Raw genomic sequence first — 55434 nt, 5'->3', positions numbered from 1 at the left:
GCTGGGCTACGTTAAACTGTGTCAAGCTTGAACTTGAAAATAGAATTGGGAGAACTCTCAAAACACTTGACTAGCCCATCTATTGTGAAATAAAGTGCATTGTGGATATGCTAGTGTAGCGCACCTATTCTGGATGAATCCTCAACTGAATTAATGCACAATTGAAGTAATTATTTGAATGTATGTAATGTACATTTTACATGCAATAACTGAGCAAAATGCCAGCAGACAGACAGTTATCAATTCTGTAACATCCTTTCACAGAGGCTACAGTTTATCATGAAATGTAACATTTTAATTATTGACAATCCCAATAGAGTGCGTCCCAGGACATCTTGACCCTATATGGTAATTGACCACGAAGAAAAATTGGTGGAACTTGCTTTAACTCGTAACACATATCATTGGGGTATTGGAAGAAGTTTAAAATGTTGTATTTAAGCCAAGCAGTTAAATATAGTCAAACTTAAATTTAGTAAAATAATTGGTCTTATTACTTTGATAGTGTAGTTTATCAACCTTATTACTTTTGATTGTGGGACAGATAGATCACATATTTCATCTCAAATAACTATACTCAGACTAGCCTAGTACACTTTTATACACTCTCCTACTAGAATACCACAGTATGTGCCAACTGTAATAATAGAGTACAAACGACAAGGAGGCATTGTTGAAGTTTTAAATAAATTAAACTACTTTATTTTATCCCAAGTGTTTATCCCTTACTTCAACCATACATCAATTTCTTAATGAAATAATAAAGCTGTTAAAATAAAGTTATTACTGGATAGATACATAGGATAGATACATAAATAGATAGATAAAGAGAATAACATGTTTTTGCTGAAAAACCAACACGTGAAAATCAAACTCCCGTGTGGAATTCCTTTTTCACGTGTGAAAAACTGTTGACATTTTGCATCCCCATGCTGTCACATTTATTTCAGATTGAGATAATGTTTTCACATGTGCTCAAATGTGTAATTGAACGGTATCACAGAAATCTTGCATTCCTGTGTCACCACATTTATTTCACATGAGATGATGTTTTCACCTGTGTACTTTCATGCTATCACGTGTTGCTTTTACATGTTGCCACATGCTATCACATTCTCTTCACATAAGATCACATGTAATCACATGTGAAGTTGGTGTGTTTTTTCTGTAAGGTAAACAGCCAATGTTTATTTATTTATTTATTTATTTATTTAAATGCTTAGGTTTGCTTGTTTGAAACAGGTTCATAGCAAAAGACAAATGTCTTCTTAGATCTCTGTTACTTCCACTGGATGGCTCACTCGCTTCCTACAATACTATAGTGTTTTCACAGACTTTAGAAGCTGTTACCGTGTTCACAATTGACCAAAAACAATGACAAGGGAGGTCAGATTCATTGTGCTTGGACCCCCCCATCTGAATCTCCAATCACATGAAACCAACTGAAAACAAAATAGATTATTGCAGTGCCATTATTGCAGTGCCATATCTTTAAGGGGTGCCAGAGACAGAAGGGGGTGACAGAGAAGGAGAGGAAGCTAGACATCCCACTTCATTTTTTCTTGAACAATAAAAATGAATTAAGCAGACCAGATCCAGCTGCTATTACATTGGTGCCTATGGGAGAGCCACCCTGTCAGGCAGACCAGCACTTACACCCCCCCCTGCCCCCCTCCCCTCCAAATTCCTCCCAATGGTAAATGACCTGAGTAAGACATCTTCATTTAGCTACCATCTTTTGGGTGCTTTTATACATTTTTACATGTTCACTACTACTCATGGTTCCCTGGGAAACAAGGACCAAAACTAAGGTTTATATCCTGTCACACGTAGGCCTACATTACAAGTTGATTGTAATTTTCAGGGGATCAGAGTAGACAGAGTATAGGCTGGATACTATATCCTTTGTATTTTAAAGGTCTTATGTGTGTGTTATTTCATACTCCGAAGTGTTTCTGATAATATCACAACATGCACAAGTAGAATGCTCTGTTATATAGATCATTTCATGTACAGTACCAGTCAAAAGTTTGGACACACCTACTCATTGAAGAGTTTTTCTTTATTTTTAGTATTTTCTACATTGTAGAATAATAGTAAAGACATCAAAACTATGAAATAACACATATGGAATTATGTAGTAACCAAGAAAGTGTTAAACAAATAAAAATATATTTTATATTTGAGATTCTTCATAGAGACTCTTTGCCTTGATGACAGCTTTGCACACTCTTGGCATTTTCTCAACTAGCTTCAGGAGGTAGTCACCTGGAATGCATTTCAATTAACAGGTGTGCCTTGTTGAAAGTTAATTTGTGGAATTTCTTTCCTTCTTAATGGGTTTGAGCCAATCAATTGTGTTGTGATTTGGTAAAAGACCAAGTCCATATTATGGCAAGAACAGCTCAAATAAGCAAAGAGAAATGACAGTCCATCATTAATTTAAGACATGAAGGTCAGTCAATACGGAACATTTCATGAACTTTGAAAGTTTCTTCAAGTGCGGTCGCAAAAACCATCAGGCGCTATGATGAAACTGGCACGCATAAGGACCGCCACAGGAAAGGAAGACACAGAGTCACTTCTGCCTTTGAATCTCAAATATAAAATATTTTTGGATTTGTTTACACTTTTTTTGGTTACTACATGATTCTATATGTGTTATTTCATAGTGTTGATGTCTTAACTATTATTCTACAAAGTAGAAAATAGTCCAAATAAAGAAAAACCCTTGAATGAATAGGTGTGTCCAAACTTTTGACTGGTACTGTACATGTTTCGTTGCAATGCTATAAGGCTTTCTCGGGATAGTTTGCATTGTTGTAATAATGATTCATTATTTGCACATACAAATGGCTTACACACAAAAACAAAGAAGACGAGGTTGAGGCTTTGTCAAGTGAATCTACACAAGGCAAATTGACAGATTTGTTGTGGGAAGAACTTTTCTCCGTTAACTGAAAATGATAAATTATTGTCGCCTTTGGCTTTGCACCCTCGCATTGTTATGGAAAACCACTGGATTTGGAAAAGGGCACAGAATCATTCAGGGCGCCGTAATAGAATGTGACAGCTCCCTTCGGCACTTGCTATTGGAAATAACCCAAAAATCTTGGGAAAGACAATCAGGATCGAGGGATGAGTGTATGCAACCTCTCATCATTTAGTTAGGGGAGTAAAACATCACGCAGCATCTTAAAAGCAGCTGTGTTCAGTTGTTAATATTTCTTAAGATGGTATCCCCATTATGAATATTAATATGCACAGCAATAACGTTGATCATGATTAAAGTACTTATTAGTTATGATGACATGGTTGTTTTGTGTGTAAAATGTATGTTGTGCAAGATAATTGTCTTATTTTCTGAAACATATCTCATCTATAATCTTTTCAATTCATGTTTTTACAGTTGTGCCTTTACCATAATTGGTTACATGTTCGTACTGATAGCTAATGTTGTTCTGTGTTCATTGTACACTGGACATTGGACACACATTTGGAGTATTCTTGACAAGCCCCAAGGGTTTAATTATTCACTGCTTGAGGATTTCCTTTTGTACTTGCATGCATAAAGGCTTGTCTTTATTTACAGACACTATTTGGTGAGATATAGTTAAAAAATGTGTGTCAGAAGGTAAGCCTACCTGCCAAACACCAAAATAAATGGCATGCCATGCTAAGGGAGGCCATTGACAGTCATGGAGAAATAGGGAAAAGGCTGTATGCTTTATCAATACACCACTCCACACGAAAGCAGGAAAACATTCACCAGCTCAACATCTTATCCTCCCAATCCCCACAGTCCATTATAATTCACAGACTGTCTTTCACCAGGAAAGTCCCTTTACGCCTTCTCAAATTAAAAATCTCACGGCTGATCCCCTCCATCGCTCTGGCTTTCAGATATTGACCTTGTGGTGCTACAAAATGGCCTCTTCCTCACTGCGGGACCCCATAATAAGCCAATACAATGAGGCTTCACTTCACTGCTCACCTCTCTTTGGTGTCTCTAGGGGTCTTTGTTGACGTTTGTCAGCCCTAGAGGAATTTGGGGGTTAGACTTTAGCAGTAGCTGGGTCATTCCACGAAAATAGTGACTTTTGCATCTCTTTGATATTTTAAGTAGAAATTGCGCACCAACATTGCATTTTAAAAACATGATATATTAAATGAAGTGCCCTTTAATAAAGACCACGTGGATAATTCAATAAATATGCTTTTTGTATTTATTCATGTTTTTAATTTGAAAAAAGTTTTGCTAAAGTGCCAAAATGTATTATTTTGACATGTCCCTCTGTGCACCCTCTGTCAATTCAAGGAACATTTTAACCAACTTAACCCCAGATTTTCTGTAAGTTTTCACCATCATTGTAAAGCCCTAGTAATTTAGTTAAGGTCAACCCTGTTAGGTGAACTGAACTCTTGATTGAAAATGGTGAAAAGATTCCTTTTTAAGTATATTTTTCAAAAGAAACATTGAACATTAATAGTCAAATCACAGTCTAATAAAGGCAAGTGATCTGATTATATTCATTTTGGCAATTTTCTGGTGCTTGTGGTGGAATACCGAGTGGGACAAGCATAACATGTCAACCTTGTTACCCATAGATAGACGGGCTAGAAATGTTTAATAGTGAAACAAATTGTGAAGCTTACATTCAATTGCCACTCCCTGTTGCACACAACAAACTTCCATTCCCCCTGTCACAAGGGGATTTATGGCTGATTTAAGAGGAAATCGTGGACCCTGTTGCGGTCAACCTTGATAAGTCAACCCTGTTGCATTATTTGGCACTTAATAGGCACTTACTATAGTCATGTTTTTACTTAACCTCTTGAGATGGGAAAACTTGTTTTTTATTAAGATGAACATGTGCTCTTTATGACTAACTAGGTGAACCCCCCCCCCCCCCAAATGGACCAAGTTACACTTGTCAAAAGGCACTAAATTGGTGAAACGACCCAGCTACAAAGTCTGGCTGAAGAGTCAGACAGACAACTACTTGGATTCCTTCTTCAGAGCTTAATAGACCCCAGAATTTAGAATGGAAACAAGGCTTTGGTCCAAAAACATAAATAAAGAAAATCTAAGGATTGACTTGAATCACTACAATAAGATTAACTCCATTTCTGGAATTGCATAATGATTAGACCTCAATGTAAATTGCATGTGTTTATCTAGAGACATCAAGTAAAATACAATCTATTTACATTGGTCATGTTTACACCAGTCAGTTACTGTACTAAATTATTTGGATCTGAGAGTGATTGATAGCCTCAAGTTATTCCCAAGGGACTGAGTCCTTTGTTTCAAGGATACTTCATGTTTTATTCACAATTTCACTCCAGCATCATTGTGACAAAACCCATTATCCTCAAATCATTTCTGTGACATTTCCCCTCTCTTAATTCCTATAGCTGCCAGTGAGACTGATAAACATTGTCTGTTTCCTATCCAAATCACAATCCCAGAGGAAGTCTCTATGCAGTCAGACCACAAATGAAATTGATGCGATGCTTCAACGCAGCACAGCACTAAGCTTGATACAGAAAATAAGACAAGAGCGATGGTGCTACTACATGATTTTGACGAGAAAGCATATTAATCCGTCAAAATAATGCAACCAAGCAATAGTGACACCTTATAGCATTGAAAAATAAATATTCAATATGTATGTTGGAAAACTGAAAGGTGCCATATCTTTGCTAGAAAAACAATATTTTTGAAGAATGGGTAATAGGGTTAGTAAAGTAAGGTGGGGTAAACAGCCCCCCATAGTAACTGTCCCTCCCCCCATTCTGAAGTAAATTGATCTAATATTTTGTAATTTAAAAAAGTTAAATAACTAATATAATTAAGTTATCTATAAACATTGTATAGACAATGGAAGTCAGAAGTTTACATACACCTTAGCCAAATACATTTAAACTCAGTCCTTCACAATTCCTGACATTTAATCCTAGTAAATATTCCCTGTCTTAGGTCAGTTAGAATCACCACCTTTATTTTAAGAATGTGAAATTTCTGAATAATAGTACAGATAATGATTTATTTCAGCTTTTATTTCTTTCATCACATTCCCAGTGGGTCAGAAGTTTACATACACTCAATTAGTATTTGGTAGCATTGACTTTCAATTGTTAAACTTGGGTCAAACATTTTGGGTAGCCTTCCACAAGCTTTCCACAATAAGTTGGGTGAATTTTGGCCCATTCCTCCTGACATAGCTGGTGTAACCGAGTCAGGTTTGTAAGGCCTCCTTGCTCGCACATGCTTTTTCAGTTCTGCCCACACATTTCATATAGGATTGAGGTCAGGGTTTTATGATGGCCATTCCAATACCTTGACTTTGTTGTCCTTAAGTTATTTTGCCACAATTTTGGAAGTATGCTTGGGGTCATTGTCCATTTGGAAGACCCATATGCAACCAAGCTTTAACTTCCTGACTGATGTCTTGAGATGTTGCTTCAATATATCCACATAATTTTCCTACCTCATGATGCCATCAATTTTGTGAAGCTCACCAATCCATCCTGCAGCAAAGCACCCCCACAACATGATGCTGCCACCCCCGTGCTTCATGGTTGGGATGGTGTTCTTCAACTTGCAAGCCTCCCCCTGTTTCCTCCTAACATAACAATGGTCATTATGGCCAAACAGTTCTATTTTCGTTTCATCAGACCAGAGGACATTTCTCCAAAATGTACAATCTTTGTCCCCATGTGCAGTTGCAAACCGTAGTCTGGCTTTTTTTTATGGCAGTTTATGAGCAGTGGCTTCTTCCTTGCTGAGCGGCCTTTCAGGTTATGTCGACATAGGACTCGTTTTACTGTGGATACAGATACTTTTGTACCTGTTTCCTCCAGCATCTTCACAAGGTCCTTTGCTGTTGTTCTGGGAGTGATTTGCACCTTTTGCAGCAAAGTACGTTCATCTCTAGGTGGCAGAATGCATCTCCTTCCTGAGCGGTATGACGGCTGCATGGTCACATGGTGTTTATACTTGCATACTATTGTTTGTACAGATGAACATGGTACCTTCAGGCATTTGGAAATTGCTCCCAAGGATGAACCAGACTTGTGGAGGTCTACAATGTTTTTTCTGAGGTCTTGGATTTCTTTTAATTTTCCCATGATGTCAAGCAAAGAGGCACTGAGTTTGAAGGTAGGCCTTGAAATACATCCACACCTCCAATTGACTCAGAGGATGTCAATTAGCCTAACAGAAGCTTCTAAAACCATTACATCATTTTCTGGAATTTTCCAAGCTGGTTAAAGGCACAGTCAACTTAGTGTATGTAAACTTCTGACCCACTGGAATTGTGATACAGTGAATTATACATTAAATAATCTGTCTGTAAACAATTGTTGGAAAAATACTTGTGTCATGCATAAAGTAGATGTCCTGACCGACTTGCCAAAACTATAGTTTGTTAACAAGAAATTTGTGGAGTGGTTTAAAAACGAGTTTTAATGACTCCAACCTAAGTGTATGTAAACTCCCGATTTCAACTGTATATACCATTAGGGGAGCCTGAAGATATATAATACAGCTCTTTAGAGATAACAATTGTTATAAAGCAGTAACATTTAAGGTGGGGAAACTTGTCCCCCCAGCAATCCAATACAAATCAATGAATCCTAAATTAGCATTTTCCAAATCATGTCCAAACCCTCTACAAGTAACTTAATTGAGTTACACAGTATTTTTTTTGCTACTTTAGGATGATTTGGACATGATTTGGTGCGGAAATTAGAAGAGGGACTTTACAACAAAATCTCATCATAGTGAGAATATTAATAGTGAGATGTGCAATGCCATTTTGTTGAAAAGTGAAAAAGTGTAAACTGTAGCCACTAATTTCAATTCATAGTTTGTTTGCCTAAACATTACCATCATCCACATACCAATTTTTTTTCCAAACTTTTCTTTTTTGTGTCAGTAATTGGACATTGTTGTTTGGGGGGCTAGTTACCACACGTTACCCAAATTACTAATATTGTATAGCTAGTGTATTGTAGGCTATATTTCATGTTTCAGTATCTCCTACTCTAGTTAAGAAAATATGTATACTTTTACAGTTTCATTCATTATGTATTAATGTAATTAGATATCGTGCATACTTATTGGGTCTCATGAACTGCATAGGTTAACCAAACGATATAGGATCAGTTTATCCTACACACAAATATTAAATGGATATGTAGTAGGCAAAATAAACTTTCTTCGGATCAGGGCTTAGGAAGGACATGATTCTATCCCAGAATGCATCAGAACATATTCACTCTAATGGTTATGTTCAGATTCTCTGCCGATTGTGGTAAACAACGTTAGCTTGATTTAAACACGAAGGAGTAAACATTTAAATGTATTCTTCAATTATATAGAATTTCGCCTACACTGAGGAAACCGGCTTGCGTGATGGCGGACAGCCCCGGAGGTATGGTTACTACAATTATTTCGGTAGAGTTTTGGCTTTCTAGCTAACACGTTTGGTTTGCTAGCCAGACGAGATAGGCCTAAAATGTAGCTAGCTACGACAATTAATCCGTAAACACTATAGGCATCATGATACAAGTTCATTCGATGTTGTATTTAGTTCCAAAGTTTGACTGTGCATGTTACCATGTTGTCTAGTGTGCTGATATTTTTAGCCAACAACCGAGTGGGAAAGGCCACAGTTAGCTACCGTTAGCTAACTAACGTTGCATTGGCTAACGTTAGATTGTTGCTACATTTTCATTGCTTTGAACTATCTAAAACAGCCCAAATAACATTAAAAGCACTAAACAATTGTTGCTTAGTAAACTGTTATAGCTAGTTGACCATTCATTCATTGAAATAGCAGAGGTTGTCAATTGCGGTATTTCGTTTCTCTAATTGATTGGCCCGAGTTTTCACATCTGGTTTCCACATCATCATCATCATCATCATTTGCCAGTTAGAAAGCAAATATGTGCAATGTTTGTGCCCCTCAAGGACTGGGGTTGTAGACCCTGCCATCAAACAAGTTAACAGAGCCTTGTCTTTTTGTTTTCAGATGATGACTTTGAAGATTATGACAAGCCAGGTGCAGAGAGATCACGCAGGAGGAGAGGCGAAGATGATTTAGACAGGTATCTCAGCTGCTTGGTGTAACATACTGTAGCTCTCAAACTCTAGGCGGCATTCTGCCTCCTCCTTACGGTTCTCAGCCATTCACTTCGCCCATGACTGTCTAATGGGAACTACAATCCCGACACTGTGTTTTAACGTTTAGAAACATCAAATCAAACTTTATTTGTCACTTACTTACTACAAGCCCTTAACCAACAATGCAGTTCAAGAAAGAGTTAAGAAAATATTTACCAAATAATCTAAAGTAACACAAAATAACAAGGCTATATACAGGGGGTACCGGTACCGAGTCAATATGTGGGGGTACAGGTTAGTCGAGGTAATTTGTACATGTAGGTAGGGGTAAAGTGACTATGCATAGATAATAAACAGTGAGTAGCAGCAATGTAAAAACAGATGGGGGTGGGGGATCAATGTAAATAGTCCCGGGTGACCATTTAATTAGTTGTAAAGCAGTCTTATGGCTTGGGAGAAGAAGCTTGGGAGAAGAAGCTGTCAAGGAGCCTTTTGGTCCTAGATTTGGGGCTCCGGTACTGCCTGCCGTGCGGTAGCAGAGAGAACAGTCTAAGACTTGGGTGACTGGAGTCTTTCACAATTTTTGGGGCTTTCCTCTGACACCACCTAGTATATAGGTCCTGGATGGCAGGAAGCTTGGCCCCAGTGATGTACTGGGCCGTGCGCACTACCCTCTGTAGCGTCTTAAGGTCAGTTGCTGAGCAGTTGCCATACCAGGCAATGATGCAACCGGTCAGGATGCTCTCGATGGTGCAGCTGTAGAACTTAAGGATGTTCAGGGGATCCATGCCAAATCTTTTCCATCTCCCGAGGGAGACTGAAAAGCCCTGTTGTTCATGACTGTCTTGATGTGTCTGGACCATGATAGTTCATCGGTGATGTGGACACCAAGGAATTTGAAACTCACAACCCCCTCCACTACAGCCCTGTTAATGTCAATGGGAGCCTGCTCGGCCCCCCTTTTTATGTAGTCCACGATCAGCTCCTTTGTCTTGTTCACATTGAAGGACAGGTTGTTGTCCTGGCATCACACTGGCCTCCCTATAGGCTGTCTCGACGTTGTTGGTAATCGGGCTTAACACTGTGTCAGCAAAGTTAATGATGGTGTTTGAGTTGTGTTTGGCCATGCAGTTGTGGGTGAAAAGGGAGTACAGGAGGGGACTGAACACGCACCCCAGAGGGGCCCCAGTGTTGCGGATCAGTGTTGCAGATGTGTTGTTGCCTACCCTTACCACCTGGTGGTGGCCTGTCTGGAAGTCCAGGATCCAGTTGCGGAGGGAGGTGTTTAGTTCCATGTTCCTTAGCTTAGTGATGAGCTTTGTGGGCACCTATGGTGTTGAGCTGTAGACAATGAACAGCATTCTCACGTAGGTTTTCCTTTTGTCCAGGTGGGAAAGGGCAGTATGGATTGTGATTGCGTCATCTGTTGGGGTGGTATGTAATTTGGAGTGGGTCTAGGGTATCTGAGATGATGCTGTTGTGAGCCATGACCAGCCTTTCAATACCGATGTGGGTGCTACGGGGCGGTAATCATTTAGGCAGGTTACCTTTGCTTCCTTGTGCACAGACTATGGTAGTCTGCTTGACACATGTAGGTATTATAGACTCGGCCATGGAGTGGTTGAAAATGGCAGTGAAGACACTTGCCAGTTGGTCCACGCATGCTTTGAGTACACGTCCTGGTAAACTAAAGCAGGAAGAACCATCTGGCCCCGCTGCTTTGTGAATGTTGACCTTTTCAAAGGTCTCGCTCACATCGGCTGCAGAGTGTTATCATACAGCCGTCCGGAACAGCTGGTGCTCTCATGCATGTTTCAGTGTTGCTTGCCTCGAAGCGAGCATAAAGGCATTTAGCTCATCTGGTAGGCTCGTGCCACTGGGCAGCTCGCGACTGGGTTTACCTTTGAAGTCCGTAATAGTTTTCAAGCACTGCCACATCTGACGATCGTCAGAGCCGGTGTAGTAGGATTCAATCTTATTGACGCTTTGCCTGTTTGATGGTTCGTCTGAGGGCATGGCTGGATTTCTCATAGGCGTCCGGATTAGTGTCCCACTCCTTGAAAGCGGCTGCTCTAGCTTTTAGCTCGATGTGGATGTTGCCTCTAATCCATGGCTTCTGGTTGGGATAGGTACACACGGTCACTGTGGGGACGACGTCGTCGATGCACTTATTGATGAAGCCGATTATTGTGGTGGTATACTCCTCAATGCCATTGGATGAATCCTGGAACCTATTCTAGTCTGTGCTAGCAAAAGAGTGCAGCATCTGCATCACAGGACTATCTGACCACTTTCGTATTGAGCGAGTCACTGGCACTTCCTGCTTTAGTTTTTGCTTGTAAGCAGGAATCAGGAGGATATAATTATTGTCAGATTTGCCAAATGGAGGGCAAGGGAGAGCTTTGTATCTGCCTCTGTGTGTGGAGTAAAGGTGGTCTAGAGTTTTTCTTTTCTCCCTCTGGTTGCACATATGACATGCTGGTAGAAATGAGGTAAAACGGATTTAAGTTTGTCTGCATTAAGGTCCCCGGCCAGTAGGAGCACCACTTATGGATGAGCATTTTCTTGTTTGCTTATGGCCTTACACAGCCCGTTGAGTGCGGTCTTTGTGCCAGCTTCGGTTTGTGGTGGTAAATAGACGGCTACGAATAATATATATTTGAACTCTCTTGGTAGATAGTGTGGTCTACAGCTTACATAAGATACTCTACCTCAGGCGAGCATTACCCCAAGACTTTAATGTTAGACATCGCGCACCAGCTGTTATTGACAAATACACAATCTTACAAGACGTAGCTTCTGTCCTGCCGATGGTTGGAAAATCCCGCCAGCTCTGTTATCCGTGCTGTCGTTCAGCCACGACTCTGTGAAATTGGTAGGATCGTCGTGATCGTTTATCATCCAATTTGTTTTCCAATGATTGCATGCTGGCCAATATAACGGATGGGAGTGGGGGTTTACTCACTCGCCTACGAATTCTTAGAAGGCAGCCCAACCTCCACTCTTTTTTTATGTATTTTCTTCTCACAAATGACAGAGATTTGGGCCTGTTCCCGAGGAAAGCAGTATTTCCTTCGCTTTGGACTCGTTAAATAAAAAAATCTTTGTCCAGTTCGAGGTGAGTAATCGCTGTTCTGACGTCCAGAAGTTATTTTCGGTCATACGAGATGGTAGCAGCAACGATATGTACAAAAAAAATAGCACACTTGGTTAGTAGCCCGTAAAACGGCAGCCATCCACTCCTGTGACATTCTCAACTATTAATAATCATTGCTTGCGTTACTGCCCTTATCTTTCATCAGCGAGAATGAATACTTAAATAAAATGAAATATACACTTACTGTAGCAGTTTTGCACAGATCCATACAGCTATGGGTGCCTCCATCCGATGAAAATACACTTCTACACTTCCCGAGTTACACTTACCCACAGGTGTTCGGAACATGCTAGATAGCTAATTAGCACAGGTGGTCGCCTTCTGTTTTCCGTAAACAAGCTTTGTAAGATGGAGATATGGCCGTGTGGGAACACTAACCTACATAAGGGACGCCGATGGCATTTCCCGTATGATTGATGAGGATCTCCATATTCCAAATATATGGTCCCTTACTAGACGTCCGCAAATGTTTTTAAAATAGGCCAACGGCCTCAGGCCATGCCCCTAGATAGCTAATTAGCACAGGTGGTCGCCTCCTGTCTTCCTTCTGTTTTCCGTAAACAAGCTTTGGAGATATGGCAGCGTGGGAACACTAACCCTATAAAAGTGTGTCAATTTAACTTAAAAAAAGAAAGATTTCCAACAGATATGAAAGATAAGGTCCTTACGCTTCCAATACCGAACATCAAGTAATGGGTGTTAATATTCAGAACTAGCGTCGGGGCTCTAGAAAACACTTCCCCATGCAGAAGTCGCCTTCGTCCAATGACTCTTATGTTTAATGGAACTGAGAGTCATGATCAAGGGCTAGGTGTAACATGACCGTTTTAAACCTTTTTGCAAGTTTGCATGCTTTTTCCCTTTACTGCACTCAGTTTTGGGCTTGTCCTCTGACATTAGGCTATACTAGTACAGTATTACTCCAACTGTGAAGCCCATAACTCATGCACAAAATATTTTAGATTTTAGGCAGAGACTTTCTCTTGCGGAGACTTTGTCACAACGTGTGCTCATGAATGGAGCTTGGCGATTATATACAAAAAGGATACTGTTGTAATTTAGACTAAACAATTTTCACAACACTAAGAAACAATATGACGATAATGAGCTTATGATCTGAATATGATGTAGGTTTTTATGAGAGAACCTGGTAAGAGAGTATTTGAGGTGGTACATTTTGAAGTGCTTTCTCCTGTTTGGGACCAACTGAACATGACCCAGGAATGATACAGTGACTGCAGTCTATGAGAACAACATTTCTATCGCTACTATACGGGCCTTGCAGAGTCAGGCCTAGTGTAAATATTGTGGAACATAGGCATCTGCTTATCGTAAACATGCCGTGTAAGAATGTAGCCTATTGCCCGGCCTTGCTCATGGGAATGATAATTTAGGCTTCATTAAATAATCTTGTCTAGACTAGCTGTAGACATCCGTGGAGAGTAGACCAATACCTAGCTTTGTAAACCGAGTCAGCGTAGCTCCTTTTATCTGGCTAACTTGGTTGATCTCTTCTCTTAAAGTGATCTTGAGAGTGATTTGCTGGAGGAGGATTGGCTGACAGCCAAAAAGGTAAGACAAAGAACTCTCCCTGGCTTCTGTTTGTGATTCATAGATGCCTCTGCCATGCTAACCTATTATGCATGCCGTTATTAATGTAGCCTACCAGCTGTAGGATTGGTGAAATAGCCTAGATCCCATAGACTTCACAGTGACGTGGGATTTTGCAGTAATCTTTTGAAAGGGGGCTCCCAACACAGGGGTGTTTATTGATGTGAACCAGGAGGAAGTACAGTGGGCAAAATAAAGTATCTTAACCTGCCCAGATTGCCTTCACCACATGGGAATAAAGCATACTTTTGGACTGGAGGAAACCCCCCCCCATGTTTATTTAAACTCACAATTTTATTGATTCAAATATTGACTTAATCTGTTAGATTAGCAATCCGATTTGAACATGCGTAGGCCTGGACATTCAATCATAATGTAACCTTTGGTTGATATTCGGGAGTTGTGTTATAGTCGACCTTGCCATTTTAAAGCCTGGGCTTGCAAGGAATAAACAACATGAGCTAAAACATACTGATCCATTTCTGGCTTGTTTTTCTTGTTTTTTTCAGGATCCCTCAGAAGTGTCAGATGAGGAATTGAACGATGACCTTCTACAAAGCGATGAAGAAGATCAAAACATGTAAGTAAATTGTATCCACGTTGTCTGATCATGATACTTGCTTTTCCATACTTAGTCTTTAGACACTTGATGTGCCAATTTTTGAGCTACAGTGTTGTTTGTTTATAATTGTGTTTATTTTTGCCCTTTCAGCGGCCACGGCGTTAGCCTCAATGCTACTCTATGCGAATTTGACCAGCAGGTGAACCCCATAGACTACCCAGAAAAAGGAGATATAGGAGATATAGAGGGGGGCTACCAGCAGGAGGGGGGAGAGTACATGGACGAGTACAGCCTGCCCAATGACATGGAGATACCAGACGGCCAAATGGAATACTCAGGAGAACATGCTGGGGGCGACGGAGTGTTAGACATTCAAATCAATGAGCCTCTAGATGATGAATTTCAAGTGAGTCCTCGTCTCCCCTCTTTCTATTTTCTTCCATTGCATCTTGAAACGATAACTTACATTTATTTCCCTGTCTCAGGTTTTAGGGGGCACGTATCAAATATATTCAGGGGACGCTAAAGGGGATGTGCATTGGATAGGGGTTGAAGGTGTGGGGGGGGGGGATTATCACTCTCTGCCAGTTGATTTCTCCTTTTGTTGACAAAGTTGGTGTTGACATCTTGTTTGGCAGTAGGTAGGTAATGCTCTGGGGTCTGTCGGCTGTGACGCCTGGTGCCATTGAGCCCTGTATATTTGTCTGGCTAAGGCCACTTTGTGCGAGGAAGACGCGCTGCCAATCGGCCGAGGTTAACGCGGGGGGGCTTTTATATCGGGCGCTCGACTCTGATAAAGTCGCACGTTGATGGAAAGATTGTTGACCTTCCTAAGGACAACATACAGTCCTGAAGTGTGATGAAATGATTGATGCGATTTCCTCTAGTTATTTCCCAAACCCCTAAGACAAGAGTGAAGAGGGGAAAAGATAAGACTAGATCCATGTGATGTCTGTTATAGTCCTATTTCCTAAGGTGTGATGCCTGACAAAAGAAGCATTCACTTTTTTTTTTTTTTTTACACACTGAAGATAAAACCTTTGATATTCTAAGTAGGGTTGCACGGTTCTACTTCATACTTACTTTGAAAAACCCCAGTGAGTACGCAGAGCACATTTGTGTGTAATAACTATGTTTACAAGGTCACTCAACTGCCCGGGCTTAAATACTTCTGTTTGCGGTGGTATTCAGAGGTAACATGTGGAACAGTTTTAAAGGATTAATTCCTTTCTGTTCCCTCGGGACAGTCTGTCCGTCTATTCTTCTGCTGCAACAGGTCTGCAATATTATGTTTTGGGTTGGCAGGTTAATGGTGTAGAACACCAAACACTGTCCTGCGACCTACACGCTGACCTCATTTGACAGTCATGAATCACCTCGTGGCTTCTCACTGGAAGTATGTTTTGAAATGAGTGTAATTACGTGAGTTGTGACCACATGGTATATCAAGTACACGTTGGAGAGCCAACACTTTTTTTTTATTATTAACGGAATTATCATATAACTGGAATCCCGGGTTTTGGCACCGTGAAACTGCAGTCAGCTTCCTGTGTGGGATGTTCCTCCTGGCATTGAGTCGTGAACTTATAGAGTGGGCCATTAAAGCAGTAGCTAGCGTGATGATATTTTCACCATCACTGATCCAGAGGTCGTTTCTATCTCCCCCCACATTTCTGTATATCATGTCAAACATTTACATCTCATAGAATTTCAAATGCCGTCAGGAATTGGTAACAAAGCCTTCTCCCACTGTTATGTTAATTCAAGAGGCTCCCCCTTTCTAAACCCCCCATAACAGTTCAATGTTTTCTCCTTTTATGCTCGCTGTTAATATTTTCATTAAAAGGAAGCGCTGCAGTATTTTTGGTTCAAGCGTTATTCCTTTCACATTTCCATGGGGATAAAGTTCGGCTAAACCCACACAGGCTGTAATCTCAGGCCAGTGTTAATATCCTGCTAGCATTGATAGTAAATATGAGCCATAATAGGATGGTAGAATGTACAATACATCTATGACACTTAGCCTATTTTGAATATTGACTCTGGATCTCTCTACTTGTTGTTGTAGGCGGATGATTACTCACCAAGCTATGGAGGTGGAGAAAAGCAGGAGGAGCAGGCAGCGCAACAGGAAGCCCCAGAGGAGGAGGAGGTCTCTCAGCTCGCAGACACAGAGGTAGGAACAGAACGGGTCTCCTTCACTCACTGGCTTGCATCCTAAATGGCACCCTCTTCCCTCTATATTCCTTATACAGGACTTTACATTTTAGCCAGTTGTCCTTTGGACACGTAGGACTTTTTAATATTTTTATTTCTAACTTGTCCAAAAGCTCAAGTCGCTTGTCCCCCAAAATAATTTGTGGTCTGTAACACCATTTTTACATCATTGTATGATGCAAGAAACCACTTTACAAAATAAAATGTGTTACTATCTTTTTTTACCATAGAGAAACAGAGAAAAATGTAGGTTACACTATTGGATTCTTATATTCAAACTCGTCTCAAAATTAAACACTGCCCCTTTAAGGCTCTCCTGGAGAGGACCCCCAAAAATATGTCTAAGGTTCAAAACGGACTCTTGGACGGCAGATCTGAAATTCATACAACCACTGCACATAAACTCAGCAAATAAAGAAACATCCTCTCACTGTCAACTGTGTTTATTTTAAGCAAACTTAACATGTGTAAATATTTGTATGAACATAAAAAATTCAACAACTGAGACCTAAACTGAACAAGTTCCACAGACATGTGACTAACAGAAATTGAATAATCTGTCCCTGAACAAAGGAGGAGTCAAAATCAAAAGTAACTGTCAGTATCTGGTGTGGCCACCAGCTGCTTTAAGTACTGCAGTGCATCTCCTCCTCATGGACTGCACCAGATTTGCCAGTTCTTGCTGTGAGATGTTACCCCACTCTTCCACCAAGGCACCCTGTCTTTCAAAGAATTCGTAAAAATCTAAATAACTTCATAGATCTTCATTGTAAAGGGTTTAAACAACATTTCTCATGCTTGTTCAATGAACCATAAACAATTACTGAACATGCACCTGTGGAACTGTAGTTAAGACACTAACAGCTTACAGACGGTAGGCAAATAAGGTCACAGTTATGAAAACTTAAGACGCTAAAGAAGCCTTTCTACTGACTCTGAAAAACACCAAAGGAAAGATGCCCAGGGTCCCTGCACATCTGCATGAAAGTGCCTTAGGCATGCTGCAAGGAGGCATGAGGACTGCAGATGTGGCCAGGGCAATGAATTGCAATGCCTGTACTGAGGTCCTCACCAGACATCGCCGGCAACAACGTCGCCTATGGGCACAAACCCACCGTCGCTGGACCAGACAGGACTGGCAAAAAGTGCTCTTCACAGACGAGTCGCGGTTGTGTCTCACCAGGGGTGATGGTCTGATTCGCATTTATCGTCAAAGCAATGAGCGTTACACCGAGGCGGGATCGTTTTGGAGGTGGAGGGTCCGCCATGGTCTGGGGCGGTATGTCACAGCATCATCGGACTGAGCTTGTTGTCATTGCAGGCAAACTCAACTCCGTGCGTTTCAGGGAAGACATCCTCCTCCCTCATGTGGTACCCTTCCCGCAGGGTCATCTTGACATGACCCTCCAGCATGAGCAGTATGGCATTGTCGTTCTGTGAGTGATTTCCTGCAAGACAGGAATGTCAGTGGTCTGCCATGGCCAGCGAAGAGCCCGGATCTCAATCCCATTGAGCACGTCTGGGACCTGTTGGATTAGAGGGTGAGGGCTAGGGCCATTCCCCCCCAGAAATGTCTGGGAACTTGCAGGTCCTGAAAAAGGGACGTTCCTTTTTTCTGCTGAGTTTATGTGAAAAAATATCAATGATGCTGATGCAACAGATCAGACCATTGAGCTTCAAATGTTGCTAAAGTTTTATTTATTCATATTATAAGCTCAACAATACACATAAGACTGTAAGCTTGGCGAATGTTCTAACATGCAATTAGCGGGAACGCACTTATCAAAAGTGTACCGCACGCATGAGTGGTTTCATGTGACAGAGATGAAAATATCTGTTAGAAATTAAGAGGAGAGACCTAAAGATGCATCAATTAGTGTTGTTTACTGATATGACAAGGATTATGCCTTTGGCTGCTGGACAATAAAATGTTGATTTGAAACCTAATATGGCATTGGAAAAATGCTAGTTTCAATGGCATATTAAGTGTTTTATAAAATAATTCCCTCAATTTCTATGGTCATATTTTGGCCAGGCTACTTTGAAACAATGTACAGTGCCTTCCAGAAAGTATTAATTCCCCTTTACTTATCCCACATTTTGTTGTTACAGCTTGGATTAAAAAATAAATAAAACATCCATCTACACACACTACCCCATAATGACACTGTGAAACATTTTTGTATAATTTATGTAAGTATTCACACAAGTCTTTTAGAGCTTTGCACACCTGGATTGTCTAATATTTGCCCATTTATTATTTTCAAAATTCTTCAATATCTGTCAAATTGTTTGTTCGTTATTAGACAACCATTTTCAATCCTTGCCATAGATTTTCATGTAGATTTAAGTCAAACTGATAATTGACCACATTCACTGTCTTGTGTAAGCAACTGCAGTGTAGATTTGGTCTTGTGTTTTAAGTTATTGTTCTGCTGAAAGGTGAATTAATTTTCCAGTGTCTGGTGGAAAGCAGACTGAACCAATTTGTTTTGCCTGTGCTTAGCTCTATTACATTTCTTTTGTTATCCTGAAATTCCCAAGTCCTTAACAATTACAAGCATACCCATAACATGATGCAGCCACCACTCTGCTTGAAAATATGGCGTGGTACTCAGTTACGTTTGGGGCAGATCCAACAACACGCATAACACTTTGTATTCGGGACACAAAGTGAATTGCTTTGTCACATTTTTAGCAGTATTACTTTAGTACCTTGTTTCAAAGAGGATGCATATTTTGGAAAAATTGTATTATGTATAGGCTTCCTCCTTTTCACGCTCTAGCTTAGTGTTGTGGAGTAACTACAATGTTGATCCACCCTCAGTTTTCTCTTTTGACAGGCATTAAACTGGTTTAAAGTCACCATTGGTCTCGTGATGAAATCGTTGAGTGGTTATCTTAGGAAGGACCCCTGTATCTTTTGTAGTGACTGGGTAATGTTCATTAGGGATAGCGGGACGCCTATCTGCTTGGATTTTATTCGGATTTTCGCCTGCCGTATCAATTCTTTTAGTCTCAGACATTATTTTAACAGTTTTAGAAACTTCAAAGTGTTTTCTATCCAATGCTACCAATTATAAGCATATCCTGGCTTCTGGGCCTGAGTAACAGGTAGTTTACTTTGGGAACGTCAATCAGGCGGAAATTCAGGCCCTATCCCAGGTTATAAGCCATTATTGCACACAGTGAGTCCATGCAATGTATTATGTAAGTTGTTCAGCAAATTGTTACTCCTGAAATTATTGCGTCTTGCCATAACAAACGGGTTGAATACTTATTGACTCAAGACATTTCAGCTTTATATTTGTAATAATGTAAAAAAAAAAAAAAAAATCCACTTTGGGTTAATTTGTGTCGGCCAGTGACAAAATCATTTTATATTCAGGCTGTAACACAACTAAATGTGGAAAAAGTCAAGGGGTGTGAATACTTTCTGAAGAAAGACGTGCTTCATAAACTGTCCAGTTTTAAAACAATGAAGGTTATTGTTGAATCATTTTCTAATAGCGGACCGCCTCCGCTCAGATTCAAGGTGGGTGATGTGTGGTGCACAACAGGCACTGTCCTTCAATCTCTGGTCTTGTGACCATTTAGATGTTAATCATGTTTGACAAATATAATGAAGGATAATTATTTATGTACATGGAAAAATAGATTTGAATATTATTTCAATATTTGCATCTCTGATCCAATTATTGGCTTCTCTGATCTAATAATTGTTATATGTTATTAAAGATTTTTTTTTTAATGCATATATATATATATATATATTTTAAATCTATATTCTTGTCCGACTATTTATTTAAACTTGTACCTGGACAAGAGGACAAGCGTTAATGTTGATCCCTGTTATATAATGCACAACAAATAGACTCTGGTCAAAAGTAGTGCACTATATAGGGAAGAGGGTGCCATTTGGGTCACAGACACTAACCAATAAATCAAAGCCCCTCTCTCTCTGATGCCTCTTTGGTGCCTTGCATTGAGTCAATGGCTGCAATTCTGCTATGGACAATGTATAATTTATGCTAATGTTGTTTGTAGCTTATTCTATACTTTAGACTTACGTCTTTTGTGAAGTACTGTGAAATCTGATAATGCGCCAGATGTTCAAGTAAGACATGGTTGCAGTTTATAGGCCTGCAAGAACACTATCCGTATGCTGTATAGGTAACTGCCCAAAAAAAGGGACCACCAACATAGTGTCTTAACAGAGCGTTGGGCCAGAACCACTTCAGTGCACCTTGGCATAGATTGTCTGGAATTCTATAGGAGGGATACGATTAGTGTTGCATGGTGTATTTAAAATGTATTTTTTGTTTTATTTTTTTCCCTTTATGCACAATCAGTTAATAACACAGTCTTATTTTCAATGATGGCCTAGGAACAGTGGGTTAACTGCCTTGTTCAGGGGCAGAAACACATTTTTACCTTGTCAGCTCGGGGATTCGATCTTGCTACCTATCAGTTACTAGTCCAACTCTCTAACCACTAGGCTACTTGCCGCCCCGGTATCACGGTACCAAAACGTCACGATACTTTTGACACCAATATATTGTTTTATACCGTAGTACCGTTTCATATGATACTACCATATTTTTCCATCCCTACTGACCTAAAGATCCTGCTGGTGAATGTTTATAAATTCAGTTGAATTCAAGCAATAGCCACTAGTCTCTTGTATGCGCAGGGCCATTAATATCCACTTCACTCATGTGTATATCACGTGTGGCAGCTGTTATCAGTCCTGTAATCATTGCTCACTCACCTGCTTCTCTCTGTCTGCTCTTCATGCGCATCTATTCCTCCATCAGCTTTTAAAATATACACTGAACAAAAATATAAATGCAGATTTGACTGAGATCCAGTTCATATAAGGAAATCAGTGGATTGGTCCCTAATTTATGGATTTCACATGACTGGGAATACAGATATGCGTCTGGTCATAGATACCTTAAAATAAGGTAGGGGCGTGGATCAGAACCAGTCAGTATCTGGTGTGACCACCATTTGCATCTTGCAATGCCCCACGTCTCCTTCACATAGAGTTGATCAGGCTGTTTTGATTGGCCTGTGAAATGTTGTCCCACTCCTCTTCAATGGCTGTGCGAAGTTGCTGGATATTGGCAGAAGTGGAACACTCTGTCGTATACGTCGATCCAGAGCATCCTAATCATGCTCATTGGGTAAGTATGCAGGCCGTCGAAGAACTGGGACATTTTCAGCTTTCAGGAATTGTGTACAGATCCTTGTGACATAGGGCCGTGCATTATCATGCTGAGAGGTGATGGCGGCAGCTGAATGGCACAATGGTCCTCAGGATCTCACGGATCATCGCGGTATTTCTGTGCATTCAAATTGCCACCGATAAAATGCAATTGTGTCCATAGCTGCCCATACCATAACTCCATCACCACCATAGGGAACTCTGTTCACAACATCCTTGAAGAGCACACTTCTCCAGTGGCCAATGAAGGTGAGTGTTTGCCCAATGAAGTCATTTATGACCCCAAACTGCAGTCGTCGAGCACACAGTTGAGCTTCCCTGAGACAGTTTCTGACAGTTTGCATAAATTCTTTGTTTGAAGACCCACAGTTTCATCAGCTGTTCGGGTGGCTAGTCTCAGACGATCCCGCAGGTGAAGAAGCTGGATGTGGAGGTCCTGGGATGGCGTGGTTACTTGTGGTCTGTAGTTGGATGTACTGCCAAATTCTCTACAAAGATTGTGGTGGCAGCTTATGGTAGAGAAATTAACATTAAATTCTCTGGCACAGCTATGTGGACATTCCTGCAGTCAGCATGCCAATTGCACTCTCCCTCAACTTGAGACATCTGTGGCATTGTTGTGACAAAACTGCATTTTTTTTAGAGGGCTTTTTGTTGTCCCCAGCATAAAGTACACCTGTGTAATGATCATGACGTTTAATCAGCTTCTTGATATGCCACATCTGTCAGGTGGATGGATTATCTTTATGCACAAAATTTGAGAGATGCTTTGTGTGCTTATGAAATCTTTCTGGGATCTTTTATTTTAGCTCTTGAAACATGGAACTGACACTGACACTTTTTATATATGTTTTATATTTTTGTTCAGTGTAATTTAACCTTGATGGTGAGCGGGATGCAGACCCAGATGATTCTAAGGTTGTTAGATTTGTACATTTGTTACATTGGAGCAGAGCGCACAGCCAGCGATGTTGATGCATTGCATCATTTCATCACCTGTTATAAGAAAGTGCAAAAGTCAGTCTGAGTAGACTTTGCAAGATCACCTTCATGCGGCTTCTGAGTGCCAGAGGGAAAAATGGACAGCCATGTTTGCAGCTTTACAGCAAAGAAAACTAGCATAAACAGTATGACCCATATTACCAGAGATGCCTTTTTTTATCGGGATATGCGTGCATTTTAAAATCATTTCACAAACCATGTCGTGTCCCATTTTTTTGAACTAATCCCCGGTCACTGATTATTGGTTTGATAACAAATGACGTTTTTCGGTTATGTTACCTAGCTAGCTAACAACCTGGTAACTTGACAGTAGTTTTGGGCAAATTTCATTGGCACAGGAAGAAAGGAAAAGGGTCTGCTACTCATGATACGCTTCAAAGGTAGGATTCATATTGGCCTAATGTAAGCCTAAACTATATCAATAATCTATTTATTTCTGGTGCTCCTTAAATTTTGTTCGGTGCCTAACCTTTTAAAAGTTGGGAGCAGTGTTTGTGGCAGAGCGAGAGAGTGGTGTGAGTTTGAGAGCAAGGGGAGACGGTGTGTGTGTGGGGGAGGGAGGGTGTGTGTCTGTTAACTCGAGTAAAGGTTTCATGCCGTTTTCAGTTTTGAACATTTATTTAACTAGGCAAGTTTCCCCCTTACTGCCACAATGACATGCATGTACAGTGGGGCAAAAAAGTATTTAGTCAGCCACCAATTGTGCAAGTTCTCCCACTTAAAAAGCCGAGAGGCCTGTAATTTTCATCATAGGTAAACTTAAACTATGACACAAAATTAGAAAAAAAATCCAGAAAATCACATTGTAGGATTTTTAATACATTTATTTGCAAAATAAGCATTTGGTCACTTACAAACAAGCAAGATTTCTGGTTCTCACAGACCTGTAACAACTTCTTTAAGAGGCTCCTCTGTCCTCCACTCGTTACCTGTATTAATGGCACCTGTTTGAACTTGTTATCAGTATAAGACACCTGTCCACAACCTCAAACAGTCACACTCCAAACTCCACTATGGCCAAGACCAAAGAGCTGTCAAAGGACACCAGAAACAAAATGGTAGACCTGCACCAGGCTGGGAAGACTAAATCTGCAATAGGTAAGTAGCTTGGTTTGAAGAAATCAACTGTGGGAGCAATTACTAGGAAATGGAAGACATACAAGACCACTGATAATCTCCCTCAATCTGGGCTTCCACGCAAGATCTCACCCCGTGGGGTCAAAATGATCACAAGAACGGTGAGCAAAAATCTCAGAACCACACGGGGGGACCTAGTGAATGACCTGCAGAGAGCTGGGACAAAAGTAACAAAGTCTACAATCAGTAACACACTACGCCACCAGGGACTCAAATCCTGCAGTGCCAGACATGTCCCCCTGCTTATGCCAGTACATGTCCAGGCCCGTCTGAAGTTTGCTCGAGAGCATTTGGATGATCCAGAAGAAGATTGGGAGAATGTCATATGGTCAGATGAAACCAAAATAGACATTTTTGGTAAAAACTCAACTTGTTGTGTTTGGAAGACAAAGAATGCTGAGTTGCATCCAAAGAACACCATACCTACTGTGAAGCATGTGGGTGGAAACATAATGCTTTGGGGCTGTTTTTCTGCAAAGGGACCAGGACGACTGATCCGTGTAAAGGAAAGAATGAATGGGGCCATGTATCGGGAGATTTTGAGTGAAAACCTCCTTCCATCAGCAAGAGCATTGAAGATGAAACGTGGCTGGGTCTTTCAGCATGACAATGATCCCAAACACACCGCCCGGGCAACAAAGGAGTGGCTTCGTAAGAAGGATTTCAAGGTCCTGGAGTGGCCTAGCCAGTCTCCAGATCTCAACCCCATAGAAAATCTTTGGAGGGAGTTGAAAGTCCGTGTTACCCAGCAACGGCCCCAAAACATCACTGCTCTAGAAGAGATCTGCATGGAGGAATGGGCCAAAATACCAGCAGCATTGTGTGAAAACCTTGTGAAGACTTACAGAAAACGTTTGACCTCTGTCATTGCCAACAAAGGGTATATAACAAAGTATTGAGAAACTTTTGTTCTTGACCAAATACTTATTTTCCACCATAATTTGCAAATAAATTCATAAAAAATCCTACAATGTTATTTTTCTGGATTTTTCTCATTTTGTTTGTCATAGTTGAAGTGTACCTATGATGAAAATTACAGGCCTCATCTTTTTAAGTCGGAGAACTTTAACAATTGGTGGCTGACTAAATACTTTTTTGCCCCACTCTGCAGTATTCTATTATCCACTGAACAAGTTCAATTCAATGTGTTGTATTGAGTAGAAGAGTGAATTTCAGTGACAGGATTTTGTGTAGCACTTGTACATGATGGGGCGAGCAGGACGCTAGGCCACATGGTACTGTGATACTACTCTGTATCGTGATACTTGGCCTGGTATTGTATTGTGACAACACTTGATGCAACACCATTCTTCCACGAGAAATTCCATCATTTGATGTCCTGTTGATGGTGGTGGAGAACGCTGAGACGGCCATGGCATATGGTTTACAGTGTTTTCATGCTCATCAACCCTTTCAGTAACCACTCCTGTCTTGTGGATAGGGACATCGTCCTCCTTTTTGGGGGGATATGGGTACAAAATAATGGCCTGCCCAGCATTTGTATACATAAGCCTAAGCATGATGGGATGTTAATTGTTTAATTAACTCAGGAACTACACCTGTGTGGAAGCACCTGCTTTCAATATAACATTGTATCGCTTTTTTTGTTTTTGTTTTTTGTGTTCCATTATTTTGGTAGTTACCTGTATCTGATGGCTAAGATGATCCCTATATTTCTAAAGGCTGAGAATGAAGTAGAGCCAAAGGAAGAAGTGAAGGAGGAGGAAGACGAGGATGAAGAGGAAGACGACGATGGAGAGTCTGGCCGGTTGCGTTTCAAAACGGAGCGTAAAGATGTCACGTCTGGTGTTGTGCGGCTGGCGGATGCGGGAACCAAAAGACGGAACATTCCTGAAACATTAGGTACATTTATGTACAACCTTCGACTGTTATATAAACTGTAATATATTTTTGTGTTTTGTTTGGTTATGTTGTTTGGTTGAAGGGCATTTCAAGTTTAACTCCTGTACCTAAACTGTTTGGATCAAAAGAAAATGCTCAAGTGCAGCTTGAGCAAGTCATTCTGAATGGCTTGTATTTGAATGTTCTAATGTTAACCTTGTGGGGATTTGTTTTGCCCTCCAGAGCTGTCTGAAGAGGCCAAAGCAGGCCTGATGGAGTTTGAGGAGAAGGAGCGCCAGAGGAAGCAGGGCCGCTTTGGAGGCCGAGGAGGAGATGGAGGAGGATTCAGAGGTCGAGGATTAAGAGGGAGGTTCCCCGGATTTGGGATGGGAGACTTTGGTGGAGGAAGAGGACGAATGAATGACCTGAGGCTCCCAATGGTGCCTCTACATATGGGCATGCAGGTACATCTTATTAAAATAATCTGATACAATATAAAAGGATTATCTATCTCTTTATATTCTGTAATGTCACTTTTTAAATTATAGAATTGTTTACGATTAGCTTACTTGAGTGTATGTGTGCAAGACGATTTAAAGCTATGCTTACTTGACATTGTCGCAATGTTTACTTGCAAAACTAATAAGGCACAGCTATGGAGACAATTGTTTTCTTGTTGTCACATGCCATTGTGATGGCATATTGGATTTAGTTTCTCGCGGCCTTTTTATTATTAGACATCTCTTGAAGCATATAATCCGTCCATTTAAGATGTTTGTCCATATACAGTTGAAGTCGGAAGTTTACATGCACTTAGGTTGTCATTAAAGGGAGTCATTAAAACTCGTTTTTCAACCACTCCACACAAATTTCTTGTTAACAAACTATAGTTTTGGCAAGTCGGTTAGGACATCTACTTTGTGCATGACACAAGTCATTATTCCAACAATTGTTTATATACAGATTATTTCACTTATAATTCACTGTATCACAATTCCAGTTGGTTAGACGTTCACATATACTAAGTTGACTGTGCCTTTAAACTTCTTGGAAAATTCCAGAAAATTGTCATGGCTTTAGGAAGTGTACCTGTGGATGTATTTCAAGGCCTACCTTCAAACTCAGTGCCTCTTTGCTTGACATCGTAGGAAAGTCAAAAGAAATCAGCCAAGACCTCAGAAAAAAAAATGTAGACCTCCACAAGTCTGGTTCATCCTTGGGAGCAATTTCCAGACACCTGAAGGTACAACGTTCATCTGTACAAACAATAGTACGCAAGTATAAACACCATGGGACCACGCAGCCTTCATACCGCTCAGGAAGGAGACGCGTTCTGTCTCCTAGAGATGAACGTACCTTGGTGTTAACAGTGCAAATCAGTCCCAGAACAACAGCAAAGGACCTTGTGAAGATGCTGGAGGAAACAGGTACAAAAGTATCTATATCCACAGTAAAACGAGTCCTATGTCGACATAACCTGAAAGACAGCTCAGCAAGGAAGAAGCCAGTGCTCCAAAACCACCATAAAAAAGCCAGACTATGGTTTGCAACTGCACATGGGGACAAAGATTGTACTTTTTGGAGAAATGTCCTCTGGTCTGATGAAACAAAAATAGAACTGTTTGGCCATAATGACCAAGGAAAAAAGGGGATGCTTGCAAGCAGAAGAACACCTTCGCAACCGTGAAGCACGGGGTGGCAGCATCATGTTGTGGGGGGGCTTTGCTGCAGGATGGACTGGTGCACTTCACAAAATAGATGGCATCGTGAGGAAGGAAAATTATGTGGATATATTGATGCATCATCTCAAGACATCAGTCGGGAAGTTAAAGCTTGGTCGCAAATGGGTCTCACAAATGGACAATGACCCCAAGCATACTTCCAAAGTTGTGGCAAAATGGCTTAAGGACAACAAAGTCAAGGTATTGGAGTGGCCATCACAAAGCCCTAACCTCAATCCTGTAGAAAATTTGTCTGCAGAACTGAAAAAGCGTGTGCGAGCAAGGAAGCCTGCTAACCTGACTCAGTTACACCAGCTCTGTCAGGAGGAATTGGCCAAAATTCACCCAACTTTTTGTGGAAGGCTACCCAAAACCTTTGACCCAAGTTAAGCAATTTAAAAGGCAATGCTACCAAATACTAATTGAGTGTATGTAAACGTGTGACCCACTGGGGATGTAATGAAATAAATAAAAGCTGAAATAAATCATTATCTCTAATATTATTCTGACATTTCACATTCTTAAAGGGGTGATCCTAACTGGCCTAAAATTGAATTTTTACTAGGATTAAATGTCAGGAATTGTGAAAAACTGAGTTTAAATGTATTTTGGTATGGTGTGTGTAAACCTCCGACTTCAACTGTATGCAACGCCTTGGAAGGTTGAAGGTCACTTGTTGAACGTGGAAGGAGGGATAGCTCGGTTGATGTTTTGAACGTTATGTTTTGAAAATTATTCGAATGAAAAAGTTTGGTTACTTGTTCCCTTTTTTGGGGGGGGGGGGATCCTGCAACTCAGTTAGCCTCAGTTGCTCCGACCACTATCTGTCCAGGGATCCTGCCTACTGGATGGGAATTACAAATGTAATGGCTGTGCTCAATGCAATGGCACTTTATAAATTAGTTCCTTCAAACACCCACAAACAGGGAAATCGATCCCAATAAAAGGTGTTATTATGTGCTCCACTAAGGCAGTTATTTATCTTATAACTTGTCCTTGTGGTAAATTTATGTAGGTAAAACAAAGTGCAAATTAAAAGTATGCATCTCAGAGCATCGTAGCACCATTAGGTGTAAAAACTTTACTTATCCAGTTGCGGCCCACTTCTTGGAGGCAGGCCACTCGATTTCGTCTCTGCGTTATATTGGCATCAAACATGTCACCCTCCCTAGGAGAGGGGGTGACCTTGATAATTTATTGTTAAAACGAGAGGCTGCTTGGATCTTTAAAGACCCTTGCGCCCTTCGGTCTCAACGTAGACTTTGATCTGAAGCCATTCTTGTGATTATTGTGACTTTGCCATTGTAATTGTTTGTAAACTTGTGTAGTCAAATTCATCTATGATCGTATGCTATCCATTTGTTTGTATGCTGTTCTTTGTATGACATTTTAATATTTGATTATTAACCAATGGTATTAGGCCACTCTTGGCCATGATTACAGACACCTGTGTCTTTTGACACTATATAAACGAGTCATCCCGCAGTGTTTGTGATAATACCCTGATGAAGACAGCTTGGCTGTCGAAACGTTAGTATTACATTTTTGCATCTGAGCTCCTAGAGTGAGCGGCTCTCTTTTATTTTCAGGGATCCTGCACACCAAAAGTTAGAATGAAGAGCTGCTTGGCATAGTAGCTAGCCTAGCTGTTAACTAGCTAGCAAGGTTTATTTTACAGCTTGAACACAGCCCGTGATGTAGTTATTCCTTGAGGCTGGGACTGCTATAGGGGGCATCAATATTTGACATGTTTTTATACAGTATATTATATATACATCACATGCAACTCGTAATTAGACTATGGAATAGCCTAACATTATCTGACTCAATAAAGATCTACAAGATGCAATAAAATATACAAGCTAGCATTAGGCAATGAGTTGACGTTGACTAGCAAGAATTGGTATGAAAATGGTCTGTCAAAGGCAGATATTTAATTAACATTGTACAATGAATGGATTTATAAACAAGGCATTAAGCATTACAAGGCATTATTCTAAGCATATAGATCCTAAGATTACAGAACAGGACAAAGCATGAATAAAGAGATGCTTTCTCGGCCAGGGGCCTGCAAGCCTAGGGATTGAGAATTGATCATACAACCTTCCTCCATGGTTTTGAAACAGGATGAGGGAACATTTTTATTCACCTTTTATTTAACCAGGTAGGCCAAGTTCTTATTTACAACTGTGACCTGGCCAAGATAAAGCAAAGCAGTGCAACAAAACAACAAGTTACACAAACATACAGAAAAGAAACATAGAAAAATATATGTACAGTGAGTGCAAATGTAGAGGTAGGCAATAAATAGGCCCTAGAGGTGAAAATAATTACAATTTAGCATTAATACTGAATGATAGATGTGCTGATGATGATGTGTAAGTAGAGATACTGGGGTGCAAAAGGGTAAGTAATAATATGGGGATGACATTGTCGGGTGTGCTATTTACAGATTGGCTGTGTACAGGTACAGTGATCGGTATGCTGCTCAGGCAGCTGATACTTAAAGTTAGAGAGGGAGATATAAGACTCCAGCTTCAGAGATTTTTGCAATTTGTTCCAGTCATTGGCAGCAGAGAACTGGAAGGAAAGGCAGCCAAAGTAAGTGTTGGCTTTGGGGATGACTAGTGCAATGCACCTTTTGGAGTGCCTGCTACGGGTGGGTGTTGCTATGGTGACCAGTGAACTGAAATAAGGCGGGGCTTTACCTAGTTAAGACTTTTATAGATGACCTGGGGCCAGTGGGTTTGGCGACGGATATGTAGTGCGGGCCAGCCAATGAGAGCATACAGGTCGCAGTGGTGGGTAGAATATGGGGCTTTGGTGATTAAAACGGATGCCACTGTGATAGACGACATCCAGTTTCCTGAGTAGAGTGTTGGGGGCTATTTTGTAAATTACATCGCCAAATTCAAGGATCGGTAGGATAGTCAGTTTTACAAGGCTATGTTTGGCGGCATGAGTGAAGGAGGCTTTGTTGTGAAATAGGAAGCCGATTCCAGATTGAATTTTGGATTGGAGATGCTTGATGGGAGTCTGGAAGGAGAGTTTACAGTCTATCCAGACACCTAGGTATTTGTTGTTGTCCACATATTCTAGGTCAGAACCGTCCAGAGTAGTGATGCTAGTCGGGCGGGAGGGTGCGGGCAGCAATCGGTTGAAGAGCATGCGCTTAGTTTTACTAGCATGTAAAAGCGGTTGGAGGCCATGGAAGGAGAGTTGTGTGGTGTTGACACTCGTTTGTAGCTTTGTTAGTACAGTGTCCAAAGAAGGGCCAGATGTATACAGAATGGTGTCATCTGCGTAGAGGTTGATCAGAGAATCACCAGCAACAAGAGCGACATCATTGATATATACAGACAAAAGAGTCGGCCCGAGAATTGAGCCCCGTGGCACCCCCATAGACTGCCAGAGGTCCGGCACACAGAACTCTGTTTGAGAAGTAGTTGGTGAACCAGGCGAGGCAGTCATTTTAGAAGCCAAGGCTATTGAGTCTGCTGAAAAGAATGTGGCAATTAACAGAGTCGAAAGCCTTGGCCAGGTCGATGAAGACTGCTGCACAATACTGCTCACCTTGTCTTCTCCGGACAAGCTTTTTTCCGGATGCCCCAAAGAATCGGAAAGGGAATTCATCAGAGAAAATTGCTTTACCCCAGTCCTCAGCAGTTCAATCCCTGCAGAATATCAGTTTGTCCCCGATGTTTTTCCTGGAGAGAAGTGGCTTCTTTGCTGCACTTCTTGACACCAGGCCATCCTCAAAGTCTTTGCCTCACTCACACCTGCCTGCTGCCATTCCTGAGCTGCCATTCCTGAACAAGCTCTGTACTGGTTGTGCCCCGATCCCGCAGCTGAATCAACTTTAGGAGACAGTCCTGGCGCTTGCTGGACTTTCTTGGGCGCCCTGAAGCCGCCTTCACAACAATTGAACCATTCTCCTTGAAGTTCTTGATGATCTGTTAAATGGTTTATTTAGGTGCAATATTACTGGCAGCAATATCCTTGCCTGTGAAGCCGTTTTTGTGCAAAGCAATGATGACGGCACATGTTTCCTTGCAGGTAACCATGCTTGACAGAGGAAGAACAATGATTCCAAGCACCACCCTCCCTTTGAAGCTTCCAGTCTGTTATTCAAACTCAATTAGCATGACAGTGATCTCCAGCCTTGTCCTCGTCAACACTCACACCTGTGTTAACGAGAGAATCACTGACATGATGTCAGCTGGTCCTTTTGTGGCAGTGGATTTTTTTTTGGGGGGGGGGATTTAGTTCATTTGCATGCATGGCAAAGAGGGACTTTGCAATTAATTGCAATTCATCTGATCACTCTTCATAACATTCTGGAGTATATTGTATTGCCATCATACAAACCGAGGCAGCAGACTTTGTGGAAATTAATATTTGTGTCATTCTCAAAACTTTTGGCCACGACTGTATATTGGTTCCTGACTTCCCTGAAAAGTTGCGTATCGCGGGGACTATTCGATGCAAATGCAGAACGCCACATGTTTTTGTGCCTGTCAATGGCAGTCAAGTCTGGGGTGAACCAAGGGCTATATCTGTTCTTAGTTCTCCAATTTTTGAGTGGGTCATGCTTATTTAAGATGGAGAGGAAAGCACTTTTGAAGAGCAACCAGGCATCCTCTAATGACGGAATGAGGTCAATATCCTTCCAGGATACCCGGGCCAGGTCGATTAGAAAGGCCTGCTCGTTGAAGTGTTTTAGGTAGCATTTGACAGTGATGAGGGGTGGTCGTTTGACCGCGGACCCAGTGCGCACGCAGGCAATGCGGCAGTGATCGCTGAGATCCTGGTTGAAGACAGTAGAGGTGTATTTAGAGGGTAGTTTGGTCAGATTGATATCTAAGAGGGTGCCGATGGTTACGGATTTAGGGTTGTACCTGGTAGGTTCTTTGATTTGTGTGAGATTGAGGGCATCTTGCTTAGATTGTAGGACGGCCGGGGGTGTTAAGCATGTCCCAGTTTAGGTCACTTAACAGTGCGAACTTCCCTCAAACTGGGGGCCGAGGGGGGTCTATAACAAGCGGTAGCAGTGTGGGACTTGTTTCAGGAAAGGTGTATTTTTAACAGTAGAAGCTCGAATTGTTTGGGCACAGACCCGGAACTCTGCAGTAGATTGCAACGCTGTCCCCTTTGGAAATTCTATGTTGCGAAATGTTATAGTTAAGGATGGAAATTTCAGGAATTTTGGTGGCCTTCCTAAGCCAGGATTCAGACACGGCTCGGACATCTGGGTTAGTGGAGTGTGCTAAAGCAGTGAATAAAACAAACTTGGGGAGGAGGCTTCTAATGTTAACATGCATGAAACCAATGCTTTTACGGTTACAGAAGTCAACAAATGAGAGCGCCTGGGGAATGGGAGTGATGCTGGGGGCTGCAGGGCCTGGGTTAACCTCTACATCACCAGAGGAACAAAGGAGGAGTAGGATAAGAGTACAGCTAAAGGCTAAAAGAACTGGTCGTCTAGTGCGTTCGGAACAGGGAGTAAAAGTGGCAAGTTTCTGGCCGTGGAAGAATAGATTCAAGGCATAATGTACAGACAAGGGTATGGTAGGATGTGAGTACAGTGGAGGTAAGCCTAGGCATTGAGTGACGATGAGAGAGGTTTTGTCTCTAGAGGCACCATTTAAGCCAGGTGCTTTTTTCGCTAATGTGCTTGTTAAAACATCAACCGTTTGGCGAAGTAGGCTGTGATTCAATGATAAATTAACAGGCACCGCATCGATTATATGCAACGCAGGACAAGCTAGATAACTACACATGGTTGATATTAATAGTTTATCTATTGATTATGTTCAGATTGTTTTTTTTATAAGATAAGTTTAATGCTAGCTAGCACCTTACCGTGGCTCCTTGCTGCACTCATGTAACAGGTCAGCCTGCCACGCAGTCTCCTCGTGGAGTGTTAAGTAATCAGCCATAATCGGTGTCCAAAAATGGATTTGTTATGAAAAATTGAAATTGGCCCTAATTAATCGGCCATTCCGATTAATCGGTCGACCTCTAATATGTAGTAATGAAAGACTAAAATTGCTGTTTTGAATTTGGTCAAGTTTAGTGTGGGAGAGGTGGAAAAACTATTATCCATCAATAATGATAAACCACCAGGTATAGAAAACTTTAATGGGAAACTATTGAGAATGGTAGCAGACTTTATTCCCACCCCTATTTGCTACAGTGCCTTGCAAAAGTATTCATCCCCTTTGGCGTTTGTCCTATTTTGTAGCATTACAACCTGTAATATACATGTATTTTTATTTGGATGTCATGTGAAGGACATACACAAAATAGTCCAAATTGGTGAAGTGAAATTTAAAAAATTGTTTCAAAAACAGAAAAGTGGTATGTGCATATGTATTCACCCCCTTTGCTATAAAGCCTCTAAATACGATATGGGCAACAAATTACCTTCAGAAGTCACATAATTAGTTAGATTGCACACAGGTGGACTTAAATTAAGTGTCACATGATCTGAGTGTATATATACACCTGTTCTGAAAGGCCCCACTGAAGGGCCCAACCCTGGTTTATGGATTAACATTTAAATGTCTTGGAATGGCCTAATCAAAGCCCAGAACTCAATCCAATTGAGAATCTGTGGTATGATTTTAACGATTGCAAAGATTACACCAGCGGAACCCATCCAACTTGAAGGAGCTGGAGAAGTTTTGCCTTGAAGAATGGGCAGAAATCCCAGTGGCTAGATGTGCCAAGCTTATAGAGACGAACCCCAAGAGACCTGCAGCTGTAAGTGCTGCAAAAGGTGGCTCTACAAAGTATTGACTTTGGGGCTGGTGAATAGTTATGAATGTTCAAGTTTTCTGTTTTTTTTGTCTTATTTCTTGTTTGTTTCACACAAAAATATTTAGCATCTTCAAAGTGGTAGGCATGTTGTGGAAATCAAATGATACAATCCCCCCAAAAATCTATTTTAATTCTAGGTTGTAAGGCAACAAAATAAGAAAAATGCCAAGGAGGGTGAATACTTTCGCAAGCCACTGTATATATTTAACCAAAGCCTAAAGGAGTGTGTCCACAGGTGTGGAATGAAGCTAAAGTAATTCCACTGCCTAAAATTAGTGAAGCACCCATTGCTGGTTCTAACAGCTGCACAATCAGTTTGCTATCTGTTCTTAGGAAATTGACGGAGAGAATTGTGTTTGCCCAAATAACTACTGACTTTCAGCATGCATATAGGGCACTCAACAGTACTGCACTGACTCAGATGACTGATTTGGTTAAAATAAAAGGATAATAACATGATAGTTGGTGCTGTATTGTTAGATTTCAGTGCAGCCTTTGATGTTATTGATCATAAATTGTTAGTGACAACTAAACTCACTTGCTATGGCAATACATTGCCTGCCATCACGTGGTTGGAGAGTTATTTATCCAATAGAACCCGGATTTTGTTCTTCAATGGAAGCTTCTCTAATATCAGATATGTACAGTGCGTTGTCCCTCTGGGCACTTCCCTTTAGCCGTTAATCTTCTCTATTTTTACAAATTGTTTTACACAAAGCTATACTGAAAAAAGTATAAATGCCACATGTAATGTGTTGGTTTCATGAGATTAAATAAAATAAATGTTCCATACACTCACAACAAGCTTATTTCTCTCAAATTTTGTGCAGAAATTTGTTTACATCCCTGTTGATGAGCATTTCTCGTTTGCCAAGATAATCCACCTGACAAGTGTGGCATATCAAAAAGCTGATTAAACAGCATTATTATTACTACACAGGTGCACCATGTGTTGGGGACAATAAAAAGCCATTCTAAAATGTGTAGTTTTGTCACAACACAATGCCACAGATCTCTCAAGCCTTTGAGGGAGCTTGCAATTGGCATGCTGACTGCAGGATTGTCCACCACACCTGTTTCCAGAAAATGTTATGTTAATTTCTCTGCTATAAACCCCGTCCAACTGCGTTTTTAGAGAATTTGGCAGTAAGTCCAACCAGCCTCATAACTGCAGACCACGTTTAACCACACCATCCCAGGACTTCCACATCCGGCTTCTTCACCTGCGGGATCGTCTGAGACCAGCCACCCGGACAGCTGATGAAACTGTGGGTTTGCACGACCAAATAATTTCTGCACAAACTTTCACAAACCGTACCAGGGGGTCTTGACCTGACAGCAGTTCGGCATTGTAACGGACTTCAGTGGGCAAATGCTCACCTTCGATGGCCGCTGATGAATCCCGGTTTCAACTGTAAATATCAGTATGGCGTCGTGTGGGTGAGAGGTTTGCTGATGTCAATGTTGTGAACAGAACCTCACCGCCACCATGGGGCAATGGTATGGGCAGACATAAGCTATGGAAAACAAACACATTTGTATTTTATCAATGACAATTTGAATGCAAAGATACCGTGATGAGATCCTGGCGCCCATTATCATGCCATTCATCCAACGCCATCACCTCATGTTTGTTTGATAATGTATAGCCCCATGTGGCAAGGATATGTACACTTCCTGGAAGCCAAAAATGTCCCAGTTCTTCCATGGCCTGCATACTCAGCAGACATGTCACCCGTCGAGCATGTTTGGGATGCTCTGGATCGACGTGTACGACAGAATTCTCTAATTCCGGTCAATATCCAGCAACTTTGCATCGGCATTGAAGAGTGGATTCGGATTGAATCCATAGATTAGGGCCTAATGAATTTATTTCAATATAACTACATTTAATTTATATGTAACTCAGTAAAATCTTTGAAATTGTTGCTCCCATCTCTAATTACTCAAGCCAAATTACCTTTAAAAAGAAAATATTACAAAATAACTTGTGGAACGAGGGGGACTGTGAGGGGACACACTAACACATTATTTTATTTGTACTGTTTGGATTATTATTTTTGTTGCATTGTTTGTACAAAACATTAGGAACAACTTCTTAATATTGAGTTTCACCCACTTTTAACATCAGAACATTTTTAATTTGTTGGGGCATGGCCTCTACAAGTTGTCTAGCATTCTACAGGGATGCTGGCACATGTTGACTTAATGCGTCCCACAGTTGTCAAGTTGGCTGGATGTCCTGTGGGTGGTGGACCTTTTTCTTGATACATACTCATTTACTGTGATAGGCTATATATATGTTACACGACATCTCTGACTTGTCGGTCTTCCCTCTCTCCATCACTCTCCCTCTTCATCACTCCCGTTACCTCCAATTAGCGGTCTCCCTCAAGAATGACTCCCCCTCACCCACGTCATCATCTTCAGCAGCACCATCGTCAGGGTGGCCCTCGAGGGCCCTCCTTCCAGGAGCACAGCGGCGGCCCGCTGGCCCTACAGCCCCTCCTCCCCCTGCACATGGCCCAACGCGGGGCACCAGTCAGGCCCCAGACGGACCCACCACACCGCATGATGAGTCCCCCTCCCTCACACAACCACCAACAGCAACAGCAGCAGCAGCAGCCCAAGAACATCCACATCAACCCCCATTTCAGGGGCCCTGCATCCTCCCCTGCACAAGGTAGGTCTGTACTTTGGGCTGCTCCGCATGTTTGCAGGGCCAAATAGCACCCCATTCCCTAGATAATGCACTACTGTTGGCCCTGGTCAGTGTAGTGCTTTATATAGGGAATGAAGGTGCTATTTGATATGCACACCTGGTCCCCTTTCATTGGCTTCTGACTTATTGTAATGATAGTGCCTCTTCTGTTGAATGTTTTGAGTATTTGCAACTTAGGTGAAGGCATAAGATCCAATTCTGTTGGCAGTTATCAGTGCACTGCTTTGAAAAGTGTCATGTTTGGGTTGAATGACATATGGACACTTCTCAAAGCCAGTAATATTTTTTTTTTGGCAGCATCTCCATTCCTCAATCTGTTGGACTGCCATTGAAGTGTGGGTGGGTGGGTGGAGGGGGACAGGATAACGGGAGTGTTTTAAAGAGGTTGGCAAATGTCTCTGAACCCATACAGTGCATTTAGGCCCCTTGACTTTTTATACATTTTGTTACGTTAAAGCCTTATTCTAAAATGGATTACATCGTTCCCCCCCCCTCAATCTACACACACTACCCCATAATGACAAATAAAAATCACATTTACATAAGTATTTAGACACTTTACTCAGTACTTTGTTGAAGCACCTTTGGCAGTGATTACAGCCTCGTTCTTTAGTTCCTTTTTGCCTCTGTCCAGATGTGTACATTCAGAGATTTTTCCCAAAGCCGCTCCTGCTTTGTCTTGGCTGTGTGCTTAGGGTCATAATCCTGTTGGAAGGTGAACCATCATCCCAGTCTAAGGTCCTAACCTACCCCAGAGCGATTTTCATCAAGGATCTCTTTCTACTTTACTCCGTTCATGTTTCCCTTGATCCCGACGAGTCTCCCAGTCACCTGCCGCTTAAAAACATCCCTACAGCATGATGCTGCCACCACCATGCTTCACCGTAGGGATGGTGCCAAGTTTCCTCCAGACGTGACGCTTGTCATTCAGGCCAAAGAGTTCAATCTTGGTTTCATCAGACCAGATAATCTTGTTTCTTATTGTCTGCGAGTCCTTTAGGCACCTTTATGGCAGGCTATCATGTGCCTTTTAATGAGGCCTGGCTTCCGTCTGGCCACACTACCATAAAGGCCTGACTGAGTGCTGCAGAGATGGTTGTTCTTCTGGATGGTTCTACCATCTCCACAGAGGAACTCTGGAGCTCTTTCAGTGACCATCAGGTTCTTGGTCACCTCCCTGATCAAGTCCCTTTTCCCCCAGTTTCTCTGGGCGACCAGCTCTGGGAAGTGTCTTGGTGGCTCCAAACCACTTTCATTTATGAATGGTGATGGCCATTGTGTTCTTGGGGACCTTCAATGCTGAAGACATTTTTTGGTACCCTTCCCCAATCCTGTCTCGGGGGCTCATGGCTTGGCTTTTGTTCTGACATGCACTGTCAACTGTGGGACCTTATATAGACAGGCGTGTGCCTTTCCAAATCATGTTCAATCAATTGAATTTACCACAAGTGGACTTCGTTGTAGATACAGCTCAAGGATGATCAATGGGAACAATCAATTCTCAATTTCGAGACTCATAGCAAAGGGTCTGAATACTTATGTAAATTAGTTATTTCTGTTTTTTAGGTTTAATGCATTTGCAAAAATGTCTGAACCTGTTTCCCTTTTGTCGTTATGGTGTGTAGATTGATGAGGGGAAAAAAATATTTAACATCTTATGGATCCCTTAAGCGCGAATCCTGCTCGAATCCCGTTAGCGGGATTGATTTTTTTGCCAAATTCAAACTACAGAAATATCAATGTTCACCCTTCACTAAAATATAAGTGTAATACATCAAAATAAAGCTTAACCTCTTGAAACTACCGCTCCCGGATCCGGGAGAATTGTCATCAACTGACACTAATTAGCATAACGCAACAGACACAAAATATTACTAGAAAATATTCATATTCATGAAATCACAAGTGAAATATATTGAAACACAGCTTAGCCTTTTGTTAATCACCCTGTCATCTCAGATTTTGAAATTATGCTTTACAGCCAAAGCAAGGCAAGCATTTGTGTAAGTTTATCGATAGCCTAGCATAGCATTATGCCTAGCTAGCAGCAGGCAGCTTGGTCACGAAAATCAGAAAAGCAATCAAATTAAATAGTTTACCTTTGAGCTTCGGATGTTTTCACTCGAGACTCCCAGTTAGATAACAAATGTTCCTTTTTTCCATAAAGATTATTTTTGTAGCCGAAATAGCTCCGTTCTTCATGTTTGGCTGAGAAATCGATCGGATATTGAAGTCACGACAACGCAGAAAAATATTCCAAATTAGATCCATAATATCGACAGAAACATGGCAAACGTTTTTTAGAATCAATCCTCAAGGTGTTTTTCAAATATCTTTTAGATAATATATCAACCGGGTCAGTTGGCTTCTTAGTAGGAGCGAGATAAACGATGGCCACATTTGTCTATTACGCACATATCACTCTGAGAGCCACCAGCTGACCACTGACGCAATGTTGTCGCTCACGCTCATTTTTCAAAATAAAAGCCTGAAACTATGTCTTGTGACACTAGACACATTAGGGAAGCCATTGAAAAAGGAATCTGGTTGATATCCCTTTCACTGCTCAATAGGGACGCATAGGAACGCAGAGGTTTCTAAATAAGAGTCACTTCCTGATCAGTTCTGTTATACTCACAGACAATATTTTTACAGTTTTGGAAACTTTAGTGTTTTCTATTCTAAGCTGTCAATTATATGCATATTCTATTATCTGGTCCTGAAAAATAGCCCGTTTACTTTCAAAATGTTTTTTTTCCAAAAATGAAAAAATAGTTTCAAGAGGTTCATCCAGCTGCTGTATCAGATTTCAAAAGGGCTTTACGGCGAAAGCAAACCATGCGATTATCTGAGGACAGCGCCCCGCATACAAACACATGAAAATAATTTTTCAACCAGGCAGGTGTGACACAAAAGTCAGAATTAGCCATATAATAAATGCCTTAGCAAAAAGATCTTCAAAGGTATCTCAAATGTCTGTGACAGTGAATGGTCATTTTGTTCGATAAATTCCTTCTTTATATCCCCAAATTGTCCATTTATTTGGCACGTTTTATTCAGAAATACACCGGCTCCAACATGACTACAAAGTATCTAATAAATTAAATGTAAAATTAGTCCAAACATTTCAAACCACGTTCCTAATCCCAACCTCCGGTATCCTAAAATGTAAATAAACGATCAAATTTAAGACGGAATAAACTGTTTCCAATACCGGACAAAAACAATGTGAAGCGTGCTCCAGTTCACGCACAACCAAAGACTAAAGCCCTTCAGAGTGACACCTACAAAGAACAGCCCTACTTCTTCATTTCTCAAAAGAAAAACATCAAACAATTTCCAAAGACTGACATCTAGTGGAAGCCATAGGAACTGCAATCTGGGGCCCCAGGTCTCCCATAGAAAACCATTGGAAAACAGTGACCTCAATTTTTCCCCCTGTGTTATACTCACAGACATTATTCTAACAGTTGTAGAAACTTCAGTGTTTTCTACCCAAATCTACTAATTATATGCATATCCTAGCTTCTGGGCCTGAGTAGAAGGCAGTTTACTTTGGGCACACTTTTCATCCGGATGTGAAAATACTGCCCCCTATCCATTTTAGAATAAGGCTGTAATGTAACGAAAGGGAACAGGGTCTGAATACTTTCCAAATGCTCTGTATATACAACGTACTGTCCTTTACCATTTCTGCAGTTAAATTAATCCCCATTGCCAGTTACAACAAACTGATTATGAATTGAAGATGCATGTAATATTTTCTGAAGTCAAAAAGCCTAGCTAATACTGTATGATGAAGTGGCCTCAGAGCCAAATCTACCTTAACCTGTGGTCCTTTAAGAGAACTACAACCGCATGCTTTTACTATATTCATTCTTTAATTCCTTTTTGCCTCTGTCCAGATGGGTAAAAGTGGGAGCCCATTTGAAATATAAAAACAGTTCTCAGACGAATGCTAGATCCACATTCGGTGCGATGTGTGAGGCTTAAAACGTGCCTATGTAACAGCTCACAAAGGGGTGTCTAATGGACTGCCTCTCTTTCTCCCCACACTCGTTCTCTCTTCCTATTCCCATTTCTTTCTCGACCCCCAATCTTCTACATCTTTCTCTGTCTGCAGTGCCCTTGCTGCCTCCTGCCCAGAGCCAGCCCAGACCTGCTGTGGGTCCTCAGAGGTTCCCTGTGAGTAGCAGCTGCTCCCCCGTCTCCGTTAACAGTGTGGACCTTTTTGTGAGAGAAATGTCATTATGGCAATTAGATGCCCACTCGGGTCCAAATACTGTTAGCGCGAATCTGTAAATTCTGATACCAAGTCTGTCTGCACAACTGGTAATGGTTGATAGGGGCTTTAGGCAGTGGCTATGGTGGCAGGCTTAGTTTAGTTTGCACTCTTCATGGATGCGCTAGGGCTCAGACTCTGAGGTTGGCATCATAATGAAATCCTGAAATCAGGGCTGCCTCCCAAATTGAACCTTATTCCCTACATAGTGCACTCCATCTGACCAGAGCCCAATGGGCATAGGGTACCATTTGGCATGCAGCCGGGATAAACCCTACCACCGCCAGTGAAAATACCACTTTTTATTCACCAGTGAAAATACCACTTTTTAGGACAAGTTTGTCCCAAAGCAGAAGAGTCCTTTTAGAAGGCAGTTTGAATGGGTAAAACATGCCCAAAACACAGTTTTTGTTTCATACTCAGGCTAAAAAGATAGTCAGGTAGTCAAAGAAAGGAATATGGAGTCATTGAAGAGCCTCAGAGTAAACTAGAAGCCATTACAGAGATAACAGGAAAGGAATGCTTTTTTAAAGTGATTACAAACATTGTGGGGGAAGTGGATTGGCTAGGCAGCCAAATATGACTCTCAACTGCATCCCAAATAGAACCCTATTCCCTAGTGCTCTGGTCAAAAGTAGTGCACTATGTAGGGTATAGGGTGCCATTTGGGATGCCGACTCAGTTCTCCCAGCTAATGATGCCCAGGCATCAGGTGGAGCTGGTGCTGACTGACACCTTCCGGGGAAGAGTGTTTTATATGGATTTATGCAAATCAGCTTCAACATTTGAAAATGGTTGCGTCCAATTGCATTTGGCAAAAGCTTTACAAATGAGCCAGGGTCTCGCGTTAGTCTGTTATTTGGAAATTGCCTACATTTTATTCAGTCTTCCTCGTCTCCTCTCCATTTCAATTTTCCAGTGCCAGTTTCCATCAGTCTGTGATGGCGGTGGACATTGATAGCAGAGAGAGTGCTTCAGTGTGTGTAGCAGCTGTTTTACACTTTTGTCAGAGTTTGAGGGAGAGGCTAAGCTGACGCCAAGCATAGTGTTGGCTTCCCCAGCTGTCAATCACTTTTAGGCTGCTGTTGCCACAGATGTGATTTTGAAATACATGTGACAAAAAGACCTGCAATATCCATGTACGACTGGGCACCAGATTACAGATGATTATCATATATTATCAAACATAATTGTTCAAGGAGGTGGCGGAGATCATGAGATTATGCCCCTGTAATAATCTGTAATATCGTTATATGAACAATATTGTTAACCAGGGGTTCCAATTAAGAGCTCATTCGGGTGCTATAATGAAGAAAAAACTGCTAGTCAGTAATATATTTTTATGTTTTTGTAATTTGCATGTAGTTGAAATGGTATCCATTATAGCAAGTGCTTGGTGGTGCCGTACCATATATTAATTTAGCAGTGGCTGGCCGCCGCTTCTAAATCGTTGTAGCCACTCCAATAAAAACATTTTAATAAAAAAATTGCTATGGTAAAACTAAAACCAGATATAAAGTATATAGAAAAGATAAAGGAGCTATATATCTTTGAGAACTAATGATCGGCAATAAAAACTATTCAGAGAATATAAAATAAAAATGTCATGACATGGGGGCCTCCATTGATTTTGTTATGTTTTAGTCACTCGGATAACATAAAACGCCATAAGCCATGGCCAAATGTGTAGAATTGCAGGAAATTTACTTTAAAGCAGCCAAAGAGGATAGCCTTTAAAATCTTTGGTCGGAGACCATGCAATTGGCCATGCCCACTATCACACCACCTCATGCTAACTTTGCCACCGCTGCTGAAAAAACTCCTAGGTGAAAGTATCATTATATTTAGCCATTTTATTTAAAATATGAATACATTGTAATATCATCAGGTTAGCTATGGAAAACATGAAAGTAGCCTTGGTTCCACATTGTCCAAGCTACAAAGAACTTTAAACGATGACATAGAAGTCCCATCGGGAACATTTTCTGTCCGACGGTAGAGGCACTTATCTAACATGTCTTTCAGACTCATTGGTCAACAGTACCATTGTCCTTAGAAAGGTGAAATCCCTCCCTCATCAGTGGCAACAATATGCAATTTGTACAAAACACTATGTCCAAAGAGGGAACAACCAAAAGAAATGTCACTTCTAATCCTCTTCGTTTCCATTTCTCATTGAATGGTTTGACATTTGGCCCGGTCCATTGTATGACATTTGTCTTAGCTAGCCCTCTTCTCTTTCCGAGGGGGATATCTGCAGCATCAGTTACACATTGAGCACCTCTCAGCCTGTTTATCGAGGATTAACACTCAGAGGATGAGCCGCGTTATCAAATTCATACAAACTTCCAGAGGTATTATGTATACACCCGAGCCTCCATTGTGTATACCGGATTGACCTTTGCAACAGAGCTTTACCGTCCAAACGAACAATGTGATCTGTTCCCTCTCCTCCTCTGCTTCGTTAAGCCCCGTTGATTAACTTTCTGTTAAGCAACTTTGGCGACTTTCTCCAGTCCAGCATTCAAAAACACCCCTCGATCCCTCTCTAAATGCTGTCAGTCTACCGGCGAATCAGGATGGATTAAGCTTAGATAGCATCTTAAGTCATTTATAAAGCGGCAAGGAGGGAGGGAGGTCTAAGCACCGCATTTGTTGAAGTGCCACATGTTGAGTTGAAGGTTAATTTTTCAACAGAGACTGATGTTTAAGAGGATAAAGGAGAGACGGGCTGTAAGGGGGGCTTCTTATTCCAAGGAGGGATTAGGGGATCGTTATCTGCTGCTTTTCCTTGAAGGTAGATTAGACGCAGCATGGTGGGGGGGATTGTGTGCTGTGTGGAAAGCTGTTGTACATACAAAATGAGTGGCTGGAACAAAGAAATTAGTACTGATTTAACCCAAGCCCAAAATGCTTTGCCATCCTTGTTCCCGGAACGCGAGCAGGTCACGTCAACAAAGTTTATATGTTGGCGCTAGTGCAGGTTTATAATAGCGATCCTGTAATTCACATTGTTTCATACGATATTGGGACCGTTTCTCAAATGGCCGTTTTTCTGACCAAAATGGCAGATTCTGTCATGTTGCTATGATCCAATGACTACTCTAGTGAGTTATAGGGGTTTATTCTCAATGGTATTTTCTCTGAATATTTGTGTGCACAAATATACATTTCACGCAAGTCAACATCGTGCCTAATGAGAATAATCCTAGCCATTACATTTTGAGCACTCACTCCCTTTCTAGTATAATATTATTACCCGAAATGTCCATTTGGGTGGGGGGGGGTTGTTAATTAGTTTGTGATTACAGTGGTTCCCAATGTGGAATTAAATGCATGAGCGTTTTTGTGTGCTCCCCTCCCCCCATCACAGCGACCAGGGGACTTCCAGCAACAGCACGTGCCGGGTAATTTCGGCCAGCCGCCCCAGAGGCCCCCCCATCACATGGAGCCCTGGAGGAACCAGCCTCCCCCCACCCCCCAGGACAGAGAGCCCTTCTTCATCGGGGGTGAGACCACAGCCCTGCGTCCCAAACGGCACCTTATTCCCTTCTTAGCGCACTTTTTTTGTTGTCCCTAATGGCACCCTATTCCCTACATGGTGCACTAATTTGGACCAGGGAGCTCTGGTCAGAAGTAGTGCACCACATAAGGAACAGTGTGCCATTTGGGACGTAGCCCTCCTTACCTAGTCCCACACACCCAACTCACCACCCACCCATGCCTCATTCCCTACCTTTAAGGGATTACGTCTTCTCTCTTAGCATATCTAACCCTTCTGGGCATTAACCCCTAGCAGTACACCTACAGGGTACACTGCAAGGGTAATTGCAGAGTTCCATTAACTCAATTAATGTTATGTATGTGCTCATGCATGCATTAGAAATGAGTCGGGGCTCCTAATGTACATGCGTATCACTTCTCCATTTACTGCTTATGTGGAATGAGAATACCATCAAATATTTGTGTCGTGTTCTGTTAAAATAAATGTAAGCCTATGTATTGGCAGTCGCTGTCTGATGTATTGAAAGTGAGTGGAGATGGGACAAACAACTTGAAGTCTCAGTTGTGGTTCTTTCCCCCCTCCTATTTCCCCTCCTGTTCTATAGAGCCAGGGCGGTTCCCAGGGCAGCAGCTGCTCATGTTCGATCACCAGAACCCCAGCTTGCTCATGAACAGTAATAACCACCAGCTCTCCAGCCAGGGCCACATGGCCTTCAACCAGCCAAGCCCAGGGGGGTTCAACCAACCAGGCCAGGGTCCAGGGGGCCAGCTAGGGATGTTCCAGAGAGAGCCCCCCAGACCTAACCTGCCTCCCCAGGGCCACGCCCAGAGCCACCAGGGCATGGCCAGCCTGACTGGGCACAGCGGACCCACTAACACCAGGCTCTTCATGGGCCACCGTCAGCCCGGCTTCCCCCAGCAGCAGGGGACTCCCGGGCCGTTCCCCTCACAGCAGCTCCAGTTTGGGATGCAGGTACGGATGAGAGTAAGTGAATCTACTACCAATTAACATGTGTGGTGGTGGCCTGCACTCTGCCTGTGCAAGAGGCGTGCGGAATGATTTAAGCGTTGGTCCACAAATGGGAATGTTATCTATTTGTTAATTCGTTTGTTTAGTATTTACTCTGCATGGAAGGGAATCTGTTCAGTTTGTATTGTAAACTCTGGCTTTTTCCAAGCTTCTTCACTATCCGTAATTATTCCGTACCTGTTGAGATGCATGTCAAATGTGAAATATGGGCCTTTTCTTATTTTATAAACCAATCGTGTATTTCACCCAGTTTTCTCTGGATTATTAAAATGTTGGAAACCCGAGTAATGATCTCATAAATAAGTCAAGCTCGTTGAATATTCCCTGTTAGTGAAGCAGTCATAAAAACTGTTCGTATTTCTGAGACCTCCCTCCCATGTGGTATGTATGGTGAGCCACAGACAAGAGTGCCCTCTAGTGTACGACTCGTAGTTCTACTGCGGCTATATGAGGACACCGATTGGAGGTTAATCAAATGCATGTAACAGTTTCTCCTTGAAGCTTGAATCGTGTGCATACGACAATTCAGAACTGTGGCTTTTTCCCATGTTCAAATTATTTGTCAAAACTGTACGTCTTAAGACCATGTCAAATTTAAACTCACTCATTCTGCCCGCTTTGTCTTTTTTTTGTTTTTAAATTAAAACTAGGGCTTGATGCAGCACGGCCTTCTCCACTCGCAGCTCCAGCATCATGACTTGCCTCTATCCCATCAGCAACAACATCAGCAGCACCACAGACAGGACCTGTCTCAGCCGCCTCTCCAGCACCACTCTCACCCCCATCACAACGAGCAGCGGCAAGGCCCCATGATGCACCGCGGCGGGCAGGGCCAGCCCCCCTTCCACCAGCAGCAGCACGGCAGCCCCAGACAGATGCACCCTAGCGGGCCCCGCCCCCAGAACTTCCAGCAGCGTAACGCCCCCATCAGGCCGAGGATGGTGAGGAGCCTCGTTTTAGTTTTTCCCTTTTTGTTTCAGAATTGTGAAATGATTGTGCTCACAATCGGTCATAGGACTGTTTGGGTTTATGGCAAGTTCCAAACATTTTTTGAATGAATTGACATGCTTTACTTTCAATCAAAAACCCAAACGGGCACAAAAAGAAAATCACATTGGTTATATAGGCTACGCATATCAAGCAAATGTCAATACAAATCATCCCTCCCCTTTCCACAGAGCCCCCCTGCCCCCAAACTCATTCCCCAGCGCAACAGCAACCTCCGCGAGCTCCCCGTGGCACCTGGCAACCAAAACGCGAACAACGTCCGCCCGGCCTCTGCGCCAAACGCCTCCAACGTCAGGCCCGTTGCCAGGGCAATGCAAGGAGGGGCGCGACCGGGCCTGAACCCTCGGCCGGTACCCGGCGGTGGCAGAGGAAAAGCCCAGCCTGCTGCTGCCAACAAGGCTGCAGCACAGCTACCTGGGCCACTTGGAAGAACGGTGGTTCGCAGGGATTCCACAAGCACTCGGCCAAACACAGCAGTACAGGTCAGTTCTGCACCACATGTAAATGGCACCCTATTCCCTATATAATGTAATAAAGCTCTGGGCAAAAGTAGTGTACTATGTAGGAAATAAGATGCCATTTCAGATGCACCTAAAAGGAGTGTCTAAATGAAACAGTGTTGTGGCCAAAACGGGAAAACCACTTGAAACGGCTGTTATTTCCATGTGCGACTCATTTGCAATATAGAAAGAATTTAGAAAATGGCCTTTAGGTTTTATTTGAATCATTCTCTGTTATCACATATTCAAGGCATGGAGCTAATTTGAGAATGCTTTATTATTTTGACAGACAGTGTGCCTGTAAAATTCAGTAACCTGAGATAAGCCGAGCGAAGCCCGCCGTGATCCTAAGTGGGGTCGTTCTATTTATTTAATGGCCCAATCAGAAGGTTAGAAATGAGATGAGACTCGTTCAGAGGAGTCCATTAGAAAAGGAATCAATACCATCGTAGTGTATTTCTCTGGGGTATCGCTTTTCATTGCTACTGTGAATGTCACACCAATTTAGACGGTTCCAATGGTAAACACTGTAACTCTGTTGTGCGTCTGAAATGGCACCCTATTCCCTATAGTGCACTGCTTTTAACGAGCGCTGGTGAGAAGTAGTGCACTATAATGGGAATAGTGTGAGGTAGGGCTGGGAATTGCCAGGGGCCTCACAATACGATTATGTATTGCTATTATCACGATTCTATGTATTCACTGAGTGTACAAAACATTAGGAACACCTACTCTTTCCATGACAGAATGATCAGATGAAAGTTATGATCCCTTATTGATGTCACCTGTTAAATCCACTTCAGTCAGTGTTGATGAAGGGGAGGTGATCGGTTACAGATGCATCTTTTAAATCCTTGAGACATGGGATTGTGTGCCATTCAGAGGGTGAATGGGCAAGACAAAGATCTAAGTGCCTTTTGAACGGGGTATGGTGTTAGGTGCCAGGCGTACAGGTTTGAGTGTGTCAAGAACTGAAACGCTGCTGGGTTTTTCCTCGCTCAACAGTTTCCTGTGTGTGTCAAGAATAGACCACCACACAAAGGACATCCAGCCAACTTGACACAACTGTGGGAAGCACTGGAGTCAACATGGGCCAGCATCCTTATAGAATGCTTTTGACACCATGTAGAGTCCATGCCCCAATGATTTGAGACTGTTCTGAGTGCAAAAGGGTGCTGCAGAGGGACGAGAGAGCCATGAGAGAACCAGTTTTGATCAATCGTGGAAATAAAAGTGCTGAAAGCAAAATGGGCTCTTTTAAAAGAGAAAGCTATGAAGGAAAAACACTGGAGTTTTGGTGCAGGTACAGCAAGCTAGTGCAGAAATAATAATGCAAACTTGTCAGAAAGATACACTATATCTGCAAAAATAATATCCTGATATGAAACTATCGATTTCTTTCCCCATCACTAGTCTGAGGGCCCATTGGACTCTGGTCAAAAGTAGTGCACTATATAGAGAATAGGGTTCCATTGGGGAATGAAGCCCGTGTTACTAGCACATTGTGAGTTTGTGTCTTTGATGTTTCTCATATTGTTGGATTTGTTGTAGGATCCGGACGAGGACGAGGAGACGCGGCAGTACCGTCTGAAGATCGAGGAGCAGAAGCGTCTCCGGGAAGAGATCCTGAAGAGGAAGGAGATGAGGAGGCAGATGCAGGCCAGCGTCCGCAAGAAGGAGCTACTGGAACGCATCAACGGCCAGGGTGACCCACAACAACAACAACAGCTGCAACGTCCGTTTCCTCCTAAACCGCAACAGCCCCAGCAAGGCACTTCTGCTTTCCCTCCCAGCGGCACCCCACAGACGCCCCCCGCACTCCGCCAGAACGTCAAGACCCACCTGACCAAGGGTGAGCAAGCACCGGCTCCAGGCTGGCAGGGCGGCCAGCAGGGGAGCAACACTGACCCCGGGTGCCCTGGTCCCAACCCTCACCAGCAGGCCCAGTGGCAACAGCAACACGGGCAGCAGAGGAGGAACGTTACCCAGCTGAACCCTATCAGACCAGGTGGGGCCCCTCCCATGGGGAACATGCCCATTCAGGGAGTCCCGATGGCGGGTCTGGGTTCCGGCCAGGCCCAGTCTCTGGGGCCTAAATCAGGGGTGAAGAGAACTGTGATGCAGCGAGCCAACAGTGGAGACGGAGCGGGGCCACAAGTTCCACAGAAAGTAAGAGTGGTCAAGCTTCTAGGAGGGGTGAGTTCCTGGTTTGGCGATTTACTTTTGGACTGACAAACATAGGGTTGCAGAATTCCGGAATCCGGAGGGAATAAACAGGAAATCCTGGGAATTTGGAGATAATGTACCGGAATTTTGCAATCCTAAATAAACAGCATCTTTGTTTCGTTTTGCCTTTGTCCTGCGGTTCGTTCGGTACCCTCTATTGTTTCCTTGAATGTGAATTCAACGTAAGAATTTCCAGATACTTTTAAAGGTCACCCACTCACTAGGACCACATGTTTTGTAACCTATTCAGAATGCCATATGGCTCTCATTTTGGCAAGATGTATGCATAAAGTGTCCCATTTCCTTTGTTTTTTGTGGTGGTATTGAAGATGAGGCGCTTCCACACCCATCTTAGCTTTAAAATGCAAATAGGAACCAGTCATTAATGTGAACTGTCTGGCATTTCTCTGACATCTATTAAATGTAATTGGTGTTTGAGACACCACTGCTCTTAAAGGTTGGTGTCTGTCCTTTTTGAAGGCATACCCATATTGTTTTTAAAAGATCTAGACGGGGGAACTTTAAGTGCAAAACAGGCAAGACGGTTATGAGCCAACTCGGTCCAGATTCAGAAATCCCTCCTTTGTCAGCGTTGGATCATCTTATTCTCGTTGGTTCAAATCACTACTGCCGCCTTAATTATGAATTAATCACGGTTGTAAATTGGAAAAGGCTTTGTGTATAAACATTCGTATCTGTCGTTGATGAGGCAGTTGTGAGATGTGATGTATTTTGGAGTAAGCTGCTTTGCTCACATCCCAGAGGATAAGGATGTAAAGGCTGCATCGCAGGCTCTCTATCTCTCTCTTTCTCTCTGCCGCCCTAAATGAAGATAACGGAGTGTCAGCCACGTTAATAGAAACCCGTTCCTAGCTATCTGAACTGCCGCATCTCTGAGGGAGAGAGAGGAAGCCCATAGCTGTGCTGAAAAAGCAGATTCTCCAGATGCTCTCTCCTCCGCCACACATTGTTCTGCTGTCATCGGCAGCCTGACAATGTTATCTCGCTCCCTCCCTCCCCTCTCTCTATCCAGCAGCCGCCTCTCAGGTGTGTGAGCCATAGAAACGTCAACCCACGACTCGCGTCAATTAATCTTTCCCTTAGCAGGGCGGCTCTGCGCCATAATACCTGTGTAAGAAAGAGTCGTCACTTTTGAGGGAATTGGATTTGTATAGCTTAGGCAGTGCAGATAAGGGGGGGGTGGGGGGTTTAATCAGGCAGAATAGGGCCCTACAATGCAACATGCGCTACAAAAGCCAGGGGGGTGGGGAGGAGACTGGGTGGGTTAAAGGGACGGGGAACATGCGAAGCCGGTGTCACTCGGGTGTAATGCAGCTTAGCATCTGATTGGTGCAATCAGCAGCTGTAGATTTCTATAGGAGGATTAATCCATTTACTGTGGGATGACGGCAGGAGACCGGTCAAAGTCAGATAGCACTGCGGTCTTTCTCTCTCTCCCTCGTATTGATCTGTCACATTAAGAAGAGGAGGAGGAGAGAAGAGACAGCCTTCATCTCTTTCCGCGTGTGGGTGTGCATGTGTGTAGCCAGTACAGCCCTAGCTATCTGTAACTATTTAATAACGAGAGCGTAACCATGTTGCATCCATTCTCAGCATGAGGCCCACAGTGCTCCGCCTCAAAGCTAATGTCTTCATGGGTATTGTGGTGTGAGAACAGGAAAGCTAGATTGGCTTCAGATATTGCTGAAGGGCGCATTTCAACAGGACCTTTTTCAACCGTTTTGATGTTTGATTTGATGTCTGGATGTCCGTGATCGGTCTTGTGTTCTCTGCGTCGCCAGGCCCTTGGATCCAATCGAAGGACTCCATCCAGACCACACTGTGTAACAGTTAAAACCGAGAAATGAGTAGAAAGTCTGTTGGTCAGGGTTTGCCCCCCAAATGGCACTCTATGGCCTGCAATAGTGCACTACGTTGGCACCCTATTCCAACAAAGTGCCCCCCCCCCACCCCATAGGACTCCACAGCCCTGCAGTCTATTTACTTTCCCTGTACTGTGTGAACTCTAGGGAGGAGATGTGAGTGGTGCCAGCGCCCCAATCCAGCAGCAGGCCACCAGGCCAGCCCCCAGCTCCGCCAGGGCCCAGTGAGGAAGGTAACCCTGGCCAGCCCCCCCGGAGGACTGCCCATACAGGGCCTGGTCACACAGGGGGGCAGAGGGGGCATGAGCAACAGGGTAGGTTGTTATATCTACTCACACCTATCACCATTACGAGCACTACACACACAAAAACTGTGTTTGTGTCCCAAATGACACCTTATTCCCTACATAGCCATTTGAGGTGCCATTTGGGACGGGACCGGTGGACTCTAATCAGGGCCGAGCTAACATGGGTTACTTACCAGGGCCTGAAACTGTGTTTTTGGTCCACCAGCCAGTACTGTCATATTAAGGGCAGGTGTAGTTTTGACAGGAGCGCTACCTAGAATTTTCATCTTTTAAATATAGATGTAAGAAAATCATCTCTTAATACATTGCTATTCGCTATGTTTTTCATGCCTCTGGCGTTCCCCTGCCGTTTGTTAGTAGCTGTACCATTTGGAGCAGGTCTGGTAATAACTTAAGACAGGACAGTATGCCAGGTGTAGTGATGTTGACAAGCTGAGAGTCGGCGTGACACGACTGCTACACGGGGTCCCCTGGCCTCTCTGCACGCTTGTCACCAGCCCGCCGTCTCGGCGGACGGGACGGACGCTCTTGGCTCGGGAAAGGCAGCCACCATGACAGGGAAAGGCAGCCACCATGACGCCTGGTTGGCTGGCTCGCTCCTTCTTTGTACTCTGGGGTCGCTCCCCCTTTCCGCCGTGGTGGCTGGCGAACAAACACGCCACTCCCTCCCTCGCTCTCGTATGATGATACAACAGATGCGAGCAGGCAGCATTCATGTTTTGACGTTGACACTATGTAGAAATATAATAAGTCAATCAAGCAAAGGCACCAGCCTGGAGATCGTTTATGAGAAAATGGAGGAGAAAAAACAGCAGGTTTTTGAATTTTCACTCTCATGCTGAAAAACAGTAGACCCTGGTAGATGTAAGTCTCTCTGGATAAGACTGCTAAAGGGCGTAAATGTACAGTGTGTTCACTTTTTCCACATTTTGTTACGTTTCAGCCTTATCCTGAAATTGATTCAATTGTTTTTTTCCTCATTAATCTACACACAATACCCCGTAATGACATAGCGAAATCATGTTTTTAGACATTTTTGCTCCTTTATAAAAAAGAAAAACAGGAATATTCAGACCCTTTGCTATGAGACTTGAAGTTGAGCTCAGGTGCATCTTGTTTCCATTGATCATTCTTGATGTTTCTACAACTTGATTGGAGTCCACCTGTGGTAAATTCAATTGATTGGATATGATTGTCTGTATAAGGTCCCATAGTTGACAGTGCATGTTAGAGAAAAAAACAAGCCATGAGGTCGAAGGAATTGTCCGTAGACCTCTGAGACAGGATTGTGTCAAGGCACAGATCTGGGGAAGGGCACCAAATCATTTCTGCAGCATTGAATGTCTCCAAGACCACAGTGGCCTCCATCATTCTTAAATGGACGAAGTTTGGAACCACCAAGACTCTTCCTAGAGCTGCCCGCCTGGACTAACTGAGCAATCGGGGAGAAGGGCCTTGGTCAGGGAGGTGACCAAGAACCCGATCGTCACTCTGACAGGACCCTGACTTGAACCCAATCAAACATCTCTGGAAAAACATGGAAATAGCTGTGCAAAGACACTCCTGTCCTACCTGACAGCGCTTGAGAGAATATGCAGAGAAGAATACAGGTGTGCCAAGCTTGTAGCATCATACCCAAGAAGGCTTGAGGCTGTAATCGCTGAGTAAAGGGTCTGAATACTTATGTAAATGTGATATTTAATTTTTATTCTTTATAAATTTGCTAAGATTTCTAAACTGTTTTTGCTTTGTCATTGTGTGTGTAGATTGTTTTTATTCCTCAATGTAATCCATTTTAGAATAAGTCTAATGTAATTGTGGAAAAGGTCCAGTGGTCTGAATACTTACTGAATGCACTGTAGATATCACGCATCTCGTTGCCACTCGGCTGAATGTGGAATTAAAACAACATACCTGCATAAGAGGTTCAAGCCGTTTCCTCTCTCTTTCCCCCCTCCCTTTTTCTTTCCTCCCTGCCTGGTGCAGGTGGTTGTCCCGGGGTGTGGCAGAGCCAGCGGGGCCGCGGGAGGGACGGGTCAGCTGGGCCGGGGGCGCCTGATTCCTACCAGACAGAGCCAGAGAGTGGCAGAGGACAGCCAGGCCTGCACTGTGTCCATAGACGGCCTCTCCACATCCACCACCGACGCGCAGCTCCGGAACTTGCTCAACTCAATCGGACCCATCCAGGTAGGCCTTCTTTTCTTGTTTCCATCTGTGTTTGCGTCTGAAATGGCACCCTGGAGTGCTCTACTTTTAAATTAAAAATGATATATATATTTTTGAAGTAGAGCACTCTCGGGTGCCATTTGGGAAGCTTACCCTACTCTCCCTCCATGCTTCTCTGCTCCACCGGTAGAACGTCTTCTATGCTCCCTCTCATATTGGTGGACTCTTAACTAATGTGGATCCGATTGTGGTCTGCTAGCACCCTCTAGCTACAGAATGTAATATAACCACACCTGCCTCCCCCATCCACCCCTGCTCCCTCTTGTGGATGAGAGAAGCTTACAACGGGGGTAGCAGCAACTGCTCTGTTCTAAAAACGCCTGCTCTCCCCTTGTTCTGCTTATGCTGCCGCAGATGTTCAAAATGCTGCCCCAGCAGAGGAAAGCCATTGCCAAATTTCACAATCCCCAGCATGCCTTGAGTTTCCAAGTCAGCTTCAACAGGTAAATAAACCACTTTGTTTCACTCTCTCTTTTTAAAACCCACAATCCTCTGTCACTACTCTGAAAATGTAGTCATCGCCCCCACCTCCCAAAATGTATCATTATGAAAAGCGCTTACACCTAACACCAAATTAGAACGCTTACTCATCGATGCATCTTTCTTTTGGAACCATACAGGCATATGATAGATTTGTCCCATATTGATGTGTCACTGATTGATGTCTGAAGCCGCGCGGTAGAGGGTGGCGGCGAGTGCCCAGTGCAGGACGTCACGCTTGACGCTCATGTGGCTTGGAGGTTCCGGTGTACAGATCCTTCAGCTATATGTAACAACAGCTCTATGGAACACACAGAACCTACACAGCACCCTCATCCTCCTCACAACAAGCACCCCCGACCTCCTTGCCTGCTGACGGATCTACTGAGGGAAAACGTCAACACAAAGCAGCATGTTTTGCTCATGTTTGAATTTCCGTAAAGGGGGAGCTTCAATGCCGGTTTCATATGACAAATATGTTTATGGTCACTGGTCTGGACACTTGGACAGACATGAAGGGAAGATGCTGGATAGTATGTGATTTTTCAAACTTTGACAGAAGGAATTTGAGATGAGATGAGTAAAAGGTTTGTGCATCGGGCACTAACGACAACAACAAGTAGTGGTTGACACTGGATAATGGTTGCTCCCCACCCTCAGCTCAGTTGTGAACACCATCTATATCAACGATTAGGGAAAAGAGTTTAGGAGATTTAACTTGTACCTGGAGATTTTACACATTTTCTGAACAGGTGTTTTTGATTCGAGGCAAGCTGCTGATGTAGGTCTTGACCGAAAGAAACGGGTGTAGAATAGGTGTGAAGCTTGCCA

At 42.6% G+C, this 55434-nt stretch overlaps 1 protein-coding gene across 1 annotated transcript; it reads left to right on the top strand.

The window, feature by feature from the left end:
- The first annotated feature begins 8277 nt into the window (after positions 1-8277).
- On the top strand, positions 8278-55428 carry LOC135538718 (RNA-binding protein 33-like). Its single transcript, XM_064964624.1, is given in 20 exon segments — positions 8278-8441; positions 9042-9117; positions 13814-13862; positions 14411-14481; positions 14614-14869; positions 16532-16639; positions 25732-25912; positions 26135-26355; positions 36817-37117; positions 41280-41341; positions 44812-44947; positions 45548-45927; positions 46623-46913; positions 47151-47462; positions 49032-49676; positions 51737-51779; positions 51782-51903; positions 53884-54084; positions 54478-54566; positions 54744-55428. Coding segments are annotated over 20 exon segments (3612 nt in total). The 5' UTR covers positions 8278-8422; the 3' UTR covers positions 54793-55428.
- Positions 55429-55434: the final 6 nt, after the last annotated feature.

This window comes from Oncorhynchus masou, unplaced genomic scaffold (genome assembly GCF_036934945.1).
Source record: "Oncorhynchus masou masou isolate Uvic2021 unplaced genomic scaffold, UVic_Omas_1.1 unplaced_scaffold_38___fragment_6___debris, whole genome shotgun sequence".
NCBI classification, from domain to species: Eukaryota; Metazoa; Chordata; class Actinopteri; order Salmoniformes; family Salmonidae; genus Oncorhynchus; species Oncorhynchus masou.
Note: the sequence above shows the minus strand (reverse complement) of the source record. Positions and strands in the feature narration are given on the sequence as shown.